The sequence below is a fragment of the Helianthus annuus genome, chromosome 9, assembly GCF_002127325.2.
Source record: "Helianthus annuus cultivar XRQ/B chromosome 9, HanXRQr2.0-SUNRISE, whole genome shotgun sequence".
NCBI lineage: Eukaryota > Viridiplantae > Streptophyta > Magnoliopsida > Asterales > Asteraceae > Helianthus > Helianthus annuus.
Window position 1 is genome coordinate 65,074,934 of NC_035441.2, and position 72,089 is coordinate 65,147,022.

Sequence of the window (72,089 nt, forward strand, 5' to 3'; positions counted from 1 at the left end):
GCCACAGTGGGGAAATGTTAGAGGGTGTTTTCAGTGTGGTGATGAGGGGCACATCAAGAAGAACTGCCCGCAGTTGAACTAGAATCGCAACAACAACCAAGGCGCTGGAAACAACAACAACAATGGCGAAAACGGCGCTAGAGGACGCGCATTTGTGATTAGTATAGGAGAGGCAAGGAATAACCCCAACGTTGTGACGGGTAAGTTCCTACTCGAAGATCGTTTTGTTTATGTACTGTTTGACTCTGGAGCCGATGCTAGTTACGTATCATTAAGTGTTAGTAAGATACTTAGGTCTGCACCAACTCCTTTGAACACTAAGCGCGTCGTCGAATTAGCCAATGGTAGAAATATCGAGGCTACTCATATCGTTAACGACTGTAAACTTGTGTTGTCTGATCAGACTTTTCCCATCGATCTTTATCCTATCGTTCTTGGAAGTTTCGACGGTCTTATCGAAATGGACTGGTTATCCTAACATCGAGTGGAAATACTCTGTCAAGAGAAAATCGTCTGCATTCCACGTTCTATTGGCAAACCTCTTATTATTCAAGGCGAAAAGAGTGGTGTTGTCATAGGCATCACTCATTCCTAAAAGCCCAGAAACGTTTGCGAAAAGGCCATACAGCTATTTTAGCTCTCGTTACCGATACTCAGCCAAAGGAAAGGAAGATTGAAGATATTCATATCGTTCACGACTATCCCGAGGTATTCTCTAATGAATTACCTGGTCTCCCACCTCACTGTCAAGTTGAATTCCAAATCGAGCTTACCTCTGGGGCGACACCTATAGCTCGTGCGCCTTACCGATTAGCCCCCGCCGAATTGGAAGAACTATCCACGCAACTACATGAGCTACTAGATAAGGGTTTTATTCGTCCTAGCTCGTCACCCTAGGGAGCCCCAGTACTGCTTGTCAAGAAGAAGGATGACACTTTCCGTGTGTGTATCGACTACCGCGAATTGAACAAAGTGACTGTCAAGAATCGCTACCCACTTCCACGCATCGACGATCTATTTGACCAGCTGCAAGGGTCGAGTTTCAATTCCAAGATCGATCTGAGAGTGGGCTATCATCAGTTGAGAGTCCGAGATGAATATATCTCTAAAACAGCATTCAGAACTCATTACGGTCATTACGAGTTTCTGGTTATGCCATTTGGGTTAACAAATGCACCTGCGGTTTTCTTGGATCTCATGAACCGAGTGTGTAAACCTTACCTTGATAAGTTCATTATCGTTTTCATTAACGACATCTTATTTTCTCAAAGATCTAAGAGGAACACGAGCAACACCTACGTCTTATTCTCAAACTTCTTCAAAACAAACAACTTTATGCCAAGTTCTCGAAATGCGACTTTTGGCTTTGTGAAGTCTATTTCCTCAAACATGAGGTCAATGAAGCTGGGATGCATGTTGATCCAACTAAGACTGACTCTATTAAGAATTGGCCTGCACCTAAAACTCCGATCGAAATCCGTCAATTTTTGGGTTTGGTGGGTTACTACCGTAGATTCATTGAAGGTTTCTCGAAGATCGCTCAACCCCTTGCAACTCTAACCCAAAAGGGTATCACCTACAAGTGGATTGATGCTCAGGAATCCGTGTTTCAGCGGCTGAAGGAGAAGCTGTGTAGTGCACCTATTCTTTCATTACCTGAAGGCACTGACGATTTCATTGTCTATTGCGATGCATCCATCCAAGGACTTGGTTGTGTGTTGATGCAATGCGAGAAGGTCATTGATGACGTGTCACGTCAACTCAAAGTTCATGAAAAGAACTACACTATCCATGACTTAGAACTGGGAGCTGTAGTTTTCGCACTCAAGAAATGGAGACATTACTTGTAAGGTACCAAATGCACGATTTACACCGATCACAAGAGTCTCCAGCATATTCTGGATCAAAAGGAGTTAAACATGCGACAACGCCGATGGGTCGAACTCCTGAACGATTGTGAGTGTGCAATCAAATATCATCCAGGCAAGGCAAATGTTGTAGTCGATGCCCTTAACGTAAAGACACCAAACCTAAGCGTGTTCGTGCGCTTCAACTCACCATTCATTTGAACCTTCCTGAACAGATTCGCAATGCACAAGTTGAGGCACTGAAGGAAGAGAACCTGCTAGCAGAATCCCTTCGAGGCATGGAAAAACATCTCGAACTCAAGAACGACGGCATTCACTAACGAGATGCAATGTGGTGCTGAAGAAAGTCTCGTAACTAAATCTGATGGTATTCTATACTATCTCGATCGTGTTTGGGTTCCTTCTCGTGATAACCTTCGAGAACTCCTGATGAAGGATGCACACAAATCGAGGTATTCTATTCACCCTAGTGTTGTTAAGATGTATCACGACATGTGTACGTCTTATTGGTGGCCAGGAATGAAGAAAGATATCACCACCTTTGTTTCGAAGTGTCTCACTTGTTCCAAGGTTAAAGCTGAACATCAACGTCCCTCTGGCTTGCTCGAACAACTAGAAATTCCTGTCTGGAAATGGGAGAGCATTGCGATGGACTTTATTACTAAGCTTCCTCGTACTTCATCTGGTCATGACAGCATTTGGGTGATCATTGATCGATTGACCAAAACTGCACACTTTCTCCCCATTCGAGAAGATTACAAAGTCGATAAATTGACTCGTATCTACACGGATGAAGTCATTTTTCATCATGGTATTCCCATTGACATCATTTCAGACCGCGATGGTCGCTTCACTTCTCGTCTTTGGAAAATGTTTCAATCCGCGATGGGTACGCATCTCAACCTTAGCACTGCTTTTCATCCTCAATCTGACAGTCAAACCGAGCGTACTATCCGAACTCTAAAGGATATGCTTCGTTCTTGCGTAATCAATTTTGGTGGCAACTAGGATATGCACTTGCCTTTGATCGAATTATCGTATAATAACAGTTACCACGCGAGTATTCAAATGGCACCATTCGAGGCATTGTATGGTCGTAAGTGTCGTTCGCCTATATGTTGGCACGGGATCAGAGAAGCACAAATCACTGGTCCCAAGCTTATACAAGAGACGATGGACAAGATTTTACAGATTCGGGACAACCTGCTAAAAGCCAGAAGCCGACAAAAGAGTTTCGCTGACAAGCGTCGCAAACCTTTGGAATTCAACATTGGTGACTTTGTACTTCTCAAAGTATCCCCTTGGAAGGGTGTAGTTCGTTTTGGTAAGAAAGGGAAACTCGCTCCTCACTACGTAGGTCCTTTCAAGATTCTTGAAAGGATTGGCAAGGTAGCGTATCGGCTAGACCTACCTCAAGAGCTCAACAATGTTCATCCTACCTTTCACGTATTCAACTTAAAGAAATGTCTAGCTGAAGAAGGACTTCAAGTTCCACTCGAAGATCTCCAAATCAACGAGACTTTGCACTTATTGGAGAAACCCGTCGAGATCATGGAGCGAGGCGTCAAGCAATTGAGGCGCAGTCGAATTCCTATTGCTAAGGTTCGATGGGAAGGAAAACGTGGCACTGAGTTTACTTGGGAACTCGAAAGCGAAATGAAGACTAAGTATCCGCATCTGTTCATTGCATCTTCCTAAATTTCGGGATGAAATTTCCTAAAGGATGGGAGATTGTAATGCCTTGCTTTTTGTAACTTTCCTTAATTAGAAAGCTTGTCTTGTAATTCTATTTCTAGAAATTTGTTTCTCTTGTAATCGTACTTCGTTTCGAATCGTTGTAAACTGAGACTTTCATCGTAATAAAATTGATCATTTTATGTAAAATATACATTGTTTATTCGTATTTACTTATACATTCAAATCATACACTTATAAGTTCGAATCATACACATATTTGATGAATATTTGTTAACCTCGTAAACATGTACCTATCGTACGAACAACTAACGTAAAATTCATAACTTTGGACATTTTACGCGTGTAAATAGTTGGTTATTCATTTACGAGACTTAACCTATTCATTTATATGAGTTTAGTACCTAAATGTATGTTATTGATATATAATATACCTTGTATCATACCTAATACCTAAGTTAAGGGACTATATGTGGCAAAAAAATGAAACTTGGGTCGGTGTACTAAGCCCACGACCCGCGGCAGATGGTGATCTGTAGCCAGCACAATGCTGGTTGCGCATTGGTGCATTTTTGGTCTTCAACTCCCAACCAATTCACTTTAATTCACTCCCAACTACTATCCCCCCCCCCAACTATATATAGACCCTTCCCCACACTTATTTTCACTTTCCAATCTCTCAAACACTCCCAAATACTCTCAAGAATCCTCTAAACTTTCTGATTTTTGGCAGAAAACATTCAAGACTCAAAGTGAGTTCGAGCTCACTTCCTCACCTATTTTCTCCTTGTTTCTTCTTCCATAACACTTGGATAACCTCTAGGAAGGTTTTCACAAGATTACCATGGTAATCTAAGGTGAAACCTCACCATATTTGAGGTTCAAAGTGAGTGGTATTTTATGTTTTGTTTCATGTTCTTGTAACATCACTTTCTTTGCTAAAACTTGGTGGAATCTTGAATCCACCAAGCTCACAACTTAACCTATAGTTATGGGTTTGTGTTGAGATTGATTCCCACCAAGTTATGAGTTCAAAAACTCTTTATTTTTAGTTTATACATATCATAATCCAAGTGTTCAAAGCAAGCATGATTCATCATGTTCCATATGATGAACTTGTGACTTTTGAAGTGTGAACCATGGGAGCTTGGGCTTTTCACTCTAGTTCCACTCCTTCACTTGTGAACTTGTGTATAAACACTCAAGTGACTTCCTAGTATCAAAGTAACATAGCCCCGCCTAGCCTCCGACACTCAGGATTACATTTCCATGTCGTGTTGACTCACCCGGGTTAGGATTTACTTGGTCACTTGAGCATGTACTAGTTAGTTCTTTATTTCTTGTAATTCATGACCCTCTGAATCATCCTTGTGATGATTTTGTGTGGTGGTGAATCATATAAAGAGGTTAAACCTCCATGCTTGACTTACATGATAATCAATGATATTTATGATGGACTTAGTTTTAGGATAATATTATTACTATTTAAATATACATATCTATATAAACAAGGCTGGATTTGTGATGATAATCGAACCATGATTATTCATCATAAACATAGGCTATCATATCTACGATCTAATCTCGTTATTGATTCTAATGGGCAAATTGGGACCCATGAAAGCACACTTAACTTAGTGTCAAAAACGAGTACTTGGACTAGATAATACTTTTATACATATATACTTTGTGTACTTTAAATTCCAAATCCGAATCTTCCGTTTAAATTCCAGTACTTATACACCTTCGTTTACCCCATATAGGGTGATTTTGGTGTTCCATCATCCAATTAACAAAACTCTTCACGAGATTTCAAAGGAAGCTTTGCAAAACCGTGAGTACACTTGACCCTTTTTATGCTTTAACGCATTTTTGGGTGTAACATGTTTTACTTATTAAAATACACAATTCACACAAACTTATTCATTCACTCAATCTGTCATACATGTTATTTGTTATGCTTAGGTTGTTTATGCTAGAATACATGCATGCACTCTATTTGTCATTAACTTAGCTAGCTCACCTTAATAAATATAGCGCTATAGGAGTAGTACGCCGCCCGTTGGGGTATTGTTAAGATATTATACATAACGGTCTCAAAACCCCTAAACACTCACACCTCACACTAACACTTAAGTGATGCCGGTACCCGGCTATAATTTGTCGTTCGTTGTGGGTTTTGATCTCGTGATTATCGTTAAAGTTGAATTGAGTTAATACACTAATACGTGTGCATTGTGTATTTAATCAGAAATACCAACTCTAAACCAGTAGGTAAGACCTATCAACCTAAACCTGCAATGTGAATCATTCTTTCTTTTTACTAAACGCTTTGCAAAACCCTAAATGTTTTCAAGTTATATTTACAGTGATTAAGTCTTTGTAATCTGAAATTACTACCAGTATGTGGGGTTTTGTATACATCACTTGTCAAGCGTTATTATCGGATGGCAGGATCACTAGTAATATGACCACAGTCACATGTCTTGCCGAGTGACAAATATGTAGGATCGTGTGATGACCCGAACGAGTCGTTTAGAGGAGTTTTGATCTGTTTCAGATGCGGAAAATAAGAAACAGACGTCGACACAGCTTGTAATTCACTTTAAACTTGTTTTTTATTGATATAACAACGATTACAGTCACTGGATAAACCGGCAGCACCTCGGTATCCAAGTTCACAAAACGATACAACTGATTTCGCTCCAACCTGATATATAGACTACGTGATTCCGCTTGAACATGGCATGGGACATTTCAAGCGGCATTAATAACTTGTGATTCCGCTTGAAAGTGTCTTGTGCCATTTCAAGCGGAATTAAGTCATTTCAAGCGAAACCTCGTTTAATACTTTCTAACACCTATTTTCTCGTACAACGTGCCCTGATTTAACATATCTAGACTAAGACTCGATACAAGACGAAGTCGACAGATGTATGTACTAATAGACTCCCCCTCAGATGTTGACGGGTCTTAAGTGTCGAGTCTTCGCATCTTCAATCTTGATCAGTCTTTGGGCTTTAATCTTTCTATCTTCACCAACAGACTCCCCTATCGATCAAACAATCATTGATCCCAGAATCGCAATCTGGCTCTATCTTCTCTTGATCAGATTTCTTGATTCCTTAAGTTCATCAGCATCATCATTCTTAGAATCAGAACCTGGCTCTTTGTCATTCAGACTCCCCCTCTCAGTAAGCTGGGATCGCAGTCTGGCTTTCACAGGATCAAGATCATTCCCTGGCTCTCATCCTGCTCCTAAACAAATAACCTAGCTCTTATCCTGCACAAATCTCTACCCAAAAAAAAATTATGAAGAACACTTTGTGGATAGGATATTCAACCAATGATTTTACAATGATAAACTCTAATGAACCATTTCCAGGAAAATAGTTTTCATTTCAAATGATTTTTCTCATTTCATTTCAAAACTTCTCAAATAATTTCACCCAAACCATTTGTTCATCATGTTTAGCACTTGGGATTTTGAAAATCAACTTTTCAACATCAGTTGTCGAAAATCTTTTTGAATTTTTCAAAATTTATGCTAAAACACACTGAAACTCTTTTTGGATTTTTGAAATATAATATGAAAAGCAATAAAGAAATATTTACATACAATATTTTTGTGAGTTTGTGTAAGAGGATCATATCAGTTTTTGAGACAAATCACCAACAACATTAAGCTTCATTTCATTTTAAGTTCTAAACAATTCACTTAGATTGTCAGTATACTGATCCACTTAAATTTTCACACATATTTCAACTGTTTCGAGATACGATATTAATATTTTAAGCACTTAAACTTATCTATGTGTCCCACTACTTGAATATACTCCCGTATCCAGATCTCAATATTCAGTCTTACAGGTGAGTATACCACAGATGATATCTGTAAAGGGGTTAATTGCGAGGGACGTGAGAGCTCAGGTCAGAACTTTCGTTCAGCAGAGAGATGACGGCTTCGACTTTTGGTGTGTCCCCTTTAGAGGATCTTTTCTTCAACAACAATGATTATCAATTTTATTGTTTAATCATTTTTGCTGAGGGCTGCGCTATATTTCAAGCATTTGCGGAAAGTATTATGCGGGGACTAGATCAGAATTTCCATTCAGCAGAAGTCCCGGGATAATACCCCAGATATCACTGAGTATAAAGACCTACTATTTCAGAAAGAGGGACCTTTCAAACAAGATTTCGGGGGTTACCCATATATCCAACAAATGTTGCCCACGATATAAGCAAGTTTGAATTTAGGTTTATATCTTGTCACAATTTACTAAATGTGTAAAAACCTACTGGCATATCATCAGTGAGATTGTTTATCACATATTTAACTTTCCATTTCTTTAGCATGTTGTGACAGTCCACTGATGTACTATCATTTCCTCTTTTTGACAACAAGACTCATTTTTTATTTTATCATGTTTTTTGACTTTTTCAAATTTTCTAATGTTTTTGGATTTTCTGAAATCTTTACTCCCCCTAAAATGCAAACACATTTAAAGAAATTTGAAAACAAACTATACAGAAAATTTACAACTGATATCGAATCGCTTCAATTCTCCATCCACTAAGCATAAACAATCAGAACTCCCCCTTTCAACAAACTATTTTCTCATTAAGATTTCAAAACACTTAAGTTTGTTTTAATCAAAATGATTTTTCCGAAAAATAAGTTTTGTTTTCACCACTTGTAAGTTCGGGGTAAACTCATCATATTGTCCATTTTTAAACACATATATGAGAATTACATCAAGTTCAAATTAATGACCTTGACGAATCACTTTGTCGGAACAAACCTTTTTACCACTTGTAAGTAAACACTTGTAGGAATATCTCATCTACACAAAATCATTTTACCAAAAATGATGACGATTCCTGCTTCACACTTACCAACCTGGAAGCTCCAGTAAGTCACAATCTGTAAAATTTCAACAAACTTAAGTTTTTTCACAAAAAAAAAAAAAAAAAAAAAAAAAAAAAAAACTTTTTTAATAAGAATGATGCCGATTCCTAATCCGCGATTACAAACTTGGGATCTCCGGTAAGTCAGGTTTTTCAAACAAAGAAAATGTCTACCCAAGCCTGACCAGCCTTGGGTGATTTCAATTCTGATTCAGTCGGGTTATAAGTTCCTTTCTTTGTTGCATAAAAATCTCTAACCCCTTTGGCCTTCCCCTCGACCATTTTCAAAAAAATTTTCTTAACCTTCCCATTGAATGCTTTCTCAACATCAAATTCTTCTTTCACAGCATAGAATTGGTTCGAGATCTCAATTTTCCCAACTTTTGATTTAAAATTCTCAGCATTCAATGGTGGAAAATTATCATCATCCATAGGAGGTACTGAGTTTTCCTCTTTTACCTCAACTTGTGACTCCTCTGACTTTATGGAATCAGATTCATCGCCAACTTTCTTAGATAACTTTATAACAACCCATGTTTGGTTTTCTTTTGCTCTCTTTTTGTAAAAAATTTTCTTGGAACATTCACCAACTTCATAGGTTGAATTTTCAAAAATTTTGAACTTTTCAGATGGTGTTTCCTTTTTCTCAACAATTTTTCCTTTCAGTTTTTCAGATACTCCCTGTTTTTTTCTTGATATTCATCGGACAATTCCATGCAATGTGACCAGCTTCATTGCATTTAAAACAAGTTCGAGTATCTTTTCTGTGAAAAACTCATGTTCCTATTTTCTTCTTCTCAGCAAGAAACTCCTGGTTTGATTGTCTCCAGAACGGTTTCTTCTGTTCTTCTTCTGCACTTCCCCCTGAAACAAATTTTGTGTTTGTTTTAGAAATTTTGCCATTTTTAGAATTTTCAGGTGGAATAAAACCTAATCCTTTCCTTTTATAGGTACCCTTATGGTTTGGTTTCTTTTGAAAACCAGAACCAGAATTGTAACCCTTTTTCTTGTTTAAGCGTTGTTGAACTCTTGAAGTGTATTTTTTAGGTTTTCCAGTAAGATTTAAATCTTTTATTTCAGAAATATTAATTTCTGTCATTTTGAAAACCTTTTTGATCATTTCAAACCTAACACTTCTTATTGGAAACTCTTTATCAGAATATAATTTGTCAGAATCATTCAAATTATATGCTACTTCGAATGTTTCATCATTCAAATTCGATTTTGATAACAAAAACTCTTTACTGTAAACCCGTTTAACCGACGGTTTTGGACTGTTGACTGACGAACTTGAACCTGCAGACTCAGACTTTGACTCAGACTCCTCATCTGTATCCAACACCTGATCGACCACCTTTTTAATTAACACAGACTCATGATCAGTGTCAAACGATGTGAAAGTGACGTCAATGTTTTCCGGTAAACCATCAGTTGTTTCGGATTTTAGTTTTATATTGACTGCCTTTTGGACTTGCTCCTCATTTGGCTTTCTGGGAGAATAACCTTCCAAGATCGGAGGCGGAAACTTGTTATAGCTAACACTCGGTTTCTTACCAGTATCCTTCTTCTTTGACTTCTCATCCTTAAATGCTTCGAAACCTGCAATAGTTGGATAAATTCGATCAATAAGATAATCAGAACTAGAATAACTCTGTAATAACCGCCTGATTCTCTCATTCTCAATTTTCTCAGATTCCAACTCTTGCTTCAGCTTGGCATTTTCTTCAATGTAATGATTGATTGCTTTTTGCTTCGTCATCATTGTAGCATTCATCATCGTCAAAGCCTCTTCTCTCTCAGAATTTGTCTTTTGAAGACCGGTCACTGTTCTGTTCAAAACATCATAAGATTCTTTCACATAATTCAAATTAAACAGTAATTGATCCTTCATCTTCTCAAACTCTGCCAATTTTTCATCTTTTGCTGCACATTCTTTGCTAGATTCAAGACACTTTGAGCAAGGTTTGATGACTTCAACAATCTTTTCTACTTCATTGATTTTCTCAACTTCAACAACTTCTTCATTTTTAATCACCTTTTCTGTTTCTTCCATCTTCTCAGCAACACTCTCAACTTCATCATTTGAACAGCCTCAACTTCTTGAACAACACTTTCAGTCTTCATTTGCCTTTGTTCTTTTGCTGCTCGTCTCTCCTTCAGCTTTTCCAAGCGATCTGCAAAATAAAATTGAAAGCTTTCAGGAGATAAATGAGTTTTTGAAATATTAATATGTCTTTCTTCCTCATCATCACCACTGTCATCAGTTGGTGATTGATCAAATTCAAATGATTTATCAGAACTATCATCTGAAAGACTTGAATCGGATGGTGTTTGATCGAAAACAGTTGCTATTTCTGAACTTTCTGTGCTTTCTTCTGAAATTTGTGAGCTTTCTTCTGATGAAACAGACTTTTCATCTTCACTTGACACATTAACTCCAACAACTTTTATCCATTCTGTAAACATATCTGGTTCTTTTACTATTTTAGCAATGAAAGCTTTGAAGTCTCCATTTTCATCCACAAACCGATCCCAGCTGAATCCTTCAGGTAATCTTTCATCATCCTGATTGATTAAGCATGCTTTGCTGTCGGATGGAATGTATTTATCCCAGCTAAAATTTTCTTGATTCACTAAACACGCTCTCTTTGAAGCATCTTCTATCACTTTTCTACCATGAGCCACTTGTGATTCTTGTTGTTGTTGTTGTTGACCAACTTGTTGATATATGGCTTTCCGGTAGTAATCGTCTTTTCCGAATGGATTCTTTGTTTCACTTGGTTCTCGATTCTTGCATTCCCTCTTGAAATGACCTTTCTCCCTGCATTTAAAACAAGTAACTTTAGATTTATCAAAACCTAAAGTAGAAACATGTGCATCAAGAAAGTCATTTCTCCCGGTAATCATTTTAAACTTTTCTGCTCTCCTCGGAACACTAGCTAGACACCATTTGATGTCCATTAGCTCCATTTATTCAGTGTCTATTTGATCGTAATCCTCCTTCGTAAGCATAGGATTCCTGATCCTCCGTGCAACCAATCCTTCATACGATTGTAGCACAGTTGCAAGTGAAGACATATGATCTTTGGCAATTTCTTCAGAATAGCTTTGACCCTCTGGAAGATTCAATGCGATATTGCATTGTATCACACAACCACCACCTTTTGTGCTTTGAGAATGAAAGCTTGATGATGAACTCTTGGTATTAACACTCGGATATGAAGAGAAACCGCTGCTGCTGTTAGGACTTTGTTCAACATTTTCAGATGAATTTCTAGCACTGAATGCAGTTTGTATTTTCGGGCTTCTTTCAACCTCTTGAACACTTCCTTTGTAGTACATTTTCACGTCTTGTTGACCACTCGGATTATTCATCCTCGCGATCTTTTGATGTTCAAGGTCTTGACTCTCAATCTTCTCGATGAACCGAGAAATCGTTAGGCCATCATACTCTCCTGTGTTCTTAAGTATCATCAAAAATGTACCCCACTCTTTCTGAGGTAACGCATCAGCAAGTTTGTCTACCCATTCTTCTCTATCTTTGGTTATGCTTAACAACGACATAGAACGCACTAAATGACAATATCTTTCAATCAGTTTCTTTGTATCTTCCCCAGGCAAACTAGTGAAAAGATCAAATTCTTTCTTAAGAAGTGCCTTTTTACTCTTGATCATCTTCTCACTTCCCTCAAATTTTACTTTAAGAGCATCCCAAATTGATTTTGAGGTTTTGTCATGTTGAAGCAGTACAAAAATGTCTTCTTTAATGGCTTGTTGAAGTAAACTGAACATCATTTTTTCAGCTCTGTACATTTCTCATTCTTTATCATTGAACTCAGAGATTTGTTTTTCAGTTTGCAGTTCAGTACGTGGTAGAACATATCTCTTCAAAATACATTCCCACGATCTTAGATGGTTAGCTTGAACCCAGTTTTCGAATCTATCTTTCCATCCATAATACTCCTCAATGCTCATTAGCTTCGGGGGTTTTTTAGTAGTTCCGGTTTCATTTTCCAGAATCATGTTTTGAGCAATGGAAGCCGGAGTAATCGAAGATGTGGCGAACGCGTTGTAGAACTCTTCACTCATGTTTCAAACAGGTTCAAGCGAAATATCCTTTCGAGCGAAATCAAACTTCAAGCGGAATAACCTGCAAAGTCAACTTCAAGCGAGATTAATGTTTCAAGACGAATAAGCAGTTGAAGCGAAATAGCCTGATTTCGCTTGAATTTCAAGTGGAAAAAGGCTTTTCGAGCAGAATCAGATATTTCGAGCGAAATCACTGATTTCTCTTAAAACCTTTCATGCAGAATAAGGAATTTGGAGCGGAATCACCAAATTTGAAGCGGAATAACAGGTTTCGCTTGAAATTTTCAAGCGGAATAGTCCATCTCGAGCGGAATAAGAATGTACTCGTTCAAGCGAAATCACAAACCTGGTCCAATTTTACCATTTTTAAGCTGAATTTTAGACTGAAACTCTCAAGGATTTGTTAAAATGCTGTTTTACACAATATGTGAAAATTTTGGCCGATTTTAACTGTGAAAACTTGTTATTTTTGAAAAGAAGGTGTAGAAAAAAGAATTTTCAAGCTGATTTGGAAAGAACTCCTCCTCATGAGCTCTGATACCCACTTGTAGGATCGTGTGATGACCCGAACGAGTCGTTCAGAGGAGTTTTGATCTGTTTCAGATACGGAAAATAAGAAACAGACGTCGACACAGCTTGTAATTCACTTTAATCTTGTTTCTAATTGATATAACAACGATTAAAGTCACTGGATAAACCGGCAGCACCTCGGTATCCAAGTTCACAAAACGATACAACTGATTTCGCTCCAACCCTATATATATAGACTACGTGATTCCGCTTGAACATGGCATGGGACATTTCAGCGGAATTAATAACTTGTGATTCCGCTTGAAAGTGTCTTGTGCCATTTCAAGTGGAATTAAGTCATTTCAAGCGAAACCTCATTTAATCCTTTCTAACACCTATTTTCTCGTACAACGTGCCCTGATTTAACATATCTAGACTAAGACTCGATACAAGACGCGGTCGACAGATGTATGTACTAACAAAATATGGTTGAGTAATTGATAGATATAACCAAATGTAAAAACCCTTAATACTATAAATTATAACATTGTGTTTTCTGACAACTAAATGAACTCACCAGTATTTTTCACTGACGAAATGTTTTTAAAACACGTTTCAGGTGACTTACGGTGAAGAAAGGAAAAGGTGTCGTAAAGCACTTCAGCTTAAATAAGTGGCTATGTAAACCTGAAATAAAAAGTATTTCTGTAAATCAAAGATTTCCCAGTGAAATTCCTTTCTGTAAATACGGGGTTTACCGTTTACCCCACAGTTTATGAAATAAAAACCTGGTGTTTTGCAAACTCTGGTAAAAATTTTCTGACACCCGGTCTTGACGATTTTTCCGCTGCAAAATAATAAACACCGGTAACACTGTTGTCTGCCTCGGCTCCTGAACCGGGGTATGGGTCAGGGGTCATGACAATACTTGAAAACTAAAATGCCAAGATGGATTCTTATGGTTATTGTCATGGAAACCTTAATGGGAGAGGTAAGCATGTGAGTTTTGCATAAAGTACAGTTTAGTTAGTTAGTCTGCCCAATTGAGATTCGAGGATCCGGCAGGTTTGACGGAGTTTGGGCCCCGAGATAACTGATTCGGTAGAATATTATTGAGAAGAAAGGAGTAGAAGCACCGAACAGGTTAATTTAAACTGGTTTCTATTCAATGTTTGAAGTTACAGAACCGCGAAACCAATTGGACAGAGTTTCCTCTCTTGAAACCAAAACTTGTCCAAATGAGGAGACCTCATCCCTATTTATAGGCAACCCTATCCGCACATACCTGTTAGAACGAATGCGCATTAAATGCGGATGGCACCTACGAGCGGATGGGCTCTCTCCGGACGGATGTGATGTCCCATTCGTGCGAACCGGCCATCTGCACGAATGTGACATTTACATTACAAGTCCGGTCCATTTACACACTAATTTATACAATAGTCAACCCACGCTCTATCTAGCCTATTCGCACATTGGTGGACATACAAAATATGCACCAACAATGTATAGATTTTAAATTCAATGGATATGATTGTTTCCTAACCTTCCTACCAAAATAATATTCCTAGTATATCCGCTACAACGTAGAGTGTTTTATATGGTGTTGCGTTTGATATTTTGAATGACCAATTATGATGTGTTTTTGGTATGGTGTGTTATACAATATAGCACATCGTGAAGAACCCAATATTATTAAACAGAACATCAAAAAAAATACAAGCACATGTCATTCGTGAATCATAACTAGTATAACACATCATGATGAAACCAGTACCTGATAAAACACAACGTCAATAATTACACAAACATATCGCCTTAAAACATAAACTACTATAACACATTATGAATGAGCTTGTAACTGATAAAATACACCGTCACATATTGTTCATGAAGGATTGTAACTGATAAAACAAATCGCCAAGAAATTGTACATGCAGGATTTGTTTACATGCAAAAGTGAAAGCTATAACACATTGTGAATCAACCTGTAATGGGTAAAATACAGTATCACGAATTCGTGAAGAATTAGACATTGGCATTCATAGTATTCAATTGAAACAAATAAAAAAATCATGAAGAATGATGATCGAAGATTGCGTGATTCGTAACTATGTAACTGATACTTTTGAATTGTTAAAAGATAAGGGTTTTCTTAAAATCTCTTCTATTGTTTTAGAAAAAATATCTTCTAGAAATAACTTAATTATTGAATTATCTTTATGCTCTATTGTTAAAATTCACTAGATGCCACATGTCACCACAAGAACACGTCCTAAACTTTATAGGAAAAAGGGACTTTGTATGTGTGTGTGTAGACTAAAAGTTGGCTACAAAGTCCAAAATTTCTAAAAAATGTAAAAAGTCATAAAACACCATAATATCAACCGTAAAAACACACACCCAAAACCTTAAATATCATAATAAAGATTACGAAAACACCATATATGTGTGTTTTGTTTGTGTTTTGGATGATAATGCTCTGATTATCCAATGACTAACATTATGTGTTTTATGTTGATTATCATGTTGTGTTTTATATTCATAGTTCTACGATAGTGTGTTCGGAGTTATTATGGACTGGTAGGGTTTGAATATAATGTTTTGGTAATCTTCACTATGTTATTTGTGGGTGTCGGGTGTTTTTAGGGCTGAATTTAATGTACTATATGACTTTGTACACTTTTTAGGAGATTTAGACTTTGTAGCCGAAGGCACCCTATATATATTATAACATATTAACTAGTGTTTTAAGTCGAGTGTTTTTGGTTCTGTTTATTTATTGTTTTATTTTACAAGTGGCAAAGTATTCATCATGTTGTTATTTATTTATATCAGTGATTCATCTCCAACCTATGACCTCTTCATTAACTGCTCTACTAGACTACCAACCCCAATGGTAAATAATAAATAACTTAACTAACATAAGGAGCAAGTACACAAGAATAGAAGTGTTTGTAGCATAACAGAGCAATGTACAACAAACACTACAACCATATTAAAACTGTCTTCTTCTATAATAAACCATGACACATATTCAATTCTACATGTGTGAATTTACTCCAATGCCAAATATGTCACCAAAACTGTTCAAAATTTAGTTAGTTTAAAGTTTGAATCTTTGTGTGATATCATCTTCCTAATTTTAGGAACAACATTCTAATCTTAATGCCGGGATATAGAACGCGCAGACCACTAAAGTTTTTATAATCCACAATGCGGCCCTTGTTGACAAATGATTCTTCACAACTCGTCTTTTGTTTCTAGGTCTTCTTCGACTACTTGCGGTTGAACCGGAGGGCTAACCACCTTTTCTACTGGGCTCGCATCTTCACCTAATATCTTTGAGGTGAAATGTCTTGCTTCCTGGTCAAGATCTGGCCACTCTGCTACAATCCTTCGGGCACCCTGTGTTCCGATAAAGATGGTTAGACATCAGGGTACAGCTTGTAGTACAACCCCATATGAGGATTGATGGTGTTTTGAAAGTGATTATATAATATTATGTAAATTCATAAGATCATATAACCAGGTTTTTTAATTGTGACAAATTCAGATTCTTTAAAAATGAATAGATAAAATAACCAAAAATGATGTAAGCGGGGTAACTTTGTAGAATAGTAACCAAGTTTTAAAAGTGTTCCGATTAGGTCACTCAAGTTTCAAAAGTGTTCCAATCAGGTCACTGAACATTCATTTTTCATTAAAATTAAAGGGTTTTTCATCCATTTCATAGGTAGCCGTGGATTTTTGTTTATTTTTTTCCCTTTTATTTGATGCTAACGTCGAGTGATGACGTGGATTTTAACTTTTTTTTTTATTTTTAATGTAATTAAAGTGTTTTTATTTTTTATAAATATAATTTCATATATTAAAATAATCCGATCCCAGCATCTTATGCTCCATTTTTTTCTTGACACATGGAAAAAATGACATGGCTCGATTTGAATTTTCGGTTATTTAATTGAGACAAAAACGGTACGAGTGACCTTTTCCATTTTTTCGGTTATTTAAGCTGACACATGGAAAAAATGACACATGGAAAAAATGACATGGCTCCATTTTTTAGAACACATTTAAAACTTGGTTACTATTTTGTGACATTTTCCCTAAGCGAAAATATAACATTTTGTCCATACATTTATTCATGATAATCAGCTTGGAAATACCAATACGTACACAAATACGGAAAGTATGACTGACCTGAAGTTTGGGCTCTTTAGTCATTGGATTGTTGCAAAGATCGATGGTTTTAGCTCGGGCTTTTGTAGAGTTGCCACACCAAGATTCGCACCATAGCCATTCTTGTGGTAGTGAAAAGATGGGTACTGTGTGCTGGGCGTAGTTCGGCAGATCCTGAAACATTGATGGGGATTCAATAAAATAGCATAACTAATGAAATCAGACATACAAATAGGGCCTTGTGAGCCACTCGAGACCAACTCGCACAAAGCTCAAATCAAGCCAAGCATAAACGTGCTTGATCCCAACATATAAATAAGCTCGTTTAATAAACAGGCCCAAGTCCATGCTTCATATACCAAGCGCAACTAGACTCGCGAGCCAAAATAATATAATAATTTTTATTTAATATAAATAAAAATAACTAAACAACAAATGTAATGTTATATATAAAAGTTTTGATTATAAATATATACATATATATACAATAAATAAAAATTAAGATATAATAAATGAGCCATGCTCAATCTTTGAATATTATATATGCACTTTTGGGATTCGCCCCATTTCCTTGTTTGATAATTGTTCTTATTTTACCACCCGTTAGAGATAAAAAACATAAACTGAATCAGCCACTATGGGCTGAACTTGCACTTGCCTGGTCGAGGTTAGAAAGACTATTTGGATCTTTGCTAAGTGTTTCATAAAACACCCTCAAATTGTCTCCAGCCGCAGTTTCCCGAAACTTGATCAAATCAACAACGTACAATGCACTGCCGATCGAAAGATACATTAATCAACACATTCAAGACTTTCGTAAAACTTAAGTTATAAGCACAATAGCATCAATTATAAAGTACAAATGATGACCGTACCTAATATGATAAGGTCGTCCTCGTAAATGTTCCTTCCAAAAACCCTAAAATGAAATCAAAAAATGTTGATGTTGTTTAAACAATGCTACAACATTGACTCTTTAGAGTTTAGGGCATCCTAACTAGGGCTGCAAACGAACTGAACGTTCAGCGAACAGTTTGTGAACCGTTCGGCGGGAAGTTCGTTTGTGTTCATTCGTTTAATAAATGAATGAACACGAACAAGAAATTTCGTTCGTTTAGTTAAATGAACGAACATGAACAGATGTGGTTCGTTCATTTATGTTCGTGAACGTTCGGTAGCGTGTTAATTTATGTTCGATAGCTCATTAGTGTTTCAGTTTTTATATTTTATTTAAATACTTAAAATTTCAGACAAATAAAATATTTAGTAAATAAGTATCATTGTATTATAAATTCGGTTCATGAACGTTTGTTTGTGTTCATGAACATTAGTTTGTGTTCGTTTGTGTTCATGAATGTTTGTTACCTAAAATTAACAAATGAACACGAACACGTCCATTCCCTAACGAACAAACACGAACAAAAAATCTCGTTCGGTAAGTGTTCTTGAACAGTTTGTGAACACATATTGACTCCAAAACTTGCCCATAAACATAATCTCGGGATACACAAGAAAACTTACTTGTTTCCAAAACCGAAAACCGTCCATATCCCGATTGTTATCACAAAAAGGGGTATAAGCAAGAGGTCTTCCTTTCAAATTCATGTCATAGAGTTCTCCCATGTCAGCCCTAACAATCTGATCCGCGTCGACAAATATAACCTATAAACACATATACATACACATTTTTAGCATATACACGCATGTATTACATTTTCTAAAAAATAAAAAAAATAATATGATTTTCAGCTATATACCTTCTCAAGAGAAAGAGGGAAAATGACATCAAGAAATAGAATTTTATAAGCCCAGATAATTCGTTGTTTTTCTTTCTGTTTATGCAACCAACTAGGCCATTTATATGTAACCAATTCATACTCGAAACCGTATTCTTGCGCCATATGTGGAATCACATCCTGCGTGAATGTGACAACAAGATTTAAGTTTCATAAAAAGTTTAAGAAAGCGAGAGACGAGATTTTGATGAAGCGGACCTTAAATTGCGGTGAAAGGTAGTTCTTTATAAACCAGAACTTCACTGGACGTTGTGTGTTTTTCAGAACACTTAAAATCATGATTTTCAGAAACCGTTCATACCTGCATAAAGCACACAACAAAAAGATTATATTAACGTTGTAATAAATAATAATATAGTTTTTGTCATCATAATTAACATTAACACTTATCATTAATAATTTTTGGACAAAACATCTTTTGGGTCAAGAACGACCCGTTTCGACGGTTGTTTTACCCGAACAGGCCGACTTACACACCTGACCTCTAGTTAAAATTAAGGAAAAATTACAAGTTTTGTCCTTTATCTTTATACCACTTTTCAGGCGGTGTCCTTTCTAACGAATGTTGACAGGTGGTGTCCTTTACTAGGTATTTTGTTGCAAGTTTAGTCCTTTACACCCAACCCAGTTAAAAAACCCTGTTAATTGTTGACAGGCAGTGTCCTTTACTAGGTATTTTGTTGCAAGTTTAGTCCTTTACCTAGGTATTTTGTTGCAAGTTTAGTCCTTTACACCCAACAATTAACAGGGTTTTTTAACTGGGTTGGGTGTAAAGGACTAAACTTGCAACAAAATACCTAGTAAAGGACACCGCCTGTCAACATTCGTTAAAAAGGACACCGCCTGAAAAGTGGTATAAAGATAAAGGACAAAACTTGTAATTTTTCCTAAAATTGAAAACAACGAATTGTCAAAATTCACAAGAGAAGATTTGGGGAAAGAATCACTTACAAATGTCCAGAAGCAATAGAGAATATATTTATCGTTTTACCCTTTCGCCCATTGCTTACATTATCCTGCACAAAATATATTAATATGTTTATAAAAAGGTAAGATTTAGAGGTTTCTGTTTATGTTATAAACAAAAGATAAAAGTACATGAATGGTCCCTATGGTTAACCAAAATGTTGGATTTGTTTCCTAGCTTTTCAAAAGTACACGGATGGTCCTTGTGGTTTGATTTTTGTAACGCATTAAGTCCCCAGCAAACACATACAAAGGTTTCAACAGGTCCGAGTTAGGGATTAAATGCGTTACAAAGTGCAAACCACAGGGACCATCCATGTATTTTTGGAAAAAGTTGAAGACTAAATGCGTTACAAAGTGCAAGCCACAGGGACCATCCATATACTTTTAGAAAGCTAGGGACCAGATCCAAAATTTTGGACAACCATAAGGACCATCTGTGTACTTTACTCTAAAAAAAATTACAAAATACTTACCAATTTGGTGCTTCCACTGTTCTTCGTGTGCCCATTACCGCCAATAAGAGAAGACGCCCACTTCAAAATATTAGAATTCCAACCCTCCTTATCACCCTGCAAAAATCACAAAAAGACGGGCTTTAAAACCACGTTGATTTAAATCATGAAAAGGATTTTCTTTACGAAACAAATAAACGAAACCCGACTTGTTTCCTAGAAGAATCGTCGTCATCGGAAGGAATCAAAAGTTTTTCATGTTCTTTTCCCTTTTTCTTGGCAACTCCAAGATGAACTGGTTTTCCACGCAAGTAGTCTATGGTGATGCGCTTCATTGAGTGTTTTTCGGGCCCGTCTTGCAAAACGTAGAGATCGGAACTTCGACCCGGTGCAAGTTGTAGGTACCAAACACCGGGTGACACCTTCATTTGCCAATAACCCAAATTGGCCATCACGAGTGTGTCGACCAAATGGGGGTTCCGTTTGGTTCCGAGTATCATTTGAAGGCCTCGCGGGGGTTCGTGATCCTTCTCTGAGCAATGGCCTGGTTCAAAACACATAAGGTCGAGTTGATCAACGATTAAAATTTTGTCCATCTTTATATTTATTTTATAAACAATTAATGCATCAAATACGATTAGTAACCTACATTATAGACAATCAAGTGATTTTAGATGTATGCATCACAAAAACAATTTGACGACTTTCATTTAGCCCATTTAGATCTAAAGATTAAGCTAAAAGATTAAAAAGCAAAGGAAACAAGTCAAACAGGTCAATAGTTATTTGAAACGTGTGTAAAATAAAGCCTCCAACATCACTTTACTAAAGAAAATCATACTACCATTGTAATAGTATAAGCTTTATTTAATCATGTTTTGAAACATTTATTATTTAAAAACTTATGAACATAAATAGAGATTTTTTCGGGCCGACAACAATATATAAATAAATGGTTGATAAAAAAATTAAGGTTTACCAGTAAGAATGAGAGCTTCAAGTTCAAAAACTGCCTGTAGTGTCCTTGTGTCACCAAGGTTCTCAAGTAATATATTGTCAAGATCATGACTGAAATACCAAAAAAATGAAAAGCCGTTAACAAGTATAAAAAAAAATCATAGGGTGTGAAACCACAAGATCGTAAAGAACACTGGAAACTTACACTGCAATGACAGGTTCAACAAGCCAAGATTCAGGAACATCAAGATTCATGGTTAGCGTTTTTGATAGTGGCATATTTGCGAAAAATGCTTTAGGGCCATGTACGGTTAAATCAGTGTTACTGAAATCATCCTGAAATATACAAACATAAATAAAATTAATCTTGTATAGATGAAAAATAACGGTCCTATGTAAAAGATATATTGGTGGACTTTACCATTGTTGGAGTTACAAATCGGTAGTAATTCTTCAGCGGGAGATCAACAAGGGAACTCTGTCAAGACATTGAACACGTTTAGATTATTAAAGGGTATTTTAGACATTTCACAAACAGTCTCATCAAACTCTTTAGAGTTATTTGCAAAGTCAACGCAGCTAGGGCTGTAATCGAGCCGAGTTGGGCTCAAGCTCGAACTTAAATGAGCCAGCTCAGCTCGTTTATTTTTTTCGAGCTGAAAAGCCGAGCTCGAGCTCCACTCTTTAAAACTTCAAGCCAGCTCGAGCCCAACCGAACCGGCTCGTTAGATTTTTTTAATTTTTTATTAAACTTTTTTACAGATATTGATTACATATACTAAAGATAGAAAATATTAACACACATTTCTAAAAATATATATATACACACACATACAGACGAGCCATCAAGTCGAGCCACGAGTTGAGCGACGACTCACGAGTCGAGCCCCGAGTCGAGCCATCAAGCCGAGACACGAGTCGAGCACCCCTGGCTCGAGCTCGGCTCAGCTCAAAACAAATCGAGCTTCGAGCACGTTTCGAGCGAGCCTCGAGCCACGAGCTTTTTGAACACCCCTAAACGCAGTGTTGTAGGAACACTAAAACGAAAGATTATCTGAACATTAGAAGTTCAAACAGATGATTATCTGATTAGTCAACAACTAATTATCACTTTAAAATGTGCATCGAAAACCGTCTATATGATTTCTAAGTTGGATAAGAAACTAACCATCGGGTTAAACACGAGCCGCATGCTTGGCTGGCTGCATTTCGACAGTATCCGAAGAAGTGAAGATAATTTTTGACCAGAAGAGCTCAAAGGATCAAGAACAGCATCTATATGAATTGTGGAATTTTCACTACCGAGAACAACAGCACTGTGTTCTGCGCTCAACATCTCAAAACGAGCACTTTCAGAACTTCGGTCTCGTGTAGAAAGTGAAGATGTGACAGACATTAGTATATCACTCATGAATTTGCTGCAGGAATTTCAAGAGAAAACAAAAACTCAACTTTACATGCGTATCAAAATATAACTACATGAATATAAAAATATATATATAGAAAGAACATGTAGTAAATTGAGGTAAGTTACTATGTTTTTATGTTATATATAATAGCAATGATAATCTTGACCCATTTAGTTACGTTGGGTTGACTTGTGTTATGGTTTATCTCTAACTAGTCAAATGGGTCAAAAAGAAGAGAAATAGGTCATATGGGTTAAAAGTTTAATCCTTAAACCTCCTTAATCTATTTGTTTTATTAAATTAACTTTTTATATGCTTTTTATCTATTTTTCTTATCTTCTATTCATTATTAGTATTAAATTTATTTATTATGTAATTTGTTACTCTATTTCTATTAATTACCTGCCTATATATATATTTTATTTTATGCATCCACGTTGTTGTACGTATAGGATTTTTAAATATTATAAGGTACATCGTACCGAAACAATCCGAAATGAGCCCCCCCCCCCCCTACCGAATTTTAGGGACCTATCGAATCACGATCCCGTTCAACGTTCCCGTACCGGAGCGTACCGTGAACCATGTGACTATGACCCAAACCACCCGACCCGCCCGGTTTGCCACTTCTAATGTATATATGTATATAGAAACGGAAAGTGTGTGTAAGCAAAGAACCTCATAAGTGTGTCGGGGTCCACATTCTCCCACGTCACCTCTTCGATAATGTCAGCAACATGCTTTATTCGTTGCTTAAATTCCACAGATTCAAGAAGATGCAAATCTTGGCTTAAAAATGTTACAGAATCAGGGACTGGAACCACCTATCCAAATTTCAAGGGCAATAAAGTAAATTATACTTAGTCGAACCCGCATTTACTAATAAAAAACAAGTATTGTAGGAAAGGAACACACCCGTCCATTGGTAACGACTGCATTAGTGCCTTTTTCAATCCCCACTTGTCCATATAAAAACTGACCCACCTGCACGTTATACAGATAGGTGTTAATAGCAAATCAAGAAGAAAGTAAATGAAAGAACGTTCATGAACACATTACCGAACGTTCGCAAACATAATTGAACGAACAAGACCTTTGTTCATGTTCGTTCATTTAACTAATCGAACAAAATTCTTGTTCGTGTTCGTTCATTTATTAAACGTACGAACGTAAACGAACTTCCTGCCACACGGTTCACCAACTGTTCGCTAAACGTTCGGTTCGTTTACAGCACTACTCAGTTTTGTTATGTTAAAAAATCTCTCTTTTCATTTTCCCTTTTTCTTTTTCGTTTAATGTTCATTTCGTCATTATCATAATACAAAATTGCGCTAAAAATATGTATCAAAATCAATTTCCTTTACAAAATGCCTTTCACCAAGGCAACTTAAAATGTTAGGCATTTTTTTAAGTTTTAAACCGCGTACAAGAAATTATAAAGTTCAATAATTTTTAGGACCCGAATTATATATTTTCGTGTACCTTCTTCATATGAGATGTAAATTTGGCAACAGAAAATTCCGAAAGAGCGGACATAAATCCTTTGGATTGTATTCCATTTGCATCAGCAAGTTGAGAAATCTTATCCAGAAGAGCTTGACTATTTTGAGAAGACTCGAGTATGTACTCATTCCCGTAAAATGTGCATAGTTGGTCCAGAAAGTTTAATACTTGTTTCTTATGACTGGAAGATAAAAATATAGATATATATATATATATATATATATATATATATATATATATACATATCAATAATCAGATAACTTCAATTACAAGTGTGAGAAACTGATGATATTAACAAGATTCTGCAGATATTTAACTAAAACAAAATTTATACCTATATGAGGAGGCTGCGATTTCAAAAGCTTTCATAAAGATGAAACTATATGAATCAGCATCGAAATCCGAGTTGAATAAAAGACCCACTCGAGCATTTGCGGAACCTACCATCTGTGAAGAATCGTTAGTGTCTTTGACAGGCATATAATAGATATCTAGTGGTTTACCATCCGCACTCCGCAACGGGTTCGAAACATAGATAAAAATAAGCATCGGGAATGTAGCGATAAAAAACAAAATTACGAAAGTCATGGAAAAGTTACGTCATATGTACGAAAGCCAAGTTATTCGAACAAAATTTACACCAAAGCGTATATAAAGATTAACACGACGCCCGTGCATTACAGCAAGTCGGTTTAAACGTAGTAAAAAACAAGCCACAATGGTTTATCTAGAAATGAGTGCCAAGCGGTTTAAAAAACCGAACCGTTTAAAAAGATGTTTAAAACAACCAGTCAGTTTAAAACAGCGGTACGAAAATTCACAACAAAACATGTCACAATGGTGTATTTAGAGACGAGTGCCGGGCGGTTCAAAAAAACGAACAAATTTAAAAAAAAAATGTTTAAAACAACTGGTCGGTTTAGAAACAACATCACGCAGAGAACCAAAAAAAGACAGTACGCGCATCAAAGGCTGATATTTATAAGAACCAATATGAAATGAATGGCATATAAAAATAGTCATGAAAGTTTACCAGATAACGTATTCCCTCGTGGAGTAACTTAACTCCTTTTCTTGATGTGACATCAACAGCAAGAAGATGAGTCACCGGCTTCAAGTCATCAATAGCTGGGACACATAAGATAAATGAGAAAACAAAAATTCAACGGTTTATAAAAATTATCAAATGTAAGATCCGGCTGAAATCTTACTTCCGGTAGAGTGAAAATATTCAACGTTATTTAGCAGTGATTCATCTCCAACGATTGATGCGGTCAAAGAAACAAATTTAGACTTCGCCTTATCTCCAACAATCTGTATAGTAAATATGATATGGATTTAAACAAATTAACTTAACCGAAAGATGTGATTGAAAAGATTCAATTGTAGTTCTGAAACATGAACCTGTGGGTTATAACGCTGAATACCGCTTTCAGATAAAAATTTGTCGAGGACATCGGTGCGAGAATTTATCTGTCCGTAGTAAACGTGTTCCTGGATTCTTGGCAGCTCATCATTCATTGCATTCATTAGAGCCTCCTGAAGTAACAAAACGACATAAATTTCTTGTCAAATATTTATTATATATATAGGCTAGGAGTTGGCTACAAAGTCCAAAACCATAATGTCAACCATGAAAACACCAAAAACCAACAAATAACATAATGAGGATTACTAAAACATCATATATGTGGGTTTTGTGTTGTGTTTCGTATGATAAGACTCTGATTATAGAATGACAAACATTAGTGTGTTTTATGTTAATTAGCATATTGTGTTTTATATTCACAGTTCTACGATGGTGTGTTTGAAGTTTTTTATAGACTATTAGGGTTTGAATATGGTGTTTTAGTAATCTTCACTCTGTTATTTGGGGGTTTTAAGTGTGTTTTATGGCTGAAATTATAGTGTTTTATGACTTTTTACACGTTTTAGGAAATTTGGACTTTGTAGCCGAACCCCACCCTATATATATACACATACATGTGTGTCTGTGTATAGAGAGAGAGGAAGGTTAACGTACAATAGCCCCTCAACGTGCGACGGTGCGTGAGTGAATCACACATGTTCATTTTCAAAATATGCACGTTATAATACATAATTACACACGTTATTTGCATAACCACGCATGGAGTGGGTTAAACCCTGGTTACGCACATTATTTGCATAATTACGCATGGGGTAGGTTAAATCCTAGTTACGCACGTTAGTCGCATACTTACTTACGCATGGGTGGGTTAACCCTAATTACGCATGTTATTTGCATAATTACGCACGTTATTTTTTACTCGTGTACCGTCACACGTTAAGACCCTTTTGTATTTAAAACTTTCACTGTATATTACCACATTAATAATCTATAAATTCGAAAAAAAAAAACGATTGAAGTGTTTGATCCATTTGACATGTATCCCTTTAGTTAATTTATCTTCATTTGACTTGTTTGAGATAAACTATAACCTAAATTGACTTATTCAAAAGTAAATGGATCAAACTTCAACCGACAATAAAATGGCAAGTGGCCGCATGCGAGCCACACCGTTATTTGTTAACAAAGTCAATTTTAAAATATAAATATAATTAACTACTCACTACTGGATGTATATTACAAAATTAATATAAAAAGAGCATTTAATGGTAAACAGATAACCTCGTCGTAATTGTGAACAAGACCGTTCATCAAGAGGGAGCATTCCAGTTTTGCCAATCCAAGCTTGAAAACAAACAAGGAACTCGCTTGAGATGATTCACGGAAAGATTGATCCTTTTCAAGCTTTAGTAATGTATCTTGAGGTGGAGTTTTTGCCTTTTGCCTGCAAAACAGATACGCATTAAACGTAAAATTTCCCCCACGCCTTGCGGTGGCGTCGAAACGTAAAGTAATGCGAATTTATAGCATCTAATGCAAACGTATTTTATTTGACCCGACATGTTTCTAACAAAATTTACGTCAGAACGTAAACCAAGTGAAAACGTACATAAAAGAAAAGCACGAACACGTTTTATATTTGACCCGACTTATTTCCTTAGAAAAATTACTTCGAAACGTAAGAAAATATTGGTTTTTTAAGTTAAAGGATGGTACCGCATTGCGGCAGCGTTGAAACGTAAAGTAACTCGAATTTATACCGTCTAATGAAAACGTATTGTATTTGATTCCACTCATTTCCGAAGAACAATTACATCATAACGTAGACCAACTGAAAACGTACATAGAAAAAATGCACGAAAACGTATTGTATTTAACCTGACACATACATGTATACAAAAAAAACACTTACAACTTGAGGGGGGTCATAATGACATTTCATTATTTTTTTAGAAAGGTAAAGGGGTATAAGTGTAGAAACTGAAAGTCAAGGGGCTAAAGTTAAAAAAAGACAAAAAAAAGTTACTGCAGCGCTGATGTGACGGACGCTGCAGTAACCACAACTTGTTCTTTAATAATATTATAATAACAAAATAACATATGCATGTCAAACCCATATAAAAATACGCATCCACTTGCTTTGTACAAGAAATAATGATAATAAAAAAAATATGCATTTATTCTCCAAAGATAACCTTCACAACTTACAATAGTGTTTCTACAAATGCTCCCTCCACATGGTGCAGCGCTGGTGCATCTTCTTCCCCTGAATCCATCCGTAGTTTGTTCACCTATATAAGGTGTAATCAAGCTATCAAAACGCATGTGTGTATTTACTAACAAATAATGATGTGTGTATTTACTAACAAACGCGTACATTGCTGAGAAATTCAAAAGCTTTCAGCATCCCATGACTTTCTTTGATATGAAAGAAAAGGCGAATAGTCTGCATTTCATTAGAGTAAACAGTATTGATTAGTGAACGAAATGCTACATAACAGAATCACAAAGCACAAAGAAAAAGAATCAATATATTAAAAAAGAATGAAAATAAGTTGTCACCAAGCTTGAGAGATCTTCGTTAATTTCGCTTTCAAGATGTGGGAATTCGCCACCATTTGCCTGAAGTGTCTCGATCATTTTTGTAGAATACAATATCACTCCAAACCTTATTGGGAGGCTATTCTCAAACAAAGTTACAATATTGTCAACAGTCTGCAAAACACAGCATAATTAAGATTTCTGACTCGTCCAGCAAACTCAAAATAGACGGTGGCAAAATGGGCAGGACGGGCAGGTTGAGTAACAGGTCAAAACGAGAAATTTTTAGCAACGAGTTGACCCGACACACTTTTATCCAACTTTTCTTATAAAAAGATATATAAGAAAACATATTATTAGAGTAATATTTTATTTTTTTGAAAAAAACAATTCAGTAGGTTGTATGTATTAAAATATACACATAGGGTGACTTTTGACTTGTTCAACCCATATAACCCGTTTCTTTGTTAACTGTTTTATATCCCATTTGACATGTCGGAAACAAATCGACATGTATATAAGTGTATGAGTCGAAATTGCCACCACTAGATATAAAGAACATTACCTCAAGTCCACAAATAGTGGCAGGATCCAACACATAGACGGCGTGAAACAGGTTCTTACGAATGTAGCGTAATTGTCCGGGGAACACGGGCATTAGAAGCTATAGCAATAAACCCAAAAATGTTACCCCAGAAGAATAGAATATATATATATATATAGGGTTAGGCTCATTTGTGAACAACCCCCTTGATAGTGAACACTAGTGAACTAATCATAGCCCTTGATTATCAATACACAAGTGTAAATCAATGGCCAGGATTCATTCACTCAGTTCACAAATACACTAGGGAAGGATTAGAATGAAAACCCATTTTAGGTGAGAAAACCGTGAAAACCTTGTGTTACATTATCTAAAATAGCGTATTGTTTTATGAAAATTTTATGGAATGTATTATTATACATATTTCCAAGCGTTTTTCGTGCCAAAAAAAAATCAAAAAAGCGCCAAAGAAATTATTTTTTTTAAATAAATGAAATTCCTACGTAACATGTATATAGCATCATCTTTATAAACGACAGCAATTTGTTCCATATGTAACATACGAAACCTTTTTTTAATATCCATTAGGCGCTTTTTTTCTCAAAACGCTCAAAAACATGTATATTACATGCCCTATTTTTTTTTATAAAAAAAAAAATATGTTGTTTTAGATAGTGTAACACAAGGGTTAGTCAGAGTTTTCAAAGTTTCTCCAGCACAAGTGGGTTTTCATTCTAGTATTATATATATGTGTGTGTGTGTATGCCCTTATTGAACTCGTTTGAGAATTAGTATATAGAATTTTTCAAATAAACATAAAGTATACCTCATTTAGGTTACTCCGCCATTGCTTGTACCTGGCATCCACCTCTAAGTTATTGATATACTGAACATGGTCGGAACGGAAGTCAACACGAAATGAATTGGATTCGGGAGGAGGTAGAGTTGACAAAAGCTTCCGAATCGTGCTTGAAGGAACCTTGAATATGTAACATCAAGTAAATATGGTTATCAAGTAGATGTAAAGTTGGGCATAAAATACAATTATATCAAAAAAAACGATTAACCATTTTTATCAACTGCTAAGAAAGAATGAAGAATTGTAACCTTTAGTTTTGCATATTGATCAGCTAACGATAATTCTTGATGGACCATGTCGATCAACCTTTGGAAGAAAAACACTCAATTATAACATGAGAAAATGATTATTTTAATAATAATAATAATCAACTTTTTTGTATTAATGATTTATTTATCCTCTTAAATACACTTTGGGCAACTTTCGACCCATTCAAACCATTTGACTTGTTTCCTTTTAAGCTATTTTTTACTATTTTACATGTTTGACCCGTATAACCCGAATCGACCCATTTATAAGCAGATGAACTAAAGTTGCCACCTCTACTTAGAATTAACGATGGAATGGAAAGAAGCATTACAGAAAAAGGTCGATATCTTCGATATCAATTAAAGCACCATTCAGAGCCATTAAGGACTTGCCAGGTGGGATCATTCGCTGATTTGCAAGTATTTCATCTTTGATTGAGTCATCAAGCTGCGTGAATTATCAAACAAGAGTAATTTACTTTGCAAAAGAAGTAATATAGTAAACACAAATGGAAAACGAAAACTTACCTTCATACGCGATAAGTAAGAGACAACACTAGGGAAATTTTGATTAATTTCTTGCATTGAGTGAAGAGGGTCCGATGCGTGAACAATCTTTTGTACGGTTTGATGTCCTAGATCTGTTGTTAAGAACGTAAAGATAAAGATAATGATGAAGGCTACATTAGAAACTAGACCGAAACACATGCAAAAATAATTCTAATTCTATACAGAAATTGGTATAGCTACCTTTCAATTCCCACACGTTAAGTGTGTCAGATACGGTTGACGACAAGAGAGAATCCCTGAAAGCCATTATTTCAGAGGTCAGTTCGGGTTTCCTTTCCTGCATTAGTATAAAACACATGTTGATCAGCTGCTCCCAAATGCAATTACGAGAAATTTTATCTCAACTTTTATAAAATTACGTTGACTCTTCAATGACCCTTTAAAATTCTTTCTTGAAATGGAGGTGATAAATGGGTGGGTCGTGCAACAAGGGTAATTTTGTACGGGCCAAAATAACCAAGAAACCGATGATTAGGTTATGCTTCTAAATAACCACGTTTTGTGGTTCGGTTATAGTTATATGTGTAAAAGTAAAGTAACCGAAATAAAAAGGCCAACCGCAACTAAAACCCAACCTTAATGTTCTTTATTTTCTAAAAATAATATTATATGTCAGAAAAGTTTTGCTACAAATTTTCATAATAATATATCACGCGGGTCCCCCTTTTATAACTTAAAATTGTCTACCTTCCCCTATAACGAAGAATCCAAACTGTTTGTAACCAAAACCATCAGTTTTACTTTTTGTAAAACTACTAATGTCAAATATGAATACACATATTACATTATTTCAATGATTATTTTTTTAACTGACGATTAAGAAAGGGTAAATGCAATTAAAAAAATAAACTTCTAGAGGACTTTCAAGTTTGTACTAGTTTAACTCGTCTAAATCATTTGACTTTTATCCTTTCCCTTTTACTCATTTACTCGTTAATATAAAGCACAACCCAAATAGAGCCATTGACAAGTAAATAGGTTGAGACTGACATCTCTACTAATATACAAAGTAAAAAATTAAAGTGGTTCAAGTTTTGAAGAGCATGTATAAAAATAACTGAAACAAATATCTACATGTATTCTAGGTTGTGAAAGATTTGACTTATATATATACATACACACACACACTTAGACAAAATGGTCATTTGGGAAAAGTCGTGGATTAAAGAACATGGAACATAAGGAAAAATAAGAACAAATACCAAAATTTTCGAGAAGATGAACCCTCTAACTTCTTGACTAAGATCTTCAGTGTGGGGATCTTCTAGAGTGACACCTGCAATTTCAGTTTTAAATATGTCAATTTGGGTTACATTTCATTGTTAACGGGTCAAACATATGTAAAAAGGGGGGCTAAAAAGAAATAGGTCAAAATTGTTTAGAAAGTCACCACTAGCATATTCCAATGTTACAACAACCTACATCGCTGTTTTCGGTAATCATATTTCATAAATCAAATGATCATCCACATAACGTAGGGGTGTGCACGGTTCGGTTCGGTTCGGTTTTTGGGCAAAACCACCAAAACCGTAACCGAAATTTCGGTTTTCGGTTTTTGAAAACCGTTCGGTTTCGGTTTTTTCGGTTTCGGTTTTAGCAATGGTTCGGTTCGGTTTTTCGGTTTTTGAAACAAATAACGTATGTCATAATGCTTAAGTTTTACACTATTCCCGCCATGTTAAATATTATCCTCGTGGGTCCATGTGTTGTCACCATGAAAACAAAATCGAACGATCATAAGTCCCAATTTTAAATTTACTCTAAATAAAAAAAGAAGCAAACGAATAAACTTCACACTGACCTTTCTTTATTTCGCTGTCATCCATGGCCTTATATTCCATATTCTTTAAAGCAAGTTCTACACCGTAACCACCCAAATTCACGGGGTCTCTCGTACCTACCGCTCCACAATAACCGCTTTTTGATTCACAGCCTGAAGGCAACACGGGCCTTACAACATACTTAACTTTCCCCTGTGAGTTGATTTGACTTTATTAGCAAGTAATCTATCAAATACATGCATCTATGACTTCATCTTGTAATATATTTAAGCTAAAACAATCATAGATCCTGGGAAATTCCTATCATGATCTACTTAGTTGGGCCTTGGGTCAGAACAGATCACTAACCGATCGGATCCAAATCTGTTCTGGCCCATTGACTCAGTTACTATCAACTCCTCAAGGGTCACAATCACGTACTAGAAAGCCTAAAACTTGCACATAGGGGTGCAAACGAGCCGAGCTACTCGAGCTTGGCTCGAAAAAAGCCGAGCTTAAACGAGCCCGAGCCTAAGCTTCACTTATTGAGCTCGAGCCGACTCGCGAGCCTAAACAAGCCCGTTGTTATTATAATTTTTAATTAATATATTAAATTTTTATTTAAATAATAATTACTATTTATCAATTTATGAAATTGAATTATAATTAATTTAATTTAAGTACTAAATAATAAACGAGCAGAGCTCGAGCTTGAAAAACTACCTACGAGCCGAGCTCGAGCTTTAGAAACAAAGCTCGAATCTAGCCGAGCTCGAGCTTTCATAAGTTAAACGAGCCGAACAGTTCATACTGAGGGCATGTTATGCATATATCATGTAGACTAGTTGGACCAAAGGTGTCAAAGGCCATATAAACGATTATAAAAAAGACTAATCAAGAAAAGGCTAGTTTTGATTCGACCTCTTTGGATGCTTCCACCAAGGTCCTATGAAATTCTTTAAAGCATTCCGTCCCAAGAGCTCCATATAAAATAGCGATTGGACTCCCGGGAGATGAGTCAAAGTAGACATGATCAAACTCGAAAAGTTCAGGCTGCTGAAATACATCTCCATCCCTGCAGTAGTAGATGCCATTAACATCTTGAAACGATATAAATAGAGATGGCACGATGATCGAGGCAGATGGTTTCGGTAATGGGTTCAGTTAAAAAATCTCATTTTTAGTACGATCTGGTTTGGTTGACCCGCAAAAACTTTTTTATCCATTTTAAATTAACTATTATAGAAAATTAATACCATAATTTTGATTACAAAAATAATATGTTTACAATAACAATTTAAATATATGAATAAAAGGTTTAGGAGGTTGTATGCACTAAAAAGAGACTTTGGCCAACTTTAAACCTGTTTGAGCCGAGTTCATGTTTTCGATAAAAGATTTTTCTTTAATCGTTTGATATGGAACACAAGCCAAATCAACCTATTCATTAGGGATGAGCATTTCGGTACCGGTACCAAATGGTACCGTACTGGTTAAATTTCGGTAGCAATGCGGGACCCACTTTTTGGCGTTTTCAGGATCGGTACTTTCGGTTCGGTTCGGTACGATACCAATGTTTTACCGCTTTTTACCATCAAATACCGTACCGTACTATACCGAGCATTTTCGGTACTTGTACCGCTACCCAATTTTGGCGATTTTCGGGATCGGTACCTTCGGTACCAGTTTCATGGACTGAAATTGCCACCTCTAGATAGAAGTACCGAAATGTTGTCACTTGTCGCTTACAACGTTTACACAATTTCTTAAACTTCCAAGTTCCAACATAAATTACAGTCAAAAGAACTTACTTATGAGGATTACGAAGCCACAACTGAAGCTCCGAAACATCAAAGAACAAAGCGGCACCGGTATCCACCCAGCAACATTTCCCGCCTGGACTTCTTGGATTAACACCTACAAGCAAAGAATCAGCCTTTTTGGCTTCTTCGCCTTCATTTGCATCGGATACACCTCCGTCATTAAAATTAGTATGCATGTCATCGGATAACGGAAACGAAGAAAGAGATTCTTCTGCTAATTGTTGATAAAGCACTAATCTTGGTGATGCGGAACGTAGAGTAAGAGATAGTTCAAAGACGGATGTCAGTTGTCCAGTCACAAGCGTTTTTCCGTAATTATATATTTTCTGTAAGCAATCTTTAGCGGTGTAGGGATCAGTGTTTCCGCTTTCGTTATTAAGCCACACCTCGACGAATTCCCAGAAATGGTCCTTCCATTCTTTAGAGAGCAACTCCCTATAAAACACAATTTATGATACATTAGTCCCATAAAGCAAGCCAAGCACATCACATACGCAAGGCGTTGCTCTGTGTACAACTAAACAAGCTTCATTTTACAACCAGAAGCTACGTCTCGGTTCTCACACTCTCACTCATCTGTTCTACCTATCAAACTAGACCTTTTCCTGAGTGCGCCTTTTAAAACCAATAATATATGCATTGCCATAACAGATTTGTTCAAGAATGCAACCATTTTTCTTAAATTACCATATACCAATCAATATCTATATAGTCAGACAGCATCAAAATAACTTAAGGTGGGAAGTTCAACTAAAATTCATCAAACAGATCAACATCTAAGCCACTAAGGAACTGTTTGGTAACATTGTGCTGAGTCTTCGTTAAGAGGCCGGACCGATTCGGTCAGCATGTTTCTAAAACCTATCCATTAAGAGTAGTCGAACCAAACACACTCTACCTCCGACGGATTCGATTCAGGAGATTCTGACCCATCAAATGAAAAGCATAATAAATGAAAAACACAACTTACTAACTATGAATTTTCTCAAAAGAAGATAACAACAAACAACATACCCAGCTTCTAGAAGAACTGATGTACCAGGCCACTTAGCCCTCAGAGCAACCTGCACATTCTTGGGTCTTTGAATCTCTGCATCAACCAAACACCCACAGACCATTGCACAAACAACAATCAAAATCATGACCCGAAACCCGGATCCGACTCGGGTCTCCATTGCTTGAATCTTTACACTCAATGCCAATATGTTGTGCTAATCTGATCAAGAAATCACAAGCTTTGAAACCCACCAAGAAAACCCATTAAAGATTGGAACTTTGAATTTGATTTTGGAGCTGGCTAGGGTTCTTGATGGGGATTAAGATCGAAAGTTTTTCTTAGGAGGGTAAACGCTTATGTGGAAGTAATATACACGTTGCAAATGTGACATGGCATGGGATTATTGGTGGGTGATGAGACTGATGAATATGAAATTTTGGGTTTTGGTTGTTTTGCAACTTTCATATGATTTTTTTTTGCCAGCTTGTAAGAGGGTGTGAAGGTTTACCCACAGGTTATGGGTTCGATCTCGATCTAATGGGGTTCTTGTACGGGGTTTAGACCAGACTGATCGAGAGGTACCGTATTATGAGTCCGCGGATTCAAACCTAAGCGGATACACCTAGAGGCGGCCAAGGTAACCGGTTAATCTACTCCTTCAAAAAAAATGATTTATTTATTTATGGCTAAATTGCACTTTACGTCTTTTATGTTTCAGGATTTCTGTAGGCGCTGTCCTTTAAGTTTAAAAATTACATTCTATGTCCTTTATGTTTGCAACCTATAACGGGCGGTGTCCTTTCTCATAAACCCAGTTATTTTTTAATGTTAAAACCCCTTGTCTCTCTCAACTTCAAACATGAGGGACCTTTTATGTAAAAAGTGAAACATTCAAAAACAAAACAAAAGCATCAGCCGCCATCTTCTATGTTTATCCGGTCGGTAATTCGCTGGATTCCGGCAACTCCGGAACCCCATTTCTACGCTTTTTCGGTCCGTTTCTTTCGCGATAAACATACTCTCCATAATTAACACAACTATATACAACCAGAACAATTTCGAACACGTCGGATTTTTTGTGCCTCTCAACTCGTCGGATTTCTTTACTCCGGCCAACATCATATTTTCGCCAATCCGAGCTTACTAGGTATGACTTAGACATATTTATGTTCGTTTGGTTAATATAAACAAAAGCCCTCTGTTAATCTAAACTCACAAAGGGCAAGTCGTGATGAATACTCAAGTTGAGGTTCACATGTTTAACCTAGTTTTTAAGTTTTTTTTTTTCAAATGTGTTTGTATAATAAAAAAATATTTGTGTATTTTATGCCAATATTCAAAAGTGTAAAGATAAATTGGCATATACTAAACTGATATGCACCAAATGTAATATATAAATGTGGATTCGTTTCGAGGATCGATTCCTTGACCGATGAAAGCGATGAACATGTATCTTGTACGGAATCCAAGTACGTGTGTGGATTAGATACAAAGAAGTAATTATAAGTTGTTTTCTATTACTGATATAACAGTTTACAACCACGAAAACAAATGAGCAGAGCTTCGCCTCTCTAATGCTCAAAGATGCAAATGACCAAGACCCTACACACACATATATATAGGCAGAGTGTGTGACACCTCGTATTTTCGATCTTTCCATTTTTGGCAAGTCTACTTGTACTTTCTATTTTTGTAAATTGTACCTTTGTGGTATTTGGTTTTATTCCCAAATTGTACTCGAGACTTGAAATCATAATGAAAGTGCATTACTTTATTCATATTTGTGTTTGAATACTATGTATTGTCAAAACAATTAAAAACATGATAAACTATGTTAAACACGTAAAAACAGTGAAAATACATCTTAATCTCAGCTCTCAAATTCATCATTGCCAAGAGATTACCCTAAACCGTACAAAAATCGGGAATTTATACGTTAATTCGGTAAAAATATCAAAACTTGGGTTAAATAAATTTTTATAATATTTTATTAATATTTTAGATAAGTAAATTAATAATTAAAATTAAATAAATAAATATTTTAAATTAAAATTTTAGTGATTTTGTTTAGTTTGGTTAGTTTAAACTAACTCAGTTAGTGAAAACCCAGTTAAATCAGCTAACCAGGTTGATTTTATCAAAGGACAGCACTAACTGAGTTAGAAAACTCAGTTAGTGACTAACCCAGTTAGTCAGATTAACTGTTAGTAAAAAAGGGGGGTTGAACCGCGGGGGAACCAGGATCGAACTCGGGACGTCACGCTTAACAAACAAACGACTAACCACTCGGCCGGGCATGCCACATCCAAACTATATTGAAATCTAATTATATTTAACAACTAATTAAATGCGCTGAATTTAAATAAAAACCGCCAAACTGGTTCGTCTTCTCCGACTGATGAGTTGATGACCGGAAACTTTGACCCTTCAAGTTCGAAACTGTTGCTGGCATCCCCTATATAAACCCGACTAAGTCTCATGTTCGTTCCTTTCACCCCCGATCACCGAAACGAGCACCGAATAATCCTTCACTCCCGAAACCGCTTCACACCTTCGCCGCCGGGAACCTTCGACCACCACCTTCGCCGCCGGGAACCACCGACCACCGCCGTCTGCCGCCACCTGCAACAAGTCCGGTACCTTCTTTTTCCGGCTATACGTCTTTGATTCCGATTCTTTTTTTTTGTGTTATTATTTTTGTTACAGTAATATTATTGATAATATTATTGTTAATATTATTGTTAGTATTATTATTAATTAATATTAGTATTATTATTATTATTATTAATATTATTATTATTATTAGATATTAATATTATCAGAAATATTATTAAACAGATTTAGTAATATTTTTAAATCTGAAATTTTATAACGGAATTATTATTTCTGTTTTTTTTCTTTTATGATCAGAATTTTTACAACAAAATAAATCAGATTTATTTTTAAATTTTCAGAATTATTATTAAATTTATTATTTAAAATCTGAATTATAATTCTTTATTTAATCAGATTTACTATTTTATTTCAGAATTATTATGTTATATAATAATCAGGTTTATTTATATAAAAATCATAATTTTTACTATTATTAATATTATTAATCAGATTTATAAATATTTTTTTAAATCAGATTTTTATAACAGAAATTTATTTCCTATTTCTTTTTAATAATCAGGTTATTTTTAGATTTTCAGAATTTTTATATAAAATCAGAATTAATTAACAGAATTATTATTTAAATCCGAATTATTATTCTTTATTTATTCAGATTTATTATTTTATATAATCAGATTTATTATTTTATCTAAATCAAAATTATTATATAATAAACAGATTTACTATTTTATTTAGAGTAGAATTATTATTTTCTATATAATAATCAGATTTATTATTTTAAATCAGAATTATTAATCTATATTATTAATATTAGTAATAATCAGAATTATTACTTTATATATATCAGAATTATTATTTTTAAGTACATAATAATCAGGAATTATTATTTATATAATCCAGAATTTTAGTAATAATATTTATAATACTGTGGTAAAATCAGAAATATTATTTTAATAGTATATAAAAATCAGTATTTATTTTTACTCACTTATTTATAAATAAATTGACATGTATTTCATTACAAAATATAAAAACATGAGACATATGATTGTTATTTTAGAAATGTTAATATTATAAATGCCTTGTTATTTAAATCTCTAAATTCCCAATATTAATAGGGTAAATCTCTTGTGCACATTCTCTTGGGCAATCTCTTGTTTTAACCTTTTCCAAGAAAAACGCAACGCAACCTAAGGTGAGTATACATGACCCATTTTCTATTTTAGCACATTTTGGGTGCTGTATGCATTTCTATATCAAACACACTATGTTAAACATTTTTGCACTCTCAATCCACATTTCATGTGAATCTATTTGACTCATGTTAATCACGTTATGCTACTGTTAAACATTTATGACTGTGTGTTCATTAACTTTGCAAGCCTCCCCTAACAATGGCAGCGCTGTAGGTTGAGAAATGCCCCTCCCATAATATTATGGGTATTGTTAGGTTTATTCTATGTTACTCATTTACCACCCTTCTAGGGTTAGGCTATGTTAATTGCATTAAACTTTGGTTTGAACACATAGATATCATCGTTACGAGTATAACTGTTAATATGAAATCATGTAGTCACGTGGATTTGAGCATGTTAAACTATTTCAAACATATTATACTATATTCAAACTTGTATACTCGCGAACATGTTTTGTTGACTTTATTTTAAATGCATACTACAGGATGAGGAAGTCAAGATTTGAAGAAATGAATAGGATGGCCTAGAAACCCACTTTTGAAATAAACTAAGTTTAATGTTTGTTATTTCCTTTTATGACAATGTATGAAACTTTGCAATTTTAATAAATGAAATTTAATTATATTGTCACATGTAGTGTTATGATGTTTTGAGCAATTTGTTCGTCTCATCCCGATGTTTCCGCCATCGGTTGGGGTGTGACAGAGTGGGTTCGCACAAAGCAGTCTACGAACAGACTCGGTTCGTACGAAGGGAGTCTCTTCGTACGAAGCCATAACAACACACCACATATTATATAATAAGTAGTCCCTTCATAAGAAGCTGCCAAATCTCTTTGTATGAACTGGCTTCAACACATATGAACTTTATATTCTGCTCTGATTAGCACCAGTCTTGTATCATCTGATTAAGCTACGATACGTGATTGACGGAAGTGATAGACATACTGCACTCATAATAAATTATATCAAATAAGTTATAAAATCAGCCCTTTTTAGTACTAATGTTGGAAAAGTGTGTTTTTTTATACTTTTGATTTTCAGGATTAAAAGAGCTTAAATGTACAAAAGGAACAAATTAACGGTAAAAACCAGCAAAAATACAGAAGAAGGGAAGTTGATACATCATATCGACCCTCCGAGCTTCACCCCAAGACAAAAACAACGAATCTAAAGATAAGCACAGGGTCGTGCCACCAAGACATGGGGTCGTGCCCCACTCAAGATTCTAGAAAGAAAAAGACAAATAGAGGCAGACAATAGACACGGGGTCGTGTCCCATGGACACTGGCTGTGGTCAACTCCCAGATATGCAAATCTTGAATAGTACAGCAAGTACAATGGCCACGGGGCCGTGCCGTTGACACATGGGGTCGTGCAAGCACCCAGACTGACACAGCTCATTAAATGAAGACATAGAAGAAGGGACACAGGGGCGTGTAAAAGCTTCTGTTTCCAACTATAAATAGGGGTGCTTGGTTCAATTGCAATCCATCCCTTGGCAAACCACTTCTCTCACACTTGCCACCACTCCACCACCACAATACCACCATCATCCACCACATTCACCAATCATCCATCTTTAGAATGTGTAGTAGTCTCGGGATCCAAGATTGATAGTAAGAGTTTTTGTCAAACAAAGGTCATGTTTGGCTAATCTCTTACATCACTTGGTGAAGACAAGTCATTTATGTATTACTTTTTATTTCCAAGCTTTGGTAAACTTTTTAACTGGCTTTGTATTAATGACTTTAATATCTAATTTTTTATATTGAAATTGAACTTTATTCTATCATCTCTTCATGTTTCGTTCATTCCCTCATTCATGTCTTTATGGTCTATATAAAGCGCGTTACTTGCCTAGAAGGGGGTTAGAATGGTGGTTTGGGTAAAGTTCTTGCCTCGTTCAGTGTATAGATCATGTGAAGACTTGATTCAAACTTATTAGGACTTCCTTTGAGGCAGATAGCATCAAATCGGGGGAAGTAAGAACGGCTTGGATCCCTTATAAATAAATTATTATTAAAACTTTAAACCGACCTTGCGAGACTGTATCCCTGCTGATTCAGACCAATATGGCTGAGGGTAGCGTTGCCTCCAAAAGAGGGACATGCCACATTTTGCATTAATAACTTACTTAATTATCTCTCAATATTTTGGCCTTGCGGGACTGTATCACTGTTGACTCAGACCAATATAGCTGAGGGTAGCGTTGCCTCCAAAAGAGGGATATGCCACTATAACTAAGATAATATCTTAAAAAAACCTAAAGTGCGGAAATTATCAAATGTTACATACAAGATGAGTCGGAACCAGGTGATTCTATCTTGTCTATTTGTCTCTCTTATTACTTTATTTTCTTCTTTATTTTATTTTTTTATAAACATTTTCTCAAAATTTGGTTAGATTAGATGTTGACGATATTCCGATATTAAAAGCTCGTGTGTCCTTGGACGACCTCGGTATCTTACCATCACTACACTACGTCAATGATGGGTGCACTTACCCTAGCGTGTCATAGAGAGTGATAGTGTTATATCGTGTTTTATAAATTTAAAGCTTAATAAACGATTAAAAACATACTAAAATATATTAAAACTCATGCACACTCACATCACGTCAAGTTTTTGGCGCCGTTGCCGGGGATACACGGGTTTTAAGAAAGTTTAAACTCGACGGCCTAATCATTTTTATGCTTCTTTAATTTTTCTTATTTTTTTCAATTTTCTACTTTCTACAGGAATAACACGGGGCCGTGTTTGATCAACACAGGGTCGTGCAGACCTATAGTACATAAAAGAATTTGTTTTCTCGTTACTGAAATAAAAGCATGGGCAATGTTACAAGAGCACAGGGTCGTGTCAAACTTCCAATATCTAGGAACTTGAAAACAGAAACTTTTCTTGACAGCACTGGGCCGTGCCTACATAGACACGGGGTCGTGCTACTCTTCTGATCAGCAACTTTTGTGTTTTTGTTCGTAGAAATTCACGCCATTCCGTATAATTCGTAGAAAATACGACCTGGTGCATGACCTCCACCTCCGACAAAGACATAAAAGTGCCACTAGAAGAACCCGAGCGCTTTTTAAGAAAAAGACTTCAAGCCAAAAACCGTCAAAAGCCTCAACCCAAAACCTCCCCATGGCGGATCAATATACTCTCATGGATTACCTACGGCATACAGTCGGTAATCTTGGAGTCGCTATTAACCCACCTAATGTCGATGCTAACAATTTTGAGCTTCGACCTCACCTAATCCAAATGCTCCAAAATTCCGCCACTTTTCACGACTTACCCGATGAAGATCCCCATTTACATATTACCAACTTTTTGGAAATATGTGACACCTCTCGGACCCACGGAGCCTCCAACGATGTTATCCGGCTCCGTATGTACCCTTTTTCCCTCAAAGACCGAGCCAAAGCTTGGTTAAACACCCTCCCAAGTGGGTCCGTACACACTTGGGATGAACTTGCCCAAAATATTCTCCACAAATATTTCCTTCCCGCTAAAACCCCCAAACTCATGACTAAAATCAATTCATACTCTCAAGATGACGGGGAATCTTTGTACGAGACATGGGAAAAGTTCAAGGAGTTATTGAGGAAATGTCCGCATCATGGTCTTGAATGTTGTCGACAATTGTCCATTTTCTAATGGGCTTTTACCACACACAAGGAAGATCCTTTATTCTAACTCCGGGGGATTCCTTGGGAATCGGCGACCCGAGGAAATTTATAACCAAATTAAGGAAATAGCTCAAAAAAATTTTCATTGGCATACTCCTAGGGGTTCAAAATCAATAGCCCTGGGTGCCCATAAAGTGAACAAAGCCACCTCTTTACAAGCCCAAATCGAAGCTTTAACCACGAAAATAAAGAAACTTAAATTAAATAAAACGGTTTCGGTTATGGCTTGTGAAGGATATGGCGGACCACACGAAAGCTGGAGTTGTATGAAAGATATGGAAAACCAAACGGGGGTAGTAAACTACCTCAATAATCCTCCACGACCACCGGGAGCCCCAAGCAACTCCTTCACCCCGAGTAGCGAAATCATCCCAACTTTAGTTGGAGGGAGTCGGGAGGTAGCAACAAACAAAATCAAATCAACGACCCAAATTTTAACAACAACCCCGAAATGAGCAACAAGGCTTCCAACCACAACAACAAGGAGGAAGAGAAAAACTTGAGGATCTCATCACTCATCTTTTCTCTGAGTGCGACAAGAGGTATTCGGAGAGGTTCCTACAAACCGAAGCCAAAATTAGGAACCAACGGGCTAGTATGCAAAACATTGAAAAAAAGTAAGCCAAATGGCCCAAAATTTCTCCGAAAAACCACAAGGAGCCTTGCCTTGTAACACAAACCGAACCCAAAAGCCCAAGTAAACGTCATCAATTTGAGAAACCGGAAGGTAGGACCCGATAATGAACCAACATCACCCCAAATCACTACAAAACCCATAAACACCTCCATAACTAATAACCAAGAAAATACTCAACCCCAAAACACCGAAACAACCAAACCACCACTGGTCCCCTACCCCGGTCGTTTACTTCGCCAAAAGACCAACGAGCAATTCACCAAGTTTGTAATCTTACTTAAACAACTTCACATCAACCTTCCTTTTGTTGAAGTCCTCACACAGATGCCAAAATACTCCAAATTTATGAGAGACTTCCTCACTCACAAAGGAAGATTGAGTCAATCCAACAAGTCAACTTAAATGAAGAATGCTTGGCGGCACTCCTCAACAAACTCCCTCAAAAAAAAAAAAGAATTGATCCCGGAAGCTTCAACATTCCTTGCTCCATTGGAGGATCACTAGTAAGCAATGCGCTTGCCGACCCAGGGGCTAACATCAACCTAATGCCCGCCTCCATGTTCAACCCACTCGGACTAGGGAAGGGTAACACCCCGACCGCGTATAGAAACAACCCGCGACGGAAACGTCGGGGAGTCACGTTACAGGAATTGTTTCAAACACATGGTATTCAAGGTTTTGTATCATTGTATTAATAATTTACATTGTTTTGGGAAAACACAAACAAAACGCAAACAATTGTCTTTAAATTTTAAAGTAAACTAAGGCCCGAGTCCATCCTATGTGTAGCATGCTTTCATAATCGTCACACATTAGCACTTGAAACATATGTGAAAAAGACGGCAACAATGAATGCTAGTGAGTAACATAGGTTTTATGAGTCAAATTCATGGCTTTGTATTTGTTATTACAATACCTCGTCCGACTACGAGAGTCGATGAGTGAACACTGTGTAACCAAACTTGCATTAAATATGTTTGGTATTGCAATATGTTTAACCAACTATAAAAGTTGGTATGAGTAACAAAACCTTGTAGCCATGAATCTCGACAAAAATGTTTCTTTTGTAAAACCGTATAAGAAATCAATTTAAAAGAAAACTTTGTATAGTTTATATATCTTTAATTGAAAACCATTCGTGACTTGTCTAAAACCATTTGTCCTTGTCTTGTATAAACCAATCGTCCTTGTTTTGTATAAACCAATCGTCCTTGTTTAGTATAAACCATTCGTCAGTCGTCCTTGTTTTGTATAAACCATTTGTACGTGTTATGTATAAACCAATCGTCCATGTTTTAATTGAGTAAACATGTGTGGTCGTTTTGGTGAATATATTCAAGCCTGTGTTGACTCGTCTCGACTAACAAACCAAGAAAGGGTCTATTAAAAAATACATTTTATGTCGTCCCCCAAACACCCCCACAAACCCTGGGAAATTTGGTAACAGGATTGTCAGTACTATGGTACCATAACATACTATTGGTCGGCTTGGCCAAAGTTACTGAACATATTCGTGTCATGGATAACGCACCAACAAGTTTCCCACATTATTGAAAACATATTGTTATATATAAACCATATGCTTTGCTTTGAAATCTTGAAAATAGTTTAGCACATATGAATCACCCCAAAACATTTAGAAAACGTAAAAGAGAGGAGCTATGTACTCACTTGGATCGCGTAGATGGCTTGTGTAAACAAAGCTCAAGTGTTTCCTAATGTATCGGATAACTATAAGTTAGTGTATCGATACTTTAAACGGAAGATTTAATCGAATGTGGTTTATAGTCCAAACGAGTGAAGGGTCTCCTGATATGGTTTGTTAAACCCTACATTCTGATTGGAAAGGGTTTTTAGGTGTTTTGACCCGTTACGACTTGTTAAAGTGGTTTACGCCACTTTAACGGGTCGTATGCGTAACTACGGGTTCAGATGCTTAAATAAGTCCTATGATGAGTCTAATATGTCAAAATAAGTTTAATTATGTTGTATGACCGGTTTATAAGTTAAAATAATGACCATACATGTTTAAAACTATTTTTGTGCCAAAAGGGCATTTTCAGATTTTAACAATATATATATAGCTGACTCGTCATTTGACTAACCAAATGACATGACCATAATGTATAACCTCAGAGGGTTATTCCTTATATTACTATGGTCATATAAATGGGCTTGGTCAGATCCTAAGGTTGATCAAACGAGTCAGATTTGAAACTCAAAGTGGTAGTCAAACCGCTCGACTTTCGACTAAGGAATAAGCACTAAACTAGAAATGACAAGTTAGACATGTTAAAACATGTCTAATAATGTTATAAAACTGATTTGGTGTCAAAACTCTAAGTTCTAATACCCGAAAACACTTTCGTCGTAAAATGCATTTTTATGTACTTTTGACTTTTATTTCGTAAAAGTTTGACTCGTCATTTCGCCTACTAAACGTGATGATCAGAAGGTGTAATCGTGAGAGATTAATACCTTCATGATTAGGATCACGTTGCAAAGTACAATTTGAACTTTGACTTGGCCAAAATGGTCAGAATCGAAAGTCAAACAAAAGTCATTTTTTTTACTTTTGGCTCATAATTTGCCAAAATAATGAAAAAGACTAAGGAAGAACACTTACTTGTGTTCAAAGGAAGATGAGAACTTCAGTAGGAGGCCTCTATAAGCAGAAGCATCTCCAAATAGAAGAGAGAAAGAAAATTGAAGGTGCAAGTTTTGAATGAGGTTGATCAAGGTTATTTATAGTGATTAAAAGATTACCAAATCAAGCCAAGTGTTCACTCAGGTTTTAAAGACATGCTTAGTGTCATCCTAGGTGTACATAGGAGGTGAATTGTGGCAAAAATCGCGACTTGGAGGCCAAGAAATGCAGCTGGGCAGGACAGCTACCATTCTGTTGTGTTGGGTGTCCCTTATGGACCGTAAGGGTTGGGGTCTTACGGTCCATAAGATCCTCTGCAGAATAAATGTTTTGCTTTTTGGCAGTTTTGGCCTCTAGACTTGTATTATCGCATTTTTGTCATTTTTAACCCTTTTAACCTAATATTTAGGTTATATAAAGATGTTAAGGCTTATGTAACTCGGATTTTGATCCAGAAGTGTTATGAATATCGTTTCACTCGATCATTCGATTACGTATTTCATAAATAAAATATAAATTTTATTGAATACGAAAATGATCGAAATTGTACAATGTTCGAAAATTGCAAATGTCACAGTCTCCCTTACTTTAGGAAATTTCGTTCCGAAATTTAATCAGAGGAGACTTGTGAGAAAAGATGTAGGTATTTCACTTTCATTTGATCCTCTCGTTCCCAGGTAAACTCTGGGCCACGTTTGGATTCCCAACGAACTTTAACAATTGGTATTCGTATTTGTTTGAGTTTCTTGACTTCACGGTCCTTAATCTCCACTGGTTTCTCGACAAAGTGCATAGTGTTATCAATGCGAATTTCATCAAGAGGGATGTGGAGGTTTTCATCGGCTAAACACTTTTTCAAGTTGGACACCTGGAAGGTTGGATGTACGTTCCCAAGTTCAGGAGGTAGTTCGAGTTTGTAGGCCACTTTTCCGATCCTTTTAATGATCTTAAAAGGTCCCACATATCGAGGTGCAAGTTTACCTTTTTTTTCCAAATCCAATCACACCCTTCTAAGGGGATACCTTGAGAAGAACATGATCACCAGTTTGTAATTCCAAAGGCTTGCGTTGTTTGTCAGCATAACTCTTTTTGGTGACTTCTAGCTGTCAAAAGGTTATTGCGAATTTTCGTGATTTTGTCCGTTGTTTCTTGAATGAGTTCTGGTCCGGTGATATGAGCTTCACCAACTTCATTTCAACAGACAGGTGAACGACATTTTCGACCATAGAGAGCCTCGAATGGAGCCATATTAATGCAAGAGTGATAATTGTTGTTGTAGGAGAATTCGATCAAAGGCAGATGCGAATCCCAACTACCACCAAAGTCGATCACACAAGCTCTAAGCATATCCTCAAGTGTTTGGATTGTCCTTTCGGTTTGTCCATCCGTTTGAGGATGATAATCAATGCTCAGATTTAATTTGGTTCCCATGGTAGATTACATGGTCTTCCAAAAATGAGATGAGAAACGAGCATCACGATCTGATATGATGTTCAAAGGAACACCATGACGAGATACAATCTCATCAACATAGATCTTAGCAAGTTTGTCAGCAGATAAATCTTCACGAATTGGCAAAAAGTATGCTAACTTAGTCAGACGGTCAATGACTACCGAAATGGCATCGTGACCTCTTGAAGTGCGTGGTAATTTAGTGATGAGATTCATTACAATGTTCTCCCACTTCCATACCAGAATTTCTGGTTGTTCAAGCAAACCAGAAGGACGTTAATGTTCTCCCTTAACTTTAAGACAAGTAAGGCATTTGGATACGTACAAGGCTATGTCCTTCTTCATACCCGGCCACCAATACTGGGTACGAAGATCCATGTACATTTTGTCCGCACCAGGATGAATAGAATGACGAGACTTGTGAGCCTCGTTCATTAACAGTGTGTGAAGATTGTCTTGGTTGGAACCCACAAACGGTTCAAGAAGTAGAGTAACCCATCGTCTTTTATTTCAAGCTGAAGCTCAAGATTATGTGGCAGTTCATTACACATCATGCCTTGGGTTACGCAAGTACATTGGGCTTCGAAAATGCGTGTTTGGATATCAGACTGAACTCGAACAGAGTGAAAATTGGCACGTTCTTTACGACTAAGTGCATCAGCTACGACATTCTCCTTACCGGGATGGTAGCGAATCTCACAGTCGTAGTCATTCAGAAGTTCGACCCAACGTCGTTGTCTCATGTTTAATTCCTTCTGACTGAATATATGTTGGAGACTTTTATGGTCTGTGAAAACCACACATTTCGTACCATAATGGTAGTGTCTCCAAATTTTTAGAGCGAAAACAACAACACCTAACTCAAGATCAAGAGTTGTGTAGTTCTTTTCGTGGATTTTCAATTATCTCGATGTTGTGACATTTGTGCCTTTACAACCATTATAAAAAACTGAACAATTTCGAATCCAATGAAATCTTATGTTTCATTCCCGGGCTTGTATAATTACATGTGACATTTACACATTTCAATCCTTGTACAATTTCGAACTCTCAAAAAGCTGTTCAAGATGTTGTACGTAAACTGTTATGCAAACGTAATCATTTTAACGCAACGTACACTCCGGAACAAGGACATAAGCTAAACATACCCTAAATACCCTTTACATAACTTAGAAATAAGTTTGAGGGGTTCGGTATGTCAAAAACATGCTTATTCAATCTCAGGGACTATTTGCGACAAACTGTGAAAGTCTGCTGATTCGCATATTTTCTAATACGGAACACATACGCACATCCAAAAATTTTTGTAATCAATAAAATCTTATATTTGATTAATAAGAATGAAAAAATATCATTCGTTGCGAAATTTCGGTCATTTTCGCGTTTGTTAAAGCGTTCGTCGTAATTGAGCGAGAAATGCGATCGTACAACCGAACGAACCGACATCCATGACATTTTCGGGCATAATTCAAGTCACATATGCTTTAACGTCCTTTTAAAGCCTAAAATTTGGGTTAACGAGGGTTAAAAGCATAAAAAACCATCAAATTTGGTGCAGGGACCTGTTTTGCCAAAACCTGAAACTGTGATAAAGAGGGTGGCGGGGCGCGACGGGTGAGGCCTTCCTCTGTCGCGGGGCGCCATAGCCTCCTCTGGGAAGAAAGGTGTTTCAGCTGCACAACCTGTTTACAGCCATGGTTTTTCATAACTTGGGGACCAAGATGTGTGATGATCAATCATTTTAAGCAGATTTTAACACTTGTAAACATCCTCATGATCCTTGCCACCTATTAGGACACTTGTCTTGATCAAATGCAATCCAAATTGCTATAAATAGCAAGGATCATCAACCAATTCATTTGCTCATTTCCATCTTCTCATCTCTCCCACATTCTTGGAGCTTGCTTCCATCTTTTGGAGGCCTCCTATCCGAGATCTTAAGTGTTCCTTAACACAAATAAGTTCTCATCCTTAGTTTGTTTCAATTATTTAGCTATTTTGAGCTAAAAGTCAAACAGTTTGACTTTCTATTTGACTTTCGGTTCTGACCATAATAGTTGGTTATGTCAAAGTTCAATTGAACTTTGCAATGTGATTGTAATAATGAAGGTTATAATCCCTAGCGATTGCACCTTCTGATTACCACGTTTACTAGTCGAAGTGACGAGTCAAAGTTTCGGTCAAAAAAGCACATTATGTGCATTTTACGATGAAACTATTTTCGGGTATCAAAATACTAAGTTTTGATACCAAATCAGTTTTGCAACTTAGTTAGACATATTTTAACATGTCTAACTCGTCATTTCTAGTTTAGTGCTTATTTAAGGTCGTAAGTCGAGCGGTCTTGACCACCACTTTGACTTTTGCATCCGACCCGTTTGGTTGATCTTAGAATCCGACCAAACACATATTTGTGACCATAGTGGTATAGGAAATAACCTCCTGAGGTTATACCTTATGGTCACGTCGTTTGGTTAGTGTTATGATAAGTCGATTGTTATATGCCTAAAAATGACCAAAATGCCCTTTTTGCGCATAAATCCATTTTAAGCATATGTAACCAACCTTTTGACATATAAACTGATGTTGCAACTTTATAAAACATGTTTTGGCATATAAGACTTATCATAAGACTTGTTTGACCTTCCGATTATACTTTTACGCACATGACACGTTAAAGTAGCGTAAACTACCTTAACGTGTCATAACGGGTCGAAATCACTTAGGATTCATTCCAAATTAGAATGTTAAGTTTGTTAAACCATTTCATATGAGTTCCAACACTCATTTGGTTTACAAGACTTCATTCCATACGATTCGCCGATTTATGTCCCGTTACTCTAACATAGTATCCGACACATTAGGATATATTTGAGCTTTGCTACTTTTACACACTTTTGGTTGTAACATGTTAAATTACAAAATGCACACACACACGCAAACTTAATTTAATCTCTCAATCCGTTATACATGTTTTTGTTATGCTTAGGTTCATGCTAGTTTCATACATGCTACTTGTCATTAACTTAGCTAGCCCACCTTAACAATTATAGCGCTATAGGAGTAGCACGTCGCCCGTCGTGGTATTGTTAAGTCATCATTCTTATACATAAACAGTCTCGTTCACTTTTGTGGCGAGGGACACTTATAATTCTTGTGAACACTTGGGTTTGACTTTTAGTTATGCATGCTAGTTTGACATTGAATACCAAATTGCTATGTTGGATTGAGAAATACTTTTTATACTTATGTCATGTGTCTAAAACTAGTGTACTCGCCAATACATTGTATTGAACTATGCTTTTAAAACGTGTTGCAGGTTATTGATGATGTTGATGATGCATGGAACTTAGTAGGATGCCTAGAAACACATTTTAAATTTGTGTTTTCATTGTAATGTAATTCTTTTATTTCAAGTTGTTGTATTTGATTTCAATCTATGTAATTGACTCCTTAGAAATGAAATGACTACATTATTGATACGTGTCAGTGTGTATATATTTTAGATGTATATTTTAAGCCCTTTTCACACTTTTAGCCAAGTTTTAAATTTATAAAACACGATATTCACTAACACTAAACACACATATGGGCAAGTGCACCCATCGTGGACGTAGTATAGTGTTGGTAAGATACCGAGGTCGTCCAAGGACACAAGAGCTTTTAGTACCGGTTTATCCTCAACGTCTAATCAAATCAAAATGTTAGAAAAGATTTTTAAACTAAGAAAATAAAAACTAACTAAATGCTAAAAAATAAAAATAAAAATAAAAACAGATAGACAAGATGAATCACTTGGATCCGACTCGTGTATTAGTATAACCTTTGATTATTTTCGCACTTTTGCACTTGTTTAAGAGATTATCTTAGTTATTGTAGTAGGCCCCTCTTTTGAAGGTGACGTTACCCTCAACCCAGTAGTTTGAGTCAGCAAGGATACAATCCTAAAGGGTTGGATTATTGAAAGATAATGAATTAAGTTATTAATGCAAATTATGGTAGGCCCCTCTTTTGGAGGTGACGTTACCCTCGACTAAGTAGTCTGAGTCAGCAGGGATACAGTCCTAAATAGCCGGGTTATAGTATTAATAGTAGTTAACTTATGAGGGGGTCAAAGAGTTTGGATCCCCGCCATCCAATACCTATGGGCATTGAAGGAGATCCTACTAAATTTGACCCAGGTCCCTTGCAGGACCTCTAAACGCTGAACAAGGGCAAGACCCTTACCAAACCGTTCCCTTAACCCCCGACCAGGTAGCCAACATACCTCTATATAGACCGTGGAGATATGAATGGTGAAAATCTTTTATTTTATATAGACAGTAAAATAATGCCAAGACACCACGGACAAACGATAAGGAAGAATCACCTTCAACATAAGCAACTAGTTATTAAAGTCATTAATACAAAACCAAATAAAAAGTGAAAAAGATTAAAAATAAAAAGTATTATACTAAACACTTGTCTTCACCAAGTGATGTAAGAGACTTAGGCAAACATGGCTTTGATTGTCAAGAAATCTTACGATCAATCTTGGATCCCGAGACGACTCACACACTCTATGATGGACAATGGATGATGGTGGTGGATGATGGTGTTGTGATGGTGGTGGGTGGTGGATGAAGTGTGAGAGAGGTGGTGTGCCAAGGGATGAGTTGCAATGAAGCCAAGCACTCCTATTTATAGGCTGAACAGAAGCCTGGGCACGGCCCCGTGTCCGCTGCACACGGCCTCGTGCCCGTCTGACAATCTCTCTCCTCATTAATTGTAATTCGCAATTACAATTAATGCGCCTGCAGTACTTTCACCACGCCCCCGTGTTCGCTGGGCACGGCCCTGTGGTGGGCAATAGAAGCTTCTATAGGTTTGTCTTTTCTGCTGCTTCTTGGGCACGGCCCCGTGCTGGCTGAGCACGGGGCGTGTTCAGTCTTCTGCCTTCTCTGTTTTGCTTGGGAGGATGTTGTCGAGGGGTCGGGCAATCCACTTATTTTCCTTTTCTTGTATTTATGTTAGATTTAGCCGCCTTTTTGCTTCTTTTGTTAATTTGAGCTCATTTAATCCTGAAAATACAAAAGGAAGACAAAAACACTCTTTTTCCAACATTAGTACTTAAAAATGGTTAGTTTTATGCATCATTTGATGTAATTTATATGTTGCATTTTACACACATCAAATACCCCCACACTTGAATTTTTGCTTGTGCTCAAGCAAAACTCCTTAATATGTGGCTTACACTCCGAAATGGAATGGGTAGAAGAGAAGGTTTTGGCTTGTCATAGAGTGTCGGGAATCCAAGATCCTTATTGGGTTTTATTTTTATTTATTTACAATCCTATTCGTTATGATTTATTTAGAACTTTTCATAAGAGAAATTACTTATTTGGGCATAGCATGCCTTTTTAAAATTCCATTTATATACAAGTTCACATACCTCACGGGAGAAATCACTCACACTCGGCCGAAGGTGTAATTTTTTAGTGAATCACTCGAGAGCGGCATGGAACTTATTCCTACCATAGGCTTGCCAAACAATCAATCCTCCTCCTTTTTAACTTGTTACCTTTGTAAATATCAAGAGGACTTTTTTGGGTAAAGGCTTGGGCTAAAGGTGGGTAGTTGGGTTAGTGGTTAGTAAAGGGCGAAAAGCGTAAAAAGCGTCGGTTTTCGTAAAACATTTTGTTTTAGTGACTTTTTATTCTTAATGAAGTATTTCTTCAAACAAGCTTTTGTTTTAAGAGCTTTGTTTGTTTATTTCTAACTTCATCATTCATTTTTTTTAGTCACATGAAAACCGAGCTTGTTACTAAAATATAGGGTAAAAATAAAAAGGGGGTTTTTTTTTGGTGGGTAAAAAGGGTTTTTGGAGGTATGAAATGAAAAGGTTTAGGCTCAAAGGGGTTAACTAGGGGGAGTTTTTGGGTAAGTGAAAAGAAAAATAAAAATAATGGTAAGGACCGGGAATGAATTGTCGTGGCAAGTTCTAGAGTCGTAAGAACCAAGCGGCTATTCACACAAGAAACGAAAAAGGAGCATTTAGCGTAAAGATGTATATTTGTATGCTCAATAAAGGCTTAAAACTCACTTTTTGTGGGAATGGGTTTTTCTATGTGATCAAGTATATATAATCGAATTTTAACTAAGCTTGTCATGCCTTTTCATAATTTTCGTATGTTGGTTCTTTTTATCACGACGCTATTGGTTGTAAATTTGTAAAAATATAACCTTGATGGTCTTAGAATTCCCAACTTAAACTTTAGACAAGTAAAAAAATTGAAAAATTTTTGAAAAAAAAAATTTGGGGGTGATTAGCGGTTCCAATAGAGTTTTGTGTAAGGCTTGTTATTAGGACTTGCAAAATTCAAGGTTTTAGCATCCCTCCACACTTAAGTTACACACTGTCCTCAATGTGACCCAAAAATAAATTTTTTGGTTGATTGAATGTGTAACATGGTGTTTAAAAGCAAAAATTTATGTTACTGGCAGTCTGGACACGGCCCCGTGTCCGTTGGACACGACCCCGTGGTGAACTGCCAGTAATGAAAACTTACAGAAGATGGACACGGAGCGTGGTGGCTAGGCACGGCCCCGTGTCTGGCAAAAATCTGCAGAAAAGTAACCAAACAGCAGGTTTGGGAGGTGAGCACGGGGGCGTGTCGGCTGGACACGTCCCCTTGTGGACAGTCTGTAAGCCTGAAAATAGATTCCTTCCTCTGGTTTTCCCATCCTGGCTTTATGAGCGCTAATGCTTAGCACTCTAAGCCTTGGTTTGTACCTGTTTCATCACTAAATACCATACCAAGCAATACCAAAATCCTAAATTACCAAAGTTAATTGTTCAAACCATAGAGTAAAAGAAAAATAAAGTAGAAAATAAAAGAAGTTAGGGAATGTAAATTGTTCAACACTTAGCACGCAGGCCACAAATTGTTTCGACAGATAAAGGGACCTTAACCTGTGGGCTCGTCATCACCCCGCTCCTGCTCCTTCAACCCCCTAGTCCATGTCCTCATTGCTGTCATCACCTCCATCCCCATGACCCGCCATATACTCCCGGATGCTGCCGATGTCGTCTTGTATATCGTTGATGTTTCGTTCGATAGCTCCGACCCAGTGGTATGTATTGTTGGCAAGGTTGTAGGTGTTCCTGGTGCACATGAGGTTTTCCTGCAAAAGATCATGTAAACTTTGAAGGTTAGGAAAACCACCTCCTTGTGAGGAGGATTGACCCGGATCACCATCGGGTTGATACTGGTAATGAGGAGGTGGAGCGTGAAGAACTAGGGCCTCCCGTGGGTTCCATGCATGGCCCTGCATCCTCTGAAAGCTCACTGACCCGTCTTCCGCCTCATAAAGTAAGTTCATGGCTCGGCAGATGTGATAGTCAACTCGTCCCGACCATGGGCTCCTTTCAAAGGACCTAGGGATGCGCGTGAAGTGCTTGAAGAGGCGGTACACCCACCCTCCGAAGAAGATAGGTGTTGAAGCACGAGCAAGGCGGTTCAGATGCATGTTTCGCAGCAGGAGGTATGGAACATCGAGGGCCCTTCGGTTGTGGATGCAGTGAAGGACTACCAAATCTTTCAACCCCACAACGCCACTACTGTCGTGACGTTGGCTAAGAGAGTAGGTGAGGAGCCTATGAATGTAGCGATAGAGTGGATCCCTCAGCTTAGTACTCTTGGTGCTGCTAGGGTTGTAGATTCCTTCACCGATTTGGGCCCATGCGGCTTGACGTTCATTTTCATCCAAATCTCGTAATCCCCCGGTATTTTCCTCGTTCCCCGATTCTTCTTCCGCGTACAGTCCCACTATTGCCCCGAATTGTGCCATAGAGATTGAGTAATTTGTCCCACCACATCGAAATGCAACCCCTTCATTATCGAACGGGTCACACCTTGAAGCGAAGGTAAAAGTACTATAGAACTCCACGGTGCATTGATGCACCGACCGAAGCCGAGTGGTTAATGCAACTCTTAGTTGTCCCGTAACGATGTTGTTGAATCGGTCCAGCTGGTTTACCAAGGTTAACAGGTCCGTGCATGCTTGTTTGGGGTACTCCTCGGGCCTTGTTTGAAGTAGCTCGTATCTTGCCCTAGCGTCGAGCTCATTCGCGTTAAACCTTGTGAACTTCAACATCTGAAAGAATACACCAAAAGTTAGCACGAAACAGTGAGATTTTCAAAAGAAACTGCAAACAGTGAGCTGGACACGGCCCCGTGTTCAGCGGGCACGACCCCGTGTCCAGACGTCTGTTACTCAAAATCTTCATTTTTCGTCCCGGTCCCGAAAATCTAAAAATTTTTAACCAAGTAGGAGCGGTTTCCCCCGAAAATGAAATCCCAAGTGCCGTTTTTCCCAAAACAACCCGTTTACCCTTTCAATTTTATCTTTTTCGGTTCAAAAACAAGGGTGTTAGTGCACTACATCTGTTGATTGCGTCTAGGTGTCTAGGATCAGGTCTTATATCGTATTGTATAGCATAGGGCACGTTTTACGAGAAAACAGGAGTCTGTATAGGTGTTATATGCTAGGACCGCTCATAGGGACATAGGGATGTTGGTCCGCTTATTTGGCATGTATGGACCGCTTATTTGAACATACCGGGTCCGCTCTTATGAACATGTGTCACATGAGCGGACCCAGCAGCCTATATATAGGGGTTGCTTGAGCGATCCTCATAACGTCAAGTCCGAATTCCACGCCGAAGCTCTGCCGGTGTGACGATCGAGCTGTAAAACGTTGCAAATCAATAAAACAAGCAATTAGAAAGAAGAACAAGCTACTTCTGCTTGTATTTCTTATTATTCCGCATCTGAAACGCAAGAGATAACCTCTGAACGACTCGTTCGGGTCAGCATACGATCCTACAAGTGGTATCAGAGCTTGGGAGGAGGTTTTCTGCAGATTGTAGCTGATTTTCAGTGTTTCTTCTCACTTCTACATCTTCTTTTTCTTCGTTCGGGAAGATTTCACGGTCGGAATTCGCTCAAATTTTCACAGCTTGTGCGCAATAGTATCGAGATAAACCTTGGAAAGTTTGAAGCCAAAATTCGAAGTTTTAACAAGTCAAAACATGTTCGATATGTGGATCGCTCGAAGTGACGTCATCGTGAACCGCTCTTAGATCACGTCTTGGACCGCTCCAAAAACATCTTGGATCGCTCATTTGGATCATATTGGACCGCTCTTAAGACATTTATTTCTCTGGATCGCTCATTTGAACAGTCTCTGGTCCGCTCGAACAATCATTCGATAAATTGATTGGTCCGCTCGTTAGTCAGTCACCCGGTTCGCTTATTTGTTCAGTGTTGGATCGCTTTTCTGTCACCTGCATTGAAAAACGTGCTAATTCAACATGGATTCCGAGTTTTACAACGCTTTTGCTACATTGACTACTCCAGCTGCAATTGCTCAAGCAATGAATTTAGAAAATGAGACGGGAACGACTCAAAAGCCCCCTAGATTGATGAGCATTGAGGAGTATTATGGGTGGAAGGATCGGTTTGAAAACTGGGTTCAGGCAAATCATCTCAGATCGTGGGAATGCATATTGGAAAAGTACACATTGCCTCGAACAGAATTGCAAGTTATTAAACAAATATCCGAATTTTCAGAACAAGAACGTGCCATGTACAGAGCAGAGAAAATGATGATCAGTCTGTTACAGCAGGCGATTAAAGAAGACATATTCATTTTGTTACAGCACGACAAAACTGCTAAATCAATTTGGGATGCTCTTAAAGTAAAATTCGAGGGTAGTGAAAGTATGATCAAAAGCAAGAAGGCATTGCTTAAGAAAGAATTTGATTTGTTTAGCAGTTTACCGGGAGAGGATACTAAAAAGTTGATCGAAAGATACTGTCACTTGGTGCGATCGTTATCGATGTTGGGAGTTGAAAAAGGTCGTGAGGAATGGGTTGATAAGTTGGCTGATGCGTTACCTCAGAAAGAGTGGGGAACGTATTTGATGATACTGAAAAACATGGGTGTTTATGACAAACTAACAATTGGTCAGTTTATCGAGAAGTTAGAGGGACAGGATCTGGAACAACAGAAGATAGCCAGGATGAATAATCCTAGTGGTCAACAAGATGTAAAAATATACTATAAAGGTAGCATTCCAGTTTCTGAAGCTGAAAGAAGTCTAAAGATTCAAACCGCCTTCAGTGCTGGAGATTCATCAGAAAAGGTTGATCAGAGTTCAAACAAGATTAGCAGCGGGTTTTCATCATTTCCGAGTGTCAATCCGAAAGAGACTAACACGAGTTTTCAGTCTTAGAGTACAAAAACCGGAAACGGATATGTGATTCAGTGCAACATAGCTCTTAACCTTCCAGAAGGCAAAAGTTTCTCTGAAGACATTGCTAAAGACCACATGGCACTTATGGGTTCAGCTCTGTTATCCTATGAAGGTCTTGTTGCTGGTCGGATCGGAAATCCTATGCTTACCAAAGAGGATTACGATCAAATAGACGCTGAAGAAATGGAACTCATGGATATCAAATGGTGTCTTGCTAGTGTTCTTCGACGAGCTGAGAAATTCAAAACCATTACTGGGAGAAATGACTTTCTAGATGCTCATGTATCTACTTTAGGTTTTGATAAATCTAAAGTTACTTGTTTTCGATGCAGGGAGAAAGGCCATTTCAAGTGGGAATGCAAGGGAAGAGAAGCTAGCGGAGCACAGAATCCATTCGGGAAAGATGATTACTACCGCAAAGCCATATATCAGCAAGTTGGTCAATCCCAAGAACCACAGACAGCTCACGGGAGAAAGATTGAAGATTCCAAAAGAGCATGTGTTGTGGATTTTAGCTGGAATGATTATATATCATCTGAAGCCACAGCAGCACGCATTATTGATCAAGATGATGAGAAACTACCAGAAGGTTTCAGTTGGGATATGTTTGTGGATGAAAAGGGAGAATTTAAAGCGTTCATTGCCAAGATTGTCCGAGAGCCAGATCTGTTTACTACTTGGATGAAATCGATTGGAGTGAATGTGTCTAGTGAGGATGAAAAGTCTGTTACATCTGATGAAAATTCAGATAGTGTTGATGATGAAATTTCTGAAAGATCTGGAGAAATTTCAGCAGATTCAGTTGAAAATGTTGAATATGTTGTTAGTTCTGATGAGAGTGTACAGAATGAGATTGTTTCAGAAAAGACAGCTGTTTTTGATAAAACACCGACTGTTTCTGATGTTTCTGATGATGATTCTGAAAAAACAGTTCAGTTTGATCAGTCACCTGATCACAGCAGCAGTGATGATGAGGAAAAACATATAAATGTTGCTAAATCTCATCTTTCTCCTGAAAGTTTTCATTTCTATTTTGCAGATCGGATAGAGAAACTAAAGGAGAAACGAACTGCTAAAGAACAACAAGTTGAATCTGAAGATGATATTCAAAACGCTGAGAATGTTGCTGAGAAAATTACTGATGTTGTGAAAGAAGTAGAAAAGGTGATTGAAGTAGAAAAAGTGGTAGAAGTTTTTAAAACAATCGAAGTTGAGAAGATTGTTGAAGTCGTCAAGCCGTGTGAGAAGTGCATGGAGGTTTGCAAGGATTGTGCATCTAAAGACGACATCATAGCTGAGTATGAAAAGAAGAAGGAGCAGTTATTGTTCAACCTCAATTATGTGAAGGAATCGTACGACGTGTTGAATAAAACAGTAACTGGTCTCCAAACAACAAACTCAGAAAGAGAACAGGCGCTGACAATGATGAATGCAACTTTAATGTCAAAGCAAAAGGCTATAAATTTCTACATTGAAGAGAGTGCCAAATGGAAGCAAGAGTTGGAAACTGAAAAGATTGAAAATGAAAGAATTAGGCGGTTATTGTTAAGCTATACTACTTCTGATTATCTCATTGATCGTGTTTATCCAACTGTTGCAGGTTTGGAAGCTTTTCAAGACGAGAAGCCAAGGAAGAAGAAAGACTGTGGTAAGAAACCGACTGTTAGCTATAACAAGTGTCCACCTCCAATTTGGGATGGGTATTCTCCTAGGAAACCAAATGAGGAGCAACTTGAGAAAGCAGTCAATATAAAGTTAAAAACTGACACAACTGACGTTTTACCAGACAACATCGATGTCACGTTTACCTCGTTCGATACTGATCATGAGTCTGAGTTAATTAAAAAGGTGGTCGATCAAGTGTTGGATACTGATGAGGAGTCCGAGTCGAAATCTGAGTCTGGAGGGTCAAATTCGTCAGTCAACAGTCAAAATTCGTCGGTTAAACGGTCTTATAGTTTAGAATTTTTGTTATCAAAAGCAAATTTGGATGATGAAACATTTGAAGTAGCATACACTTTAAATGATTCGGACAAATTATACTATGACAAATAATTTCCAATAAGAAGTGTTCGTTTTGACATAATCAAAAAGGTTTTCAAAATGACAGAAATCAATATTTCTGAAATAAAAGATTTAAATCTTGCTGAAAAACCTAAAAAATACACTTCAAGAGTTCAACAACGTTTAAACAAGAAAAAAAGTTACAATTCTGGTCCTGGTTTTCAAAAGAAACCTAACCAAAATCGTAGCTACAAAAAGAAAGGTTTAGGTTTTATTCCACCAGAAAATTATAAAAATGATAAAAATTCTAAAACAAAAACAGAATTTGTGTCAGGTGGAAGCTCAGATGAAGAACAAAAGAAACTATTCTGGAGACAGTCAAACAAGGAGTTTCTTGCTGGAAAAAAGAAGAATGGAGCTGATATTTGTTATCAAAGAGAGACTCGAACCTGTTACAGATGCAATGAAGCTGGTCACATTGCATGGAATTGCTCAAAAAGTGCACAATCAAAACAGGGAGTTTCTCACAAGTTGAAAGAGAAAGTTGTTGATGTTGACACACCAACCAATAGACCTAAAATTTTTGGGAATTCAAAATTTGAGGTTGGTGAGTGTTCAAAGAATAAGTATGAGAAGAAAGGAAAAGACAACCAGGTGTGGGTTGCGAAGAAAGATGAAGTGAATGTTGGCGATGAATCTAGTTCCACAAAGCCAGAAGAGCCACAGGTTGAAAAGAAGATTTCAGTGAATGATGAGGAGTTTCCATCATTGAAGTTTGAAAAAGTGAAAAAGAAAGTTGGAAAAACTGAGATTTCTAATCAGTTTTATAAAGAAAAGGATGAATTTGATGTCGAGAAAACATTCAACGGGAATGTTAAAAAGATTTTTGGGAAAATGTTGAGTGGGAGAGCTAAGGGGGTAAAAGATTTTTATGCAAATAAAAAGGCAACATACAACCCTACAGCTCAGGAACTAAAAACCATCAAGTCTGAAAAGACTTGGATGGAAGTTTGTTTTCCATGATAGTCTTAGGACTATGCCGGAGATCCCAAGTTTATATCGTGGATCAGGAATCGGCATCTTTCTAGTGTTTGAAGAGATTGTTTGAAAGATTTTGAATAATGTTGTTAATGTTTTGCAGGTGAAAGGACTACGCCGGAGCTTCCAGGATGGTAATTGCGAAGCAGGAATCGGCATCCTGACTGGTAAAATGGTGATGTAGACGTAACATTCCTACAAGTGGTAACCTTGTTCTTGCAAGTGGTATTTGTGGTTAAATTTTGAGATGTTTGTATACTTTGAAGTAATTACATTTACAAGTGGTACAGAAGGTTCTTAAATGAAAATGGTAAATCAGGGACATTAAATTGTACTTGATTTACTATTCATGGCAAAAGATAGACAAGATGATGAACCACATCCCCGTTCTTAAAATTGATAAATCTACAAGTGGTTTTTATCAACACAAACTCATTTTCCGGAAAAGTCATTTCGATTAAAACAAACTTAAGTGTTTTGAAATCTAAATGAGAAAATGATTTGTGATAGGGAGAGTTCAGATTGTTTATGCTAAGTGAATGGCGATTTGAGGTGATTCGATATCAGTTGTCAAGTTTCTGTACAGTTTGTATTGTTTACTATGTTTTTTAAGTGGGTCAAAAGTCTTTTATTTTCAAATTTCCTTTGAAATGTGTTTGCATTTTAGGGGGAGTAAGAATTTTTAGAAAATCCAAAAACATTTGAAAATTTGAAAAAGCCAAAAACATGATAAAATTCAAAAATGAGGTTTGGTGCTAAAAAGAGGAAATGATAGTACATCAGTGGACTATCACAGCACGCTAAAGAAATGTAAATTTAAAAAAGTGATAAACAATCTTACTGTGGAAGTGTCAGTAGATTTTCGCACATTTAGTAAGTTGAAACGAGATATAAACCTAAATTCAAACTTGCTTGATTCGTGGGTAACTATTCTTGAATATATGGGTAACCCCCGAAATCTTGTCTGAAAGGTCCCATATTCTGAGATACTAGGTCTTTATGCTCAGTGATATCTGGGGTATTATCCCGGGACTTCTGCTGTATGGAAGTACTGACCTAGTCCCCGGATAATACTTTTCGCAAAATGCTTGAAATATAGCATCGCCCTCAGCAAGCTGATGAAACAATAAAATTGATAGTCGCTGCTGTTGAAATGCAAAAGATCCTCTAAAGGGGACCCACCAAAAGTCGAACCGTTATCTCTCTGCTGAACGGAAGTTCTGACCTGAGCTCTCACAGTTTCGCATCTAACCCCTTTACAGATATCAGTTGTGGTATATTCACCTGTAAGACTGAATATTTGGGATCTGGATACGGGAGTATATTTAAGTGGAGTGATACACAATTAAGTTTAAGTCTTTAAAACATTAATATCGTATCTCGAATCGATTGAACTTTGTGTTGAGAATCTAAGAGGACAAACATACTGACAATCTAAGTAAATTGTTTAAAACTTAAAATGAATTCAAGCTTAACGGTGCTCATGATTGATCTCAAAACTGATATGATCCTCTTGCACGAACTCACAAAAATATTGATTGTAAATATTACATTTCTGTATGTTTTTGTTTACTAGGAGTGTCAGGTAATATCTCTCAGAAAATCCAAAAAGATTTTTGTGTGTTTTAGTTAAATTTTGAAAAAAAAAATCAAAAAGATTTTCGACAACTGACATTGGAAAGCTGATTTTCAAAATTCCGAATGTTAAACATGATGAGCAGTATTTGAGGGGGAGTGTTTGTGTAAATCTAACTGTTTTCGTTAATCTAACCTTCTTCAAGTGGTTCATCATAGATATTTGAGAGAGAGCCTGAGATGTTGCAATTATATGTTTGTTTTAGTGATTATGAGAGTTATGTGTTGGTGCACAGGTATTTGATATGTAATAAAATTAGAAAATTTATGTCTGGGTTAAGATTGTGTAGGTAGCCAGGTTTCGATATTCTGAAGATCTCTGTTGGAAGAGAGCCAAGTTTCGATCCTGGAAATCAATTCTGAGAGCCTGTGAAGATCAGACAAAGATCCTGAAGATATTACTGAAGAACGAAAGAATACCAGTAAATCGAGAGGGGGAGTCTGAAGATAGAAAGAAAGAGAAAGCCCAGAGACTGATCTAGATTAAAGATGTGAAGACACAGTTTTGCAGTCAGAGTGTATAGGCGACTCCATCAACATCTGAGGGGGAGTCTGTTAGTGCACTACATCTGTTGATTGCATCTAGGTGTCTAGGATCAGGTCTTATATCGTATTGTATAGCATAGGGCACGTTTTACGAGAAAACAGGAGTCTGTATAGGTGTTATATGCTAGGACCGCTCATAGGGACATAGGGATGTTGGTCCGCTTATTTGGCATGTATGGACCGCTTATTTGAACATACCTGGTCCGCTCTTATGAACATGTGTCACATGAGCGGACCCAGCAGCCTATATATAGGGGTTGCTTGAGCGATCCTCATAACGTCAAGTCCGAATTCCACGCCGAAGCTCTGCCGGTGTGACGATCGAGCTGTAAAACGTTGCAAATCAATAAAACAAGCAGTTAGAAAGAAGAACAAGCTACTTCTACTTGTATTTCTTATTATTCCGCATCTGAAACGCAAGAGATAACCTCTAAACGACTCGTTCGGGTCAGCGTACGATCCTACAAAGGGTTTGTGGTTTTTGTGAGAAATCGGGCAAATCTATCAACAATCTAAGTGTATTTACTTCCCATTACACTAATCTAAACTAATACTAACAGATTATATCAAAAATTTGAAGTTCGATCCAGATGAACTTGAAGAACCGTAGATTTTTACCCAAATTTTTGATGTTTAACTACATGCAAGTAACTAATCTAACTACTAATGATGATAGAATCATACCTTGATGTTGTTAAACGTGGAGGTAACGTCGGAAATCTGCGGAAAATCGCCTTGAACCAGAGCGTTTTCGGCAAAACGGGGCGTGTGGAATGAGGTAACTGTTATGAAAAGAGGGTTTTATCCCGACAGTTGCGTCGACACGGCCCCGTGTCCAGCGGACACGGCCCCGTGCCGAGCAAAAGTTTTAAATTTTTTTAGTGCTCGTGTGAGTGCCCATTTTTCCGAAAACATGGTTAGAAGACTTACCGGTTTCGATGTATACTCACTTGTTCGTAACATACCGGGTATGATGTGGGTACTTTTCATTCGTTAACCGTTTGAAGTGAGATCTCTTCCTCTTCATCCTCAATGGATCCTCGGTAGAGTTTCAGCCGTTGGCCATTGACTTTAAATGGAATCCCATTTCGAGCTTTAATTTCTACTGCACCGTGAGGAAAAACATGGGTGATGGAAAAAGGTCCTGACCACCTAGATTTTAGTTTACCCGGAAATAATCGAAGTCGTGAATTAAACAACAGAACTTGGTCTCCTACTCGAAATTCATTAGGCTTAATATATTTGTCATGTAAATTTTTTATTCTTTCCTTATAAATTTTGGAGTTAGAGTATGCATAATTCCTTAATTCGTCTAATTCATTCATTTGACAAAATCGATTTTTACCTGCAGTTTCTAAATCTAAGTTTACGCTTTTTATTGCCCAGTAGGCCCTGTGAGCTATTTCTACTGGCAAATGACAACTTTTTCCATAGACGAGCTTATATGGGGTTGTGCCTATAGTGGTTTTATAAGCAGTTCGAAAAGCCCATAAAGCATCATCTAATTTATCAGCCCATTCCTTTTTATTTAAACCTACGGTTTTTTCAAGTATTCGTTTTAAACCTCGGTTAGTCACTTCGGCTTGTCCATTCGTTTGAGGGTGATATGCTGTTGAGACCCGGTGATAGACCCCATACCTTGTTAAGATTTTTTCGAGTTGATGGTTGCAAAAATGGGTACCCCTATCACTTATCAAAGCTTTTGGTGTTCCAAAACGAGAGAATAATTTTTTCAGAAATTTTACCACTACTCTTCCATCGTTTGTTGGAAGAGCTTCGGCCTCCGCCCATTTAGACAAGTAATCAACCGCTACAAGTATATATTTGTTTCCTTTTGATGGTGGGAAGGGTCCCATGAAATCAAGCCCCCACACATCAAAAATTTCACAAACGAGAATGCCGTTCTGAGGCATTTCGTTCTTGGAAGAAATATTACCTGATCTTTGGCAAGCATCACATGTCTTTACAAGATCTTGGGCATCTTTGTAAATGGTTGGCCAATAAAATCCTGAATCAAATACCTTTCGTGCGGTACTAGCGGCACCATGATGTCCTCCGTATGGACCTTCATGACAATGACGGAGAATCCTTCGTGCTTCACTACCATGGACACACCTTCAGATGAGTTGGTCGGCACACATTTTGAAAAGATAAGGGTCTTCCCAAAAGTAATGCTTTACATCAGCAAATAATTTCTTTCTTTGATGATGCGGCCATCCTTTGTTGACTATACCGCTAGCTAAGTAATTAACATAGTCCGCATACCATGGTTCTTGTCTGCTCTCCATCATTTCCAAGGATTCTGTGGGAAATTTTTCGTTGATCTGTTCGTTCCTGGTTGCCTCCAAAGCTGGGTCTTCTAGGCGTGAAAGATGATTTGCAGCAGTGTTTTCTGCTCCTCTTTTGTCTTTGATTTCAATGTCGAATTCTTGGAGGAGTAGAATCCAGCTGATCAAACGGGGTTTTGCGTCTTGTTTCTTGAAGAGGTATCGAATAGCTGCATGATCTGTATAGACTACAGTTTTAGAAAGAACAAGGTAAGAACGGAATTTATCAAAAGCAAATACCACAGCTAGTAACTCTTTTTCAGTAGTTGTGTAATTTTCTTGTGCATCGTTTAGTGTTTTACTAGCATAATAAATTGGGTGGAAATGCTTTTCTTTTCTTTGTCCCAAGACTGCTCCAACAGCAAAGTCACTTGCATCACACATGATTTCAAAAGGAAGTTTCCAATCAGGGGCTATCATGATAGGTGCATTGACTAGCATTTCCTTGAGGGTTAGAAATGCTTGATTGCATTCCTTGTCAAAGATGAAAGGTGCAACTTTTTCAAGTAATTTTGTTAGAGGTCTTGAAATTTTTGAAAAGCCTTTGATAAACCTTATATAAAATCCGGCATGCCCTAGGAAACTTCTGATTGCTCTAACGGAGGATGGTGGAGGTAATCGAGAAATAGTTTCTATTTTTGCTCGATCAACTTCCATTCCTTCGCTTGAGATTTTATGTTCGAGTACTACTCCCTCTGTTACCATGAAATGGCATTTTTCCCAGTTAAGGGCGAGGTTAGTTTCCTCACATCGGGATAGCATTCGTTCAAGGTTATCGAGGCATTGGTCATATGAATCTCCAAAGATAGAAAAGTCATCCATGAAGACTTCCATTGTCTTTTCTATCATGTCATGGAAAATGGCCACCATACAGCGTTGGAATGTTGCTGGTGCATTACATAGACCGAATGGCATGCGTCGATGGGCGAAAGTTCCGTAGGGGCATGTGAAAGTCGTCTTTTCTTGGTCTTCAGGTGCTATCGGGATTTGAAAGTAACCTGAAAAACCATCCAAGAAACAGTAAAATTTATGACCGTATAGTCGTTCTAACATTTGATCAATGAAAGGCAAAGGAAAGTGGTCTTTCCTTGTTGCTTCATTTAATCGTCTATAGTCTATACAAACTCTCCATCCTGTGACTGTTCTTGTCGGTATTAATTCATTTTTTTCATTAGTTATTACCGTCATACCTCCTTTCTTTGGGACTACTTGGATGGGACTTACCCATGGACTATTGGAGATAGGATAGATTAGTCCGGCGTCAAGTAGCTTGATGACCTCATTTTTAACCACTTCTTGCACATTTGGATTTACTCTTCGTTGTGGTTGTATTACTGTTTTGTAGTCATCATTCATTAAAATTTTGTGCATGCACATGGAAGGATTTATTCCTTTAATATCTACAAGCTTCCAAGCGATCGCATTTTTGTGTTTTTTAAGAAGATTAACTAATTTTTCTTTTTCTATGCTACTTAATTTAGTCGAAATAATTACAGGTAAATTACCATCTTTGTCTAGAAAAGCATATTCCAAACCTTTAGGAAGTTCTTTGAGCTCAATGGGTGGGTCTTTAGGAGACACCTTATTTTGCGGCTCATCTAGATCAAGAACCTTAAAGGTTTGTTCTATGGCGACCTCTTCTTCAACAAAATGGTCATCTTCTTCAGTTGTATCGGGTGGCGCATCTTCATCTTCAATTAGGGGGTCATTATTGCCAAAAGGATATTTCATTGAACGCTCAAGGTCTATGTTCCTTTTGAATGCCCCTAATCGAAGAGGTAGATTATTGAATTTTCGGTTTTTCAAAGCCTCATGAGTTTTCACAAAAGGTTTTCCCAAGACTAGAGGAGCGTCATCGAGGATGACAAAGTCGGTTGGAATAACCATTTGATTTGCTTGAACCAAGACATCCTCAACTACACCGATTGATTTTATTACTTTCCGATCGGATAGAAAAATGGGTATTTGAAGTGGAGCGAAATCACTAATACTTAACTTTTCAAAAATGTAGTTATGCATTATGTTAACACAAAGATCTTTATCAATGGTGATATTACTAATAAATGAATTTTGAAAGAAACATGGAACCGGTGTAATGTTAATTTCAAAAGGATCTTCTTTTATTAGTGAGGTTTGATCATTAGTTAACTTAACACTTACCATTTCTTCAATTTTAGTATTAGTGTTTAGCTCTTTTATAAACTTAGCATGAGGGGTTACTAAACAATGATTTTCAAAAGAAGGTGACAAGAGATTAATTTTCTTCTAAATTAGACTCTTCTTGTAATTTAACGTTATCGACCTCACCTCTTTCGTTGTTTAACTCATGTGTCGGTTTTTCACTTATTTGTTCTTCCATTTTTAATTCCTCATTTATCGTTTCTTCTTTTTTTTTAATTCTTCTCTTGCGCGGGACTCCTCTTCCCTTGCGCGAGATTCTTTTATGCATCGTTCGATAGTTTTAATGTGTTCTAATATCCTATCGGTCACTTCGGTGATAGAGAAAGGATTGGGATCCTCAAAGCTTGAATCCGGTTGTTCGATCCTTGGTTCCTCATAATACCCGTATGAAGTAGATGGTTCACACCATTGTTCTTCATTGTAAGTATATGATGGATAAGGGTCGAAATTTTGTTCTTCATAGTACTCATATGAGGTGGGTTGTTCACGCCATGGTTCCTCATAATAAGTATATAAAGGTGGTGGCTCATATCTCGACTCTTCAAAGTATGAGTATGAAGGCTCATACCTTGGTTCATCAAAATATGAGTATGAGGGAGGAGGTTCATACCTTTGGTCTTCATAGGATGTGTATGAAGTTGATGGCTCGTACCTGGGCTCCTCATAATGGTTGTATGAAGTGGATGGTTGAAACAAGTTACAATATTGTACCGAGTGCGGGTTACCACAATCAGTGCAATAGTCTCTCATATAATCATCCTCCTCATAGGTGTAGTTGTAACCTCCTGAGTATTGATCCATAGGGATCACTCAACAGACCACAACTGAGTCTCGGGACCAGAAAACGAAAATAAAAACGGAAACAGAGGCTGGACACGGCCCCGTGTTGGGTGAACACGACCCCGTGTTCAGGGTCTGTATCTGGGCGTTTTAATTAAAGTTACTGGTCTCGTTGGACACGGGGGCGTGTTAAGTGAGCACGGCCCCGTGTTCAGGCTTTGTATCTGGGTATCTAACTAAAAATATGCAGCACGAGGGCGTGTTCAGTGAGCACGGCCCCGTGTTCAGGCTACTGTAAATGCAAACTAAACTAAAATGCAGAAAAATGTGCGCGCGTTTTAAAAAGGTTTTGAAAAACTGATTAGGCCGTCGATTTTAAGCTTTCTTAAAATCCTTGTGTCCCCGGCAGCGGCGCCAAAAAACTTGATGCGTGTCAGTGTGTATATATTTTAGATGTATATTTTAAGCCCTTTTTACACTTTTAGCCAAGTTTTAAATTTATAAAACACGATATTCACTAACACTAAACACACATATGGGCAAGTGCACCCATCGTGGACGTAGTATAGTGTTGGTAAGATACCGAGGTCGTCCAAGGACACAAGAGCTTTTAGTACCGGTTTATCCTCAACGTCTAATCAAATCAAAATGTTAGAAAAGATTTTTAAACTTAGAAAATAAAAACTAACTAAATGCTGAAAAATAAAAATAAAAACAGATAGACAAGATGAATCACTTGGATCACTCGTGTATTAGTATAACCTTTGATTATTTTCGCACTTTTGCACTTGTTTAAGAGATTATCTTAGTTATTGTAGTAGGCCCCTCTTTTGAAGGCGGCGTTACCCTCAACCTAGTAATTTGAGTCAGCAAGGATACAATCCTAAAGGGTTGGATTATTGAAAGATAATGAATTAAGTTATTAATGCAAATTATGGTAGGCCCCTCTTTTGGAGGTGACGTTACCCTCGACTAAGTAGTCTGAGTCAGCAGGGATACAGTCCTAAATAGCCGGGTTATAGTATTAATAGTAGTTAACTTATGAGGGGGTCAAAGAGTTTGGATCCCCGCCATCCAATACCTATGAGTATTGAAGGAGATCCTACTAAATTTGACCTAGGTCCCTTGCAGGACCTCTAAACACTGAACAAGGGCAAGACCCTTACTAAACCGTTCCCTTAACCCCTGACCAGGTAGCCAACATATCTCCATATAGACCGTGGAGATATGAATGGTGAAAATATTTTATTTTATATAGACAGTAAAATAATGCCAAGACACCATGGATAAACGAAAAGGAAGAATCACCTTCAACATAAGCAACTAGTTATTAAAGTCATTAATACAAAACCAAATAAAAAGTGCAAAAGATTAAAAATAAAAAGTATTATACTAAACACTTGTCTTTACCAAGTGATGTAAGAGACTTAGGCAAACATGGCCTTGATTGTCAAGAACCCTTACGATCAATCTTGGATCCCGAGACGACTCATACACTCTATGATGGACAATGGATGATGGTGGTGGATGATGTTGTTGTGATGGTGGTGGGTGGTGGATGAAGTGTGAGAGAGGTGGTGTGCCAAGGGATGAGTTGCAATGAAGCCAAGCACTCCTATTTATAGGCTGAACAGAAGCCTGGGCACGGCCCCGTGTCCGCTGCACACGGCCCCGTGCCCGTCTGACAATCTCTTTCCTCATTAATTGTAATTCGCAATTACAATTAATGCGCCTGCAGTACTTTCGCCACGCCCCCGTGTTCGCTGGGCACGACCCCGTGGTGGGCAATAGAAGCTTCTATAGGTTTGTCTTTTCTGCTGCTTCTTGGGCACGGCCCCGTGCTGGCTGAGCACGGGGCGTGTTCAGTCTTCTGCCTTCTCTGTTTTGCTTGGGAGGATGCTGTCGAGGGGTCGGGCAATCCACTTATGTTCCTTTTCTTGTATTTATGTTAGATTTAGCCGCCTTTTTGCTTCTTTTGTTAATTTGAGCTCATTTAATCCTGAAAATACAAAAGGAAGACAAAAACACTCTTTTTCCAACATTAGTACTTAAAAAGGGTTAGTTTTATGCCTCATTTGATGTAATTTATATGTTGCATTTTACACACATCAATTATTTAAACACTTGTCACAGATATTAGTGTTATGAAGTCTCGAGCAATCTATTTCGTCTCACTCTGATATTTCCACCATCGGTTGGGGTGTGACAGATTGGTATCAGAGCCATAACTATAGGGAATTTGGAAAATTGTGATGCTTTTGACCTAGTCTATAGTTAAGCACCATACTTGACCCTACTTGGTTCACATGCTAATTTCTTGAAACGTCTCATATGTGCTAAATTCTTGAAATGCTTTACGTGTTCATACTTGCTTTGTTATTTCAAACACTCGTTATTGGGCCAAAAACAAAACATGAGCCGCACACTGAAACGAAACCCTGGGCTGCACACTATCAAGTGGGCCGTCAACTTGATGAACCGCACACCCTTATGAACGATTAGAATGAACTGTTAAGTTACTACTTGGATTGTCAGATTGTGCTATGTGTTTGTATGTAGCCCAAATGTATACTATATGTTACATGATGACTTTGATTCGTACCATCTATTAAATACGTGGTCTGCTTTGTAACGTGAACCTAACTGTTATTGGTAACCCTATTAGGACTTGGTTGACCAACTTTGAACAAAGTAACACGACTGACCGAGAAAATCTAAGGGTGAGTTCACTACTCTTTCACAAGCATGCGTCCCGGGGAGGGACAAACAAACTAATATTCCAGGGAGGAATACTTTTTACTGTAGTTTAACTTCGAAGATGGATAATACACTCAACTCTATCACTTTAAGTCCCATCTTACTACTGAACTAGTTGTCGGGGAAGCAACAGGGTATTAGTTGATAACGTTATTAGGCTTGACAACCTCACACCATACCGGGGAGGACAGGCGTGAACTAATGACCTTAACCACTTGACCAATGTTGATAGGCATTGAGGAAGGGCAAACAAACTGATGTCACTGCGGTATCGGGTTATTATCAACATGTCTTTAAACTAAACACTTGGTAACTAAACGTGTAACAAAACTGTGAACTCGCTAGCTTTATGCTGATACACTTTTCTGCATGCTTGCAGGTCGATAGATACGTGATGTGGAACTTGCATTCGGGGATGCTGGAGTGGTCATGGGTGGCGAAATATGGAAAGACGAGATGTGCCGATTTGTTTTCAAACTATATGGTTTTGAATTGCTTAAACAATGAGTTATGCTTCCGCTGAACGTAAACTTGTTTTAAACGAATGTTTTGAGATACACCATTTACATTGAATGGGAATTTTTATTATTGTAATACTGTTAGTTCAATGTGATTAGTGGCTATATCATGGTACGTCACACGCCTCGCGGGGGTTTCCGCATGTGGTATTTTGGGGGTGTGACAGTTTGATATCAGAGCCACTGGTTATAGTGAACTAGGTTTTAAAATGTTTTCATAAAACCAGACTATAACCGAACAGTTATGAAATCGACCATGATACTCAGCTCCAGATTGCAAGATTCGTCTTTTACTTACTGTATACATTACACGCCTAGCGTACACTTATTTATGATATTGCATATGATTACATCCTTAGCACTATAGTATGATTACATGCATTACTTGTTTACGTTATGATGCATCGTAGTATGACCAGAACCTTAGACCTTCGTGATCCTTACCATTCTAGTAACATTTGTTTTAACACTCGAATCTGAGGAACCTTTCGACATGAGGTAAGAGGAGCTGAGATAAACATGAAAATCACATTATTATTACGGGTGCACACGTAATAATAATGTGGGGTGCATGTGAGTCCCAGTGAGGCTTAGCAAGTGTGAAAGGTGTTCTGACTCATTATCCGACATAATGAGAGATTCAATATTCTATAGAAGTTATAACGATGATTGACTTCTACTCAGTCGTGATCCTCACTTATTCCCACTCTTCTCAT

General features: G+C 37.2%; 2 protein-coding genes and 1 non-coding gene across 4 annotated transcripts in view; 1 reads left to right on the forward strand and 2 right to left on the reverse strand.

The window, feature by feature from the left end:
- The window catches only part of LOC110875832, a 1,653-nt gene extending 756 nt beyond the window's left edge, over positions 1–897 (forward strand). The window contains exons 2-3 of the mRNA XM_022124030.1: positions 262–468; positions 555–897. Of these exons, the coding sequence (XP_021979722.1) occupies positions 262–468; positions 555–897 (550 nt within the window). The remainder of the gene's footprint in view (positions 1–261; positions 469–554) is intronic.
- A 15,163-nt stretch (positions 898–16,060) lies between these two features.
- LOC110877869 (UDP-glucose:glycoprotein glucosyltransferase) lies at positions 16,061–35,440 on the reverse strand. 2 transcript variants are annotated; one of them, XM_022126092.2, is made up of 36 exons: positions 35,067–35,440; positions 34,041–34,487; positions 33,151–33,304; positions 32,271–32,442; positions 31,672–31,745; positions 30,650–30,746; positions 30,428–30,540; positions 30,232–30,347; positions 29,900–29,957; positions 29,619–29,771; positions 28,814–28,912; positions 28,270–28,422; positions 28,085–28,153; positions 27,916–27,998; positions 26,989–27,151; positions 25,743–25,877; positions 25,550–25,652; positions 25,372–25,466; positions 24,673–24,785; positions 24,318–24,519; positions 23,751–23,819; positions 23,514–23,659; positions 22,595–22,844; positions 21,848–21,904; positions 21,632–21,762; positions 21,449–21,537; positions 20,679–21,013; positions 20,491–20,586; positions 20,000–20,064; positions 19,247–19,349; positions 19,010–19,168; positions 18,774–18,914; positions 18,128–18,171; positions 17,911–18,025; positions 17,274–17,426; positions 16,061–16,478 (listed from the first exon to the last, which is right to left on the reverse strand). In XM_022126092.2, the coding sequence occupies exons 1-36, from the start codon at positions 35,225–35,227 to the stop codon at positions 16,314–16,316; spliced, it is 4,878 nt and encodes a 1,625-aa protein (XP_021981784.1). In that variant the 5' UTR covers positions 35,228–35,440; the 3' UTR covers positions 16,061–16,313. The 2 variants fall into 2 exon arrangements, with proteins under 2 accessions (XP_021981784.1, XP_021981783.1); XM_022126091.2 differs by having other exon boundaries at positions 20,000–20,067.
- A 6,941-nt stretch (positions 35,441–42,381) lies between these two features.
- On the reverse strand, positions 42,382–42,488 carry LOC118482308. The gene has a single exon (XR_004868351.1). It is a non-coding gene; the product is annotated as a small nucleolar RNA R71 (small nucleolar RNA).
- Positions 42,489–72,089: the final 29,601 nt, after the last annotated feature.

Excerpts from the sequence above, each read along its gene's own strand:
- LOC110877869 (XM_022126091.2), bottom strand. The coding sequence starts at position 35,227 with ATGGAGACCCGAGTCGGATCCGGGTTTCGGGTCATGATTTTGATTGTT. Across the intron at positions 21,538-21,631 it reads GTTGAACCTGTCATTGCAGT|TCATGATCTTGACAATATAT; the intron begins GTAAGTTTCCAG and ends TTGGTATTTCAG. Across the intron at positions 21,014-21,448 it reads TGAAGCTCTCATTCTTACTG|GCCATTGCTCAGAGAAGGAT; the intron begins GTAAACCTTAAT and ends GTTTTGAACCAG.